This window comes from Bubalus kerabau, chromosome 3 (assembly GCF_029407905.1).
Source record: "Bubalus kerabau isolate K-KA32 ecotype Philippines breed swamp buffalo chromosome 3, PCC_UOA_SB_1v2, whole genome shotgun sequence".
NCBI classification, from domain to species: domain Eukaryota; kingdom Metazoa; phylum Chordata; class Mammalia; order Artiodactyla; family Bovidae; genus Bubalus; species Bubalus kerabau.
The window spans coordinates 3993524-4065127 of NC_073626.1; the positions used below are offsets into that span (position 1 = coordinate 3993524).

General features: G+C 51.0%; 1 long non-coding RNA gene across 1 annotated transcript; it reads right to left on the reverse strand.

Moving 5' to 3' along the window:
• Positions 1-11298: 11298 nt before the first annotated feature.
• LOC129645397 (uncharacterized) lies at positions 11299-46327 on the reverse strand. Its single transcript, XR_008711307.1, has 3 exons — positions 46113-46327; positions 44198-44297; positions 11299-11529 (listed from the first exon to the last, which is right to left on the reverse strand). It is a non-coding gene; the product is annotated as an uncharacterized LOC129645397 (long non-coding RNA).
• Positions 46328-71604: the final 25277 nt, after the last annotated feature.

Genomic DNA, 71604 nt, shown 5'->3' on the forward strand with positions numbered 1-71604 from the left:
AACCTGCCAAAAATTCATATACGTAGGAAGAGACAGGTGACCCAATAGAGGCAGTAACTATGTCTCACGCCGTCAATCAAGGAAGCCCCGGAGTGGAGAGGGCTGGCAAAGGCGGAGATGAATCCCTTCCTCCTTAAAGTCCCTCAGCCTGTCTGGACACAGCAGAGCTCCTGGGAAAGGACGTGTCTCTTTTCAGTGGCTCTGGACACACATCAGGATGGGAAGAGGGGCTCTTCCTCTTTGGGGGACAGGGGAGCCCCCTACAAGCCTCCCTGTCTCTGTGAAACCGTACCAAGACCAGGGCTGCATTTCCTCTCCAAACTCTCAGCCCAGGAGCATTAAACACTAAACACATCAAAAGGACGAGGAGTCATCACTCAAAACAGTACGCTCTTTGCTTAAGAAAAGCTTCCTGGGCCCCTTCGAGCCTGCAATCTCCTCTTCTCCATCTTTGTGCCCTGCGGCTCTGTCTGGAGGGAGCACTGACCTGGTCCAGAGCACTCAGGATGATCCCCTCAGTCCAGCCCTGTGTGCTCCCCACCCACAGGGCTTGCCCTCCCCGTCTTCTCTGGAGAGGTAAGAAACGCGGGTTCAATCCCTGTGTCAGGAAGATCCCCTGGAGGGAAGTATGGCAACCCACTCCAGTATTCTTGCCTGGAGAATCCCAGGGACAGAGGAGCCTGACAGGCTACAGTCCATGGGGTCACAAAGAGTCAGACACGACGGAAGCAACTTAGCACACACGCACGCACAGTCATTCTGAGCTACTCCAAGCCTACCTCCTCCAGGCAACTCCAAGCTACTCAGCTCCCTGCTGGCCATAAAGTATCACTTTATTTGAGGCCAGTAATAGTCTCCCTAACACTTAATTACATAATCAGTAGTCCCATGTGTGTCATTTCATTATCCAACTTCATTATAAGTTGCACGGGGTAGGAATTAGGCCTCATTGACTTTTATTTTCATCCTGTCCTCCCCACAAGGATTTTTTTCTGGGGGCAAGAGAGTCACTCAACACACACTCTGCTTCATTTCACAGGAAAGTTGAGCCCAAGGCCGTTTCCTAGTCTTCATTTTTTTGGAACAGATTTTAAAAGTCAAAGCACCAACAAATGACTCTTCACGAATACTTTATCTGTGTATGGCTGCCAAGCACCAGTTTTCTAAAAAAACTTCTTTGGAGTGCGGCCGGGGAGGAACTGAAGTGACCCACATGTGTCTGATGCTTTTACACTGAAAATGTTGTTTTGTAAGCTCATCTGAGTGTCCAAGGAAAATTAAAAGACCTTTCCATGACTAAAAGCATCCAAACTAAATTTAGAAAAACTCTGAAACTCCTGCATGCAAATTCTACTGCCTCTGTACCAGGCCACCATCATCGGTCACCCCAAGTGGATCCCCTCCTGCCCCGCCGGGTACCTCCCCTACGTGGGACAGCTGATCGCCGTGATGTCTCCTCTCTAAAACGCAAACCTAGTTGAACACACTGTTGCTGCTTTTGCTAAGTCGTGTCCAACTCGTTGTGACCCCATGGACTCTAGCCCACCAGGCTCCTCCGTTCATGAGATTTCCTAGGCAAGAATACTGGAGTGGGCTGCCGTTTCCTTCTCCAGGGGATCTTCCTGACCCAGGGATCGAACCCGCATCTCCTACATCGGCAGGCAGGCTGTTTATCACCTGAGCCACAATTGAACACGACCCCTCCTGAAAGCCTCCTGATGCTCCCCACAATGCCCTCCATTGTGAACATAGCTCGAGGGGAGAGGCTTCCAGAAGATGCTTCATTTTCTAATCATGAGACAGCAGTGCCTTTTCTCCATGCTTAAGTGGCATCTTCTGCAGATTTCCTTTTCAAGCCTTCTAGCCTGATCTGACTCGCCATACACTTGGACAAAATGCTTTTTGTTCTGCTGAGAGAATGGAGTCCAGGATTCACAGGTATCTGGATTCCAGTCCTGTCTTGATGCTCTCTGAGCCTCAGTTCCCACATCCACAGAATGGGGCTAAATGGGCCCTAAGTGAGTAAGCTTTCTGCAGCTTTGACGCCTCACAATGTAAGTTCCGGCTCTGCCTGGAGGTCCCTATGTCTGCTTTGTAATCGGCTTCTTGGTAGCGGCCCTTTACTTAGTCACCAGGAGGAAAGTTTGGGGCAAGAAATGTCTCCTGAGTCCCCTGGCACAGGAAGCAGAAGAAGGAACCATGATCTTTAGCCTTCTGTGACCTCTGACCTCCCAGTGTTCACACATGGAGCCTCCCCACCTCTGTCTCACTGAGCTGATTTTGGGGGCACAGTTCCTATGCAGCTGACAGTGAGTATAGTTTCCATTGCAAGAGAAAGGGTTTGCATTTGTTTCCCCTGGGTGCTTGGTAAATGGGGCTTCCCAGGTGGCAGTAGTGGTAAAGAACCCACCTGCCAGAGCAGGAGATGTAAGAGTCGGGGGTTTGATCCCTGGGTCAGGAAAATCCTCTGGAGGAGGGAATGGCAATGCATTCCAGTATTCTTGCCTGGGGAATCCCATGGCGAGAGGAGCCTGGTGGGCTACAGTCCCTGGGGTTGCAAAGAGTGAGACACGATTGAAGCAAAGCAACTTAGCACACACGCACGCTTGCTAAATAAAACAGAAAGTAGAGTAGTGGTTGCTTACGGCTGGTGGGGAGTGGGATGTCGGGACAGGAGGGTGGAAGCTAAAGAGGAGTTAAAGAGGTTTATCTTCGAAGTAACAAAAACGTCCTAAAACTGATTATAGCAGTGATTGCAAATGGGTGAATAGTGGATGTGTAAATTATCTCAATAAAGCTATTTCACACACACACACAGACCCTGACAAGGAAGTAGCTTCTGAGAAGTCCAAGTCTCTCTGTGATGGTGGGAGAGACAGGTGTCATCCCCGTGTGCCCCAGTGAGGTCAGGTGAGGTGGGAGAGGCGCTGAGAGCAGGGTGAGCCTGCAGGTGGGGGACAAGCCGTGCAGGAACCAGGGGCAGGAGGAGCCACAGGGGCAGGAGAGCCAGAGCACCCGCCTGGCATTTCAGGCTCTATCGGCGGGTCCAGGCCCTTAGCCGGTAGATGAGCAACCAGGCACCTTCTCCCCAGTTAAGGTGTGCCAGGATTTCTGGAAGGGGAGGACCTGGGGTCAGGACACCCACACCCACTGCCCAGCTCAGGGATGTCATCACCCCACGCCCTCTCCTCTGACCCTTCTTCCCTCTTTCCTCACTGCCAGGTGAGCTCACAGCTTCAGGGAAGGGACCTGCTGATCCCTCTCCACAAAGATTAGGTACATAGATGATAGATGATCAGTTCAGTTCAGTCACTCAATCATGTCTGACTCTTTGCAACCCCATGAATCGCAGCACGCCAGGCCTCCCTGTCCATCACCAACTCCTGGAGTTCATTCAGACTCACGTCCATCGAGTCGGTGATGCCATCCAGCCATCTCATCCTCTGTCATCCCCTTCTCCTCCTGCCCCCAATCCCTCCCAGCATCAGAGTCTTTTCCAATGAGTCAACTCTTCGCATGAGGTGGCCAAAGTACTGGAGTTTCAGCTTTAGCATCATTCCTTCCAAAGAAATCCCAGGCCTGATCTCCTTCAGAATGGACTGGTTGGATCTCCTTGCAGTCCAAGGGACTCTCCAGAGTCTTCTCCAACACCACAGTTCAGAAGCATCAATTCTTCCGTGCTCAGCCTTCTTCACAGTCCAACTCTCACATCCATACATGGCCACTGGAAAAACCATAGCCTTTACTAGATGGACCTTTGTTGGCAAAGTAATGTCTCTGCTAGATATAGATAAATGATAGATAGATGGACAGGTACATAGATAGATATAGATGATAAATAGATGGATACATAGATATAGATGATTGATAGATAGATAATAGACATACCTTGGTTGGAGCTTCCCTGACAGCTCAGTTGGTAAAGAATCCGCCTGCAATGCAGGAGACCCCGGGTTGATTCCTGGGTCAGGAAGATTCACTGGAGAGGATTTAGGCTACCCACTCAAGTATTCTTGGGCTCCCCTGGTGCCTCAGCTGATAAAGAATCTGCCTGCAATGCAGGAGACCTGGGTTTGATCCCTGGGTTAGGAAGATCCCTTGGAGAAGGGAAAGGCTACCCACTCCAGTATTCTGGCCTGGAGAATTCCATGGACTGTATAGTCCACGGGGTCACAAAGAGTTGGACACAATTGAATGACTTTCACTTTCACTACCGTGGTTGATCCCAAGGATAGTATAATGAGGTTATCATAAGGAATCCAGGGGCAGGGGGAAAAAAAACAACAGTCATGAAAACAGGACTCCTCTTATACTCCACATATTCTTGGCTCAGGAGAAATCTTAGTTCTCAAAATGCTATAAGAGGTCAGAGGGCAGGAGTGTTCTCTGTGTGCCTGGCACAACGCCCTGAAAGGCAAGCTGTCTAGGGAAGAGAAGAAATTCAGAGATGCGGCTGGAAATTGCTCACAAGAGGCTATTACCTTTCCAGGTTAGATGAGCTCAGAAAAGTATCCTCTTGACTCCCACAGCCCAGGTGGCCACCTGCTCTGGCACATTGTTTCAGAGTAGCTGGTAGAGGCAACAATTGCCTCCAGCCCTTGACAACACAGGGAGAATGTCTCCCTTTGCATTATGGAGTCATCCCAGCCTGCCAACTTCTGTGTAATTCATTCCTACAGCCTCCATAGAATATGAAACCGCTCCGAACTGGGAGAGACCCAGAGGCCTTGGGCAAGCCTTCCTTGGGCAACACTAATGCCCACTTTTGGATGTCAGTCATGCATATTACATTATCAAAGACCCAGAAGAGTGGCAGTGAAGAAACCTGTTTTAACCCTGTTTCATGCATCATTTTCAAGACTTAATCATGGAAATCTTTTTCCTCTTAAATCCACTGCCATCTCTTGGATTCTATAGAACATTGTCTGGGAAATCCTGATTGAGTCCAAGCTCCACCCTCTGCCTCTCATTTCGTGCGTGGCTCTCCGTGAGACATCATGAGGTCACAAAAGGTAAATGGTAGCTGAGTGAATGAAAGGTTGACGAATTAACGAGGGGATGACTCAGTGGATTTACCTTAAGGTCTCACACACCCGATGGATGCCTGGGCAGTGATGGGCCCAGCACTCCTCCTTGCCTCATCTACACGGAGAAGCCGCAGGAGGGTTAGTGCTGTGGTTACCTCTATGCCCAGCCGGCCTGAAGTCCTCGCTGCTTGGACACAGGGCAGGACAGAGGAAGCGCTGGAGTCCGGGGTTTAATGTGGGATTATGTCGCCTTAGACTTTGTCAGGGACAGGACTAAAGGCTTGATGAGCTGAGCCATCTGGTTGGGTCCCCTCGTCTATCAAAAATAGCAAGGCTGTGTTTTAGGTCCACAATCTCTTATCCAGAACCCTGGCAGCAGCCGTGTTAAGAATTCAGAGGTTTTCAGATTTTTAAAAAGACAAGGCAGTGCGTCCACCTGAACTTGTGTAACATGGGTCCTGCCCCATGTGGGTGTCTAGTAGCCAAGTCGTGTGACTCTTTGTGACCCCATGGACGGTAGCACGCAGGCCTTCCTGTCCCTCGCCACCTCCCAGAGTGTGCCCAAGTTCATATCCTTGCTCAAACATCAATATTTTGGGGATGAAATGTGAAAGCTCACAGCAAATGAGATAAATAAGTTCTGTAAGTAGTTTTAAGTCAGTTCAGGTCGGATGTTGCTGCCAGTGGCCTCAGATATACAAAACTCTGTTGGTTTTCACCGCTTTCTGGATGTTAGGATTGTAGATGACAGAAAGGGGGGCTTTAATGTGCTTCTCACAGAAGGATGCTCACTATGAAGGAACAAGGGTGGACGGCGAGTCCATGTGATAAATCTAAGGACTTCTCTTTATTGAGAAATTCTATCTCCAGTGCGTCATGGTGTTCTTATTTGTAAACAAAAATTTTTCGGTGTTCCTTTTAGGATCAACTTACTTTGGACTTTGCTTTAAAGTTGTTTGTTTTGACTTGTAATCTGCTAAACGGGAATCTGTTTTTGTCCTTGAGGGACTCACAAGTGAGTACTACACTATTTTAACCATAATGAGAAGGGGACTGAGAATGAGGGGGTTTCCAAGACAAGGGGTGAAGAACAAAAGTTTAATGTTGTTGCTGTTCAGTCACTAAGTCATGTCCAACTCTTTCTGACTCCATGGACTACAGCATACGAGGCTCCTCTGTCCTCCACTATCTCCTGGATTTTGCTCAAATTCATGTCCATTGAGTCAGTGATACTGTTTAACCATCTCATCCTCTGTCGTCCCCTTCTCCTCCTGCCTTCAATCTTTCCCAGCATCAGGGTCTTTTCCAATGAGTCGGCTCTTCACGTCAGGTGGCCAAAGTACTGGAGCTTCAGCTTCAGCATCAGTCCTTCTAATGAATATTCAGAACCGATTTCCTTTAGGATGGATTGGTTGGATCTCCTTGCAGTCCAAGGGACTCTCAAGAGTCTTCTCCAGCACCACAGTTCAAAAGCATCAGCCTTCTTTAGGGTCCAACTCTCACATCCGTACATGACTACTGCAAAAACCATAGCTTTGACTATACGGACATTTGTCAGCAAAGTGATGTCTCTGCTTTTTAATACTCTGTCTAGGTTTGTCCTCGCTTTCCTTCCAAGGAGCAAGTGTCTTGTAATGTCATGGCTGCAGTCACCATCTGCAAAATTTCTGAAATCATGAAAGCTGTCTACCGCTTGGGCTGAATGTACCTGCACGGTTGTCGCGTGCCCCGTGACCATGACACAGTCACTGTTTCTCTCCTTGGGTGAGAACCAAATAGCAGCCTTTCTGACTTCTGGCTCTATGGCCTCGGATTCTAGCTTAGAAACAATGGTTAAACGCAAGCTGTCTCCTGTGGCCATGTTCAAGGGGCCTCCAGTTTTTTTAGTCCAACAAAATCCCACCAACACCATCAATTATTATTCGCCTAAATAAATAAAGTATAAATGTTAGGCAACATGACCTTCTTGGCCACCATGCTAACCGAACAACAACAGGTGTCCCAACTTCAAAACGGTTGTAAATATTCAATCTCTATACCACTGGACTGTCATACCGGAGGACTCTGCCTGTAGACTGGCTGGAGTATATTCGCTGGTGTTCAGACAAGGCTGACACACCGAGGCTGTACCTGCTCTGCATCAGGCATAGCCCCACTGATGAATAGGTAGAGACGTCACAAAACCAGAGTGCAACATGGGCTCCAAAGTGACCTTCGGCAGATGCCTTTACTTCAGGTGGCACGGCGCCTAACTGGTCAGACCCATCACATTCACTCCTGTTTTCAGAGCCCTCTGGACCTGAGAACCCGGAGGTGCCTGTAATTCATCCCTGGTTTAATGTCCCTGTTCACCAGTTTGTGCCAATTCAGCCCAAAGCTCCCAGATACTGGGCAAATTACATTACCTCCCTGGAGACCTGGGCTCACCAGGCCACTGAGCCTTAATAACCTTAAGAAGGGAACTTCCTAAACTCATACACATCTGAAGACTTGGGAAAGTGAGCTCCTCTCCATTAACCTTTAATTCCTGGAAGTGCCAAGGGCGCCAAGAGCAGCTGCGAGGGTTCTCTGCAGATCTTCAGAGGTGAGAACCTGATGCAGCTGAATGGCTCCAGGAAGCGATGCCAGTGATGAAGGCCACCTGTGTCCAGCTCCCACGTGGCATTCAGTCTCAGCAGCAAGAGCAACGCAAGAGCCACAAGCAGGCCCGAGAGCCTGCTCCCTGAGCAGCAAGATACACTCCTGCTGTTGGAGCGACAGTGACCCAACGAGAAGCTTGTGTGCAGAAGCTGTAAAAAGTGTGTGTTGGGGGAGAGTGGGGACGACCCCCAAGGAGGAGTCCGCCTCTCAAGGCCCCATTCTATCAGCAGCCCACATGAAGCCTGAGCACAGGGCCTGGCACACAGCAGGTGCTTAATAAGTGCTCTCCTGGTTTCTGCTGTCCCTCCAGGCGTCGTATTCTTGATCCCTAATAGCTGGGTCTCCCTAGTTCAAGCACTTCTGAGGAATACTTACCTAGAAATCTTTAAGTCAGAACTTTGTAACAAAAGAATTACTTTAAAAATGATTGCCCCCCCCCAAAAATGGCAGTTTTTTAAAAGATTAAATCCCCATTTATATAACAGTCTTGAAATGAAATTATAGAGCCAGAGGACCACTTAGTAGCCACCAGAGGTTAGGAACAGATGAGGGTGTAATAGGTGGGAGGTATCCTTGGATGCGGAATGGTTTTCTGTATGTTCATTGTGGAGGTGTTTACCAGAACGTACCACCACTTTATTATGATGAAACTGTACTGAAGTGTGCGTGCGCGCACGCACACACACACACACACACACACACTGCGTGTAAAGCTGCTGAAATCTGAATAAGCTCAGTGGATTGTAATAATGGCAACTTCCTGGTTTTCATATTAGACATTATGTCTAGTTTTATCATTGAGCAAAACTCGATAAAGTGTATAAAGTGTACACTAGGACCTTCTTGTATACTGCTTTTCAACTTCCTATAAACCTGTGATCATTTCATAACAAAAATTTCTGAATTGGCTGAATCCATATGAATGAATTATATATGGAATTTGCTAAACAGTTAAGGAAAGCCTAAATAGACACAAAGATGAACTCCAAATAATATGCACTGTTTTGTTCTGGTAGTAGCTTTTTATTTTTTAATTTATTTTCTTGGCTACACGGCACAGCCTGTGGGATCTTTGTTCCCCACCCGGGAATCGAGTCTGCATCCCTTGCACTGGAAGCACTGAGTCTTAACCACTGGACCACCAGGGAATTTCCCATACACCCCTCACTAAAGGATTGGGAAACGTGTTACCCAGGGCCATTGCTTTGCAAAACACTCTGCGTATTGTGGTTGCAGGAAGAGTGCCTTCTGGAGTTGCACAGTGCACAATCCGTGCAACCTGCCTTTAGCCAATTGTGGCAAAGAGGTGCACTGCAGTCGCTGATTCTTTCATCTTGGTCTCATGACCTATTCCTGATCTCAAACTGCTCCACCTTTCAAGCCAGATTAGATTGGAATAATCACATTTTTGCATCAGTAGTGATGTTCAGATTACAGAGAATTCTCAGTCTACACTTGCTCAAACATCAGACCTAAAAACAGAATTTGTATTCATTTATTCGATAAATTTTCTACTGAGCTAAAAAGACTGGGCTTTCCTTGTGGCTCAGCTGGTAAAGAATCCACCTGCAGTGTGGGAGACCTGGGTTCAACCCCTGGGTTGGGCAGATCCCCTGGCGAAGGGAAAGGCTACCCACTCCAGTGTTCTGGCCTGGAGAATTCCATGGACTATACAGTTGCAAAGAGTCGGTTGCAAAGAGTCGGACATGACTGAGCGCCTTTCACTCACTCACTCAGAAAGACTGATTTCAGCCTCAGTTACTCCTGCTGTGGTGGGCTGCATCACAGACACCTGCCACAACGCTGCAGTTTCAGGCACTCCCTAAAGTGCTTCTCTAGAAACGGCTTCTCTCTAGGCGTTATGTCCAATTCCCTAACGTGTTGACAAAAAGAGAACTTCCACTGAGAAAGCGATGTGAACCAAGAGTCCTCACCGCTCAGAAGCGGATGCTGGTCCTGGGCCTGTCTTGTCCATTCATTTCAGTGCGTTGATGTGCAGGCCGGTCAGCCACGTGGTGTGGTCCTGCGGTTCCCAGAAGGGCCGGTCCCTGGACGAGCCCCGCGGAGACTCGGCGATGGGGACCAGCGGGAGACAGGTGAGTCACGGATGAGGGTGAGGAGGTGGCGGCGGGGGTGGCGCTGGGCAGAGCGCCCCGCGGGTGGGGCGGGGCCTGAGCGCTGACTCACGGGAGGTCTTTGTCAAGAGGGCCGGGGCGGAGGCGGAGCTTGCCCAGGGCAGGGAACCCACGCCCTGCGCAGGTTCCCTCTTGACCTACCACCCCCGATTTCCCACCAGACGCAGGTGCAGAGGATGCCCGGAGGCTGCCTCCCGGGCAGCGGGCGGGGACTGAGCCAGCGGCTGACCTCAGGGTGTGCGCCCTCCCCGGGCTCCTGATGGAGACCAGCCGTGGAGACGGGATCGGGGCTTTAGACGTGGACTCGCAGGGCGGGGCTGGCAGTCGGCAAGGCTCCAGGATCCGGATGTTCTCCTGGAGCGGCTTTCATCCGCGCTCACCTATCTCACATTCACATTCGTCCGGAACACCAGTCACCACGTCTCTCTCCGCGTTTCAGCCCGACTGCCCGACGGGGCCTGAGTCAGGAAAGGGTGGGGGCGCTGAAATAGTCCCCTCTCCCAGCCTTTGGGGAAGAAAGTGAAAAAGGAAGCGGGCAGGGGCTGGCTGGAAAAGAAGACTTTCCCTAGACTCGACCCACCTAGCCTGGTGGGTCAAGAAAAGGCTGCATCATTTTAAAAGGAGGAGGAGGAAGAAGGGGAGGGAAGAGGAGGGAGAGAAAGGAAGGCAAGAGGGAAGGAGGGAAGGAAGGAAGGGAAAACGCCTCTCCTCCTCTACCGTCAGACACATGGGAACCCCAGCTCCATCATGTCTCCCCGTGTGACCTTAGACAGGTTTCTTTACTCATCTGTGCCTTTACTCGCGTTTGTAAGACGGAGATCCCGAGGACCAGGACGATACCTACCTCCTGGGATTCGGAGGCTCGAGGGGCTGAGTGCCGGAAAGCACAGACAGACGCCTGGCTCGTGGCAGACCCGGTACTCGGCTTACAGCTTACAGACTGCCCGAAACTTCTTCTACCCCCCCCCCCACCCCCCCCCCCGCCCCCAGAGGTCCTCTGCTTTTCCTTGCCTCCCCACCACACTATGACAGCGATCCTCACATCCCCTAAGGGGACCCCCACCCCCAGCCTCACATCCTTGCTTGGCCAGAGCTTCTTCACCTGACCTCCACCCTGTGCCCCAGGCGTGCCCCATAGAGCAGTCCAGGCTCCAGGACGTGGTGGGGGTGGCCAGGCCGCCCAGCTGGAACTCGGCACTCGGTGCTCCCTCCCCTCCACCCGGGTCCCCTGTTTTGCCCTCACTCCTGTGTCCCTTCCCCTTCTCCTGCCCCCCACGTTGGGTCAGGGCGACAACAAGCATTGCTGAGTGGGCATTGAGTGGGTATTCGTTGCCTTCCCAGCTCTGTGCCCAGCACACTCCTCCCCATCATCCTCAAATGGCCCCCAGAACCAGGGGCGCCATTCTGGGGCAGTTCTCTGTCTTTGCCCCAAAAAACAGCTAAAGTTAACAGTGTGTTGCTGTGAAAATCAAAAGCAATAAGAAAAGAGGAGACAGATGAGCATTTAATGGGGTGACCAACATCCCTGGATTTGCCCAAGATTAAGGGCTTTCCCATGACACCTGCATGGCTAAGCCTGGGAGAATCCCTGGCAAACGGGGCTGGCTGGTCCCTCCTTCGGTCCAGTCATCCAGAAGACCCCTGGTGCTGCTGTAACGTTGGCTCCACGGCTTTGAAGTCACCATTTTGGGAAGGAACTTAAATCTAATGAGCCTCGGTCTCCTCATCTGTAAAATGAGGAAAGACCTCATAAGACCGTCGTTGGGAGGATGCTGGTGTGTTAACAGCAAGCCCTGGAGAGGCTCCGGGCTCCAACTTGCCAGCCGGGGATGTGGCCCCATCCCCGGCCGGTGGCTCATCCTGGCCACTCCAACACCCCCAAACCCCAGCTGCCTCACCCATCCCATCAGATGGGCAGGGACATAAATAAGTGACCTAATCTTGCCTTTCAAGGAGGACCAAGCCCTCAGGAGACACGGGTCGCCTCCCCTCTCCCACTTTCACCTGCCCCCCTCTCGCATGTGTTTGCGTGCTTAGTCAGTTCAGTCATGTCAGACTCTTTGCAACCCCGTGGACTGTAGCCCACCAGGCTCCTCTGTCCATGGGATTCTCCAGGCAAGAATGGGGATCTTCCTGACCCAGGGATCGAACCCGCATCTCTTGAGTCTCCTGCACTGGCAGGCGGGTTCTTTATAACTAGCACCACCTGGGAAGTCTTAGGAAAAAGGAAAGAAAAGGGAGAGAGTTGGCTCCAAATGAAGACTTTGCTTGCATTCCACTGACCGGACCGTGCAGGCAAGGCTACAATGTTGGCTTATTCTTTTTTTTTTTTAAGGAAGAGATCAGAACCCACAACTCAGACTGTCTGGAAAACCCCAGGCCCTCCCATCCTTCACCGCAGACCAGGAAGTCTCGGCTGAACAGTGGAGCAGGGACTTTGTGGGAGGGGGGGCAGGCAAAGGAGAGGGGTGCCAGCAGGGGCCTGGCCTCAGTGTGGCATCTGACACGCGAGGTGCCCAGAGATGTCTGCGGGGCTGGAGCGGGCGGGCTGGGCCCCGCCATCAGTGTGCAGAGGGCACGCCGCCCGGCATCTGTGGGACAGCATCCGGCCCCATCCTGCTTGCCGTGGCCTCCAAGCCCGGCTGTGTCCAGGGCAGACTCCGTAGCGCCCTGGACCCCGGCGTCCCCACCCCTGATCTGAGGGTATGCTTCTCTCTCCCCCTCTGCAGACCTTGGCTGTCTGACCCCACAGAGGAGCAACCGCCCTGGCTGTGGTCTCCAAGGCCTCTATGTGAAGGTCGGTGGCTCAGATGTTGCTATTTTTTCACGTTTATCAGAGACCGATGGCATGTGAGCCCATGGAGAACGCCGAGGTGGACCAAGCGGGCAGGCCCGGCTCAGCAGATAAACACATGCATGGCATTCCAGAGCCCTGAGGGCAGGCGCCCCTTCAAGCCCCCCTCCCACCCCCACCCCCAGCCTGGAGCGGCCTTGTCCACATTGTCGCCTTCAGGGGCGTTCTCAGAGATTCCCACCGCGGCGTGAGCGACAGATCCGCAGAGCTGAGGGCTCGCTGGCGGCCTCGCTGTCAGCCCCCAGCTGCTGTTGCAGGCACTCCCCCCGGACGTGCTGGGCCGCCCTCCCCCCTTGGCTCCCTTCACTGCCTGCGCACGACAATAAAAGAACAGCTGGAGGCAGGATCGGCTCTGGGTGTTCTGCCCAGGCACCCCAACCTGGCACTCCACCTGTCCCTCCCCCAAGCAACGGCGGTGCAGGATTTACTTTGAGGCACAAGGAAAAGCCATCGCTTTTGGAAGGGCTCCTGGGGTGCAGGAGGAGGGGCCAGTGGCAGGGATAGGGGTGCAGGGACCAGACTCTGGGGATGAAGTCCGTGGTGTCCGATGCCTTGGATCTTCCAGCTCCCCGGGGTGCATTCAACCCCCACCCCCTGCAAGAGAAACACGGTGTGGGGAGCGGGCAGCCCCCCGCTTCCTGGTGTGCGGACTAATGGCTCTAGGTTCAAGTCTCACCCTACTCCAACTTGGAACAAGTCACTTCTCCCCTGGACTTGAGTTTCTTCACCCATAAAATTCAGGGCTGGGCTGGGCTGGATTTGGAAAGGTCCCTCAAGCTCCCGATGCAGCCATGGGGGCAGCACCTAGTCACGCACGCCCCTCGAAGGAGCGGTGGTCCCCCTTTCTGGTGGGGAACCGAGGCGGAGGGTGAGGGTGTGAGGCAAGAGCGTCTGTGTGATCCTCCCGGGAGAAGCATTCATCAGCGTCTCCCAGATCATCCCTCGCTCGCACGGCCTTGCCAGATCCTCCGGGTTTGGTACCCAAGGTTCCATGTCTCCCCAGTACACATCCTCGTTCCCGGGGACAGAGTGCCCCAGAGCACAGCTGCAACTCAGTGCCCATCGCCCCTTACCCAGAAGCCACGGCTGGGAGCTGCCTGCCGGGTTGTCAGCTGTTGCTAAGCCCTGAGTTGCTCCTTGGGTTACAGAGCTGAGAGGACATGGAAATTGAAACAGGAGAAGAGCGAGCTGGGCCAAGAGGGCTCCCAGGGCTGTGATGGAAAGACAGCCCAGCCAGGGTGACCACATTATTTATGGGTTCTCTTGGGGGGACATATATGGTTAGGAAAAGAACCTCTTCGCATCACAAGACACAGCCCCGCTTTTCCGTGGCCCGCCCAGGCACCCCTGAGCTAACTCGAGATGGTTGCTGGCTCAGGAGGTACCTAGGCATCACATGTCAGCATCCCAGTCATCTTTCCCAAGCGCTTCACAGGATGCGGGGTACAGAGACATGGCGTTACTCATAGCCCCAGGGAGGGAGGCGGGGCAATAGAGGGTCTTCCTCGGACCACCCCGCCCCACCATGCAGCGAGCAGCTGGCATTCCCGGAGCCTCTGCCCAGAGAAGAGATCAGAGCAGCCAGGGCCTGGGATATTTTCAGAAACAAAGAGCATCAGCCATCAGCCCCCAGCCCCAAACCCAACGCCCTCCCAGCACTCCACAAATGACCAGCCTGGACATCAAGGAGGAGAGGGACCCGGGGGGCAAGGCTTCGTTGGGGAGGAGAGGGAGGAAGGCTGGCCAGCTAGAAGGGACGAGAAGAGGCGGCAGCTAGCGCAGCCTGGCGCTGAGGAGTCCTGGGGCAGCATGCCCTGCCGGGGGCTGGGCCAGGTTTCAGCAGGTCGGATCGAGTGACTGCTTTCCTGGAAACCAGGCTTCTGGTTGTGACGGCCGATACGGCAGGCATGAAGATGCTGCCCTGGCGTTCTCGGGAAAATCATTTGACATTGTCTTCAATGTCAAATAGGACAAGCTAACCGTTGAGGAAAAACAGAGCCGCCCTGGCTCAGTGGCTGCAGCCGCAAGCCCTACAGAAACTTGGGTTACCCACGCGGGGTGCAGCGGGCCCAGCGGTCCGATGAGGCATGCCCCGGAGGCTGCAGGGTGGAAATCCAAAGGACACGCCACCGAACAAGGCCCCCGTGCACCGGGCCTTCTCCCAGGGTCCCCAAGGATCCAGGCCCTCCCTGCGTGGCTGTGGCCCTGGTACCACATGGGCAGCCAGCTGCCCCCGGATGGGACTCCAGCCCCCATCAGCCCAGCACTGCACACGTGCTGACACAGTGGTATTCAGGGTGCGGCTAACAGGGGATGCTAGCCCAGCGCAGTTCGGGGTGATCAACCACTGGTCTCAGGAAGGCCCGAACAGGACCACGGTCTGCACCAGCCAACACGGCCATTAAGGCAGCGGCCTTGCAGCCCCACTCTTCAAAGCTTTGTGCTTGGGGGGTTGGGGCCACGGGCATCCTGCAAAGGGAAATGGTTTGGCGACTGTGGCTGAGAGCCAGGCCAGCCTGCCTCACGCTGACTTCTGACCTAATCAGGCAGCACTGTGAGTGGCTGAGGTCACATTTCTTCTCGTCCACTTGAGGGCAACTGCCCTGGGACGTGCAAAGCTCAGGCCCTCCATCGGGAGACCTGAATGCCCGACATTTCTGCCTGCCCCACGACAGCTGTGAACCCTCCCGCACAACGAATGGTTTTAGTTTTTCTCTGGTATCACCTGTATATATGTGTGTGCACTCAGTTGTGTCCAACTCTTTGCGATCCTGTGAACTGTAGCCCACCAGGCTCCTCTCCTGGAGTCCCATCCGGGGGCAGCTGGCTGCCCATGTGGTACCAGGGCCACAGCCACGCAGGGAGGGCCTGGATCCTTGGGGACCCTGGGAGAAGGCCCGGTGCACGGGGGCCTTGTTCGGTGGCGTGTCCTTTGGATTTCCACCCTGCAGCCTCCGGGGCATGCCTCATCGGACCGCTGGGCCCGCTGCACCCCGCGTGGGTAACCCAAGTTTCTGTAGGGCTTGCGGCTGCAGCCACTGAGCCAGGGCGGCTCTGTTTTTCCTCAACGGTTAGCTTGTCCTATTTGACATTGAAGACAATGTCAAATGGCTTTCCAGGCAAGAATGTTGGAGTGGGTGGCCGTTTCCTACTCCAGGGAATCTTTCAACCCAGGGATCAAACCTGCATCTCTTGTGTCTCCTGTGTTGGCAGGCAGATTCCTTACCACTGAGCCACCTGGGAAGCTCAAAAAAGCTACATCCCTACAGGCTACAGTCCATCAGATCGCAAGAATAGGACATGACTTAGCGATTAAATCACCACCACCACCACAGGTTGGCCCGAACAGGGATCGAACCCAAGAACTGGATGTTATTTGCACCACTCTCTAACCAACCAACAAGCCAATTCATCTGTAGGTATCCACAAGCTCTCAGCAGAGGGTGAGAGCAAGCCCTGCGTTCAGGAAGGCGAGATTCAGATGGCGCTGGGGGTGGAGCCGCCCCATCCCCCATCCCCCCCAGGGGTCCTGCCCCTGCGAGTGGTCCTGGGAACCTGGACACTCCGTCCGTTTCTCCTCAGGGTCTACTTCTGTTCCAGCCACGGACACGGAAGCCAGGGGCTCCCACTCTTCTCTGATGCTGCCATCGCCACCCACGCTCCCGAGAGAACTGACCGCATCGCAGAGGAGTTTGGGGATGGCGGAGGGAGGAGGGAGACAAGGAGTCTGCAGAGACAGGACAGGAAAGTGGGGTACGGAGGTGAGCCAGAAGGGAGACCACAGCGCGGGAGCCCAGCGGGGCACGCATGGGGAGCGGTGGAATACACAGAGCCAGATAAATCTCAATGTTAACAAAAAAAGATTTAGAAGAAAGCAGGAAAAGACTGAAAAATTGAAAGGAAAATATTAGACCAGTTGGAAACTAGGCAATACAGACAGTCCCCAACTTACGATGATTCAACTTAATTTTTCGATTTGGTGATGGTACATAAGCAGTATGAATTCAATAGAAACCATACTCCAATGTTTGAATTTTGATGTTTTCCTCGATCCTGAATGGTCACTACTCCTTCTTTGCTGACCAGGGTCATTTTTTAATCCTATTTACATCCTTAGCAAAGATTGTATTAAAATTTGGCAGGTTAAGTATAGTATCATTTTTCCCTAATTGTTAATTGGCTGTTATTAGAAATTAATCAGAAGTTATTGCACTTTATACTTTTAACAAATGACTTCATTTGTTAACAAAAAGAAAACTTGAGATTTCTCATCTGGGAAAAAATGGACAGAAATTAAAAATCGCTTTTTAAATTAAAAATATTAAAATCGTTTAATATTTTTAAAGAATGCAGGTATGAGGTTTTATATTTAACACATGCTACTTCCAGCAGAAAGAAAAAAAGAAGGAGGGAGGGAGAGCGAGAGAAAGGGAGGGAGGGAAACGAAGAGAAAATTGCAAGCGTGGAGACAGTCATGAAGATCTGGGTTTAATGTGGTCTGTCCACAGTGTAAGTCAATTGTTCTTTTACTCATTGTTAAAGTGTCCCCTGCACTTCCCAGGTGGCTCAGTTGTAAAGAATCCGCCTGCAATGCAGGAGACACGGGTTCAACGCCTGGGTTGGGAATATCCCCTGGAGAAGGGCACGGCCACCCACTCCAGTGTTCTTGCCTGAAGAATCCCATGGACAGAGGAGCCTGGTGGGCTACAGTCCATGGCATCACAGAGTCGAACACGACTGAGCGATTAAACAACAAACTCAGAATTGCTTATGGGGTAAAGTGTGCATGAGTTGATGTTCTGGCTTTGAGAGAAAGAAAGCAGCTCCTTCTAGCTTAAACACGAAGTAGGCATTTTTCTTAAGAAAATAGGTATCTTGACAAAGCAGAAAGGGGGCCAGGCCTCTGAAAAGATGGAAGGTGGCCAGAACCACAGCAGGGCTTGTGTGTCCCTCACGGGAGTGTTGCGCACTTGTGTGGCTCTCTCACACTGGCTGAGCTGTGTCTGCTCCCCAGGGTGTGCGGCAGAAGGCAGCAGAGCTCCAGAGTAGGTGTGTCAAGAAGACCTCTCTCTTCTCCACTGCCCTCCCTCAACCCGCCCATCCCAACTGTCTGCAGCATCCTTGTGGGAGGGATTCTGACGGGCCCCGCTGGTCTCTGTCCCTGGTCCACCTGGTGGCCGGGAGGACTGGACAGGCTTGTGTGGGGCAGACATGGCACCAGGAGCCCGACCTTGGAGCGTGGAAGGGCAGTGAGCGAGGGACTGTAGAGAGGGAGGTGAAGCTGAGGATGGCCTCTTGTTGGGATCCCCTGGAACCGGGGAGAAGACTTCGGAGCACAGTGACACTTCTGAGGTTAAAGGGCAAGGCTGGGCCCTGGGAACCTCTGCTTCCCCGGCAGTTGTGCAGGAGGGGACGTCAAGGGAGCCCACCCCACCCCCTCGGCAACCGTGGCTTTGCTGCTTTCTAACCAGGAGGCTTGGATCCCAGAAGAAGCCTCACCCAGGTCAACAGGGGACACACACAAGATGACTCATCATAGCCAAGCCCTTACTGGGGGGCTGGAGACAAAGTAGGGAGACCGTCTCTAGGGAAATGGACTGAGAAACTTGGGGGATAATCCTGTGAAAGACTGCATGCCACTTAGGGCCGTGAACTAAGTGTACAGCCCGGAGAGGCCTGGAGACACGCTTTTAACGATCAAAAAGGTAAGCATCAGAACTCTATCTGCCATATAAAGACAATTACATCAGTTTTAAAGACGCACATATGTACCAACAACTGTGTGTTTTGTACACGTGTGCACTGTGCGTATGCTCAGTCGATAAGTGTGTCTGACTCTTTGCAACCCCATGGGCTGTAGCCCCCCAGGCTCCTCCGTCCATGGGACACTCCAGTCAAGAACACTGGAGTGGGTTGCCATTTCCCCCTCCAGGGAATCTTTCTGACCCAGAGATCCAACCTGCATCTCCTTCATCTCCTGCAGGCAGATTCTTTACTGCTGAGCCACTGGGGAAACCCTTACATACATGTGCATACCTACACATCCAAAACATAAACCAAGCCATTCAGGGTAGTTGTCTGTGGATAGGAGAGTGGGAGTCATGGATCAAATGAGGAAAATGTATGAAATAAAGCAAGACGTGTGGGGTCGGGGGTCACAGACAGAGTAGGTTTGAGCCTAATCTCTGCATCTAACCGAGTTTACAAAAAAGAACCAAAAAAAATTTTTGAAGCCGAGTCGATTCACTCCTGCAGCAGTATGTGGATGAGATCTCACTCCCTCCTACCCACACTGCCTAACCCTAACCCTGCCTGGGTTTCTGTCCCTTGTGGGGCGGGTCTATCCCCTACTGCCATCAACTTTGTGAGCTCCCCATATCTTTCCAATAATAACCTGTTTTTCTCCATCAGGGCAGCAGAATCAGCTTCTGGTGCTTAAGAACCCAATACGTCCTCAGAGAGTGGGTCCCTGAAGGAGGGTGGAGAGCCTTCCCCGGGGAACAGACTTCTGGGCTGGCGAGTCTGGGCCACTCATGACCATATCCAGCATCTAAGCTGCTCTGTCTCCAGGACCCAACAAGGGCCATTCAGCGGGAGAGACAAGAACATAGAGGCCATGTTTCCTGGGATGTTCACATCGTCCACTCCTAGCAGGGTGCCTGCCCACGGTTAGGTTGTTAATAGCCTTGTGAACTGGAGACCTCATGAATGAAAGACCAGCGAGTGAGTTCACGACAGCTGCTATGGTCCACTTGCTGGTTTACAGAGTCTCGTTTCCGCCGGCCAGATGCTGTCGTGCTATTGACCTTGACGAAACACACGGCGAGCTGCAGGCCTTCGGTGCATATCTTTGTTGGGCCAGCTCTCTGTGGATTGGCTCCCTCCAGGGTCAGCTTCTTGGGCGGCTGTCCCGCTGCAGTCACGCAGCCCTGCATGCTCCGAGGTCTCTGCACTTGGTAACACTCTGCCTTCACCGTCATGAAATTCCTTTATGGCATTTCAACAGGGGCCCCCGCATTTTCCTTGTGCATGGGGTCCTGGCCAGCCCCAGCTTCAATCACGCAGGGCTCACCTACAGGAAACGCAAAAGAGCTGAAATCTCACCGTTGAGCGGCAGGACGGCCCTGCGTTCACAAGGATGACTTCCAGTGGCCAGGGAATTTCTATGGCAAGGATAGCGCCCTTTAGACCACGGGCCTTTCCTTTTCACTCCTGCAAGTCTACCAAGCCCTCAGCTGGGAACACGTAACCAGTCCTGCAGAGAGCAAACCTGGTGGAAATCTGGGAGCATGGACTGCATGCACGAAGATAATTTCAGCGCAGTCTCCCTCTGCAACATGGCTTGGAATGGTCATTGGGTTTCTGTGGACATTTTCCATTCCATTTTCTGGAAGAGAGCTGGTGGGATGTTTTGGAAAGAACGTGGGTCTGGGAGTCTGGAGGAACTCAAATGTGAATCGTCCCTTTTCATTGAGTGCATGTTACTTGATTTTGGGGCATGTTAAAATTTCATCTTTAAAGTAGGAATAATCATAAAAGTGTGGGGAGAATTAATTAAAGACTTTTAAGACAGGGAGGGAGGGAGGAAGCAAAGGCAGGAAGAAGGGAGGAGGGAGGGAGAGGGGGAGAAAGGGAGCAGGGAGGAGGGAGGAGGGGAGCACCTTCGGAGCACCCAGCGTCGTCTCTCAAGTGTGGTCAGAATCGGGAGCTTCCCACTTCTGCCTCCTTTTACTCTCGTTCCAAAAGGCAGCTCTCTGGGGTCCTCTGGGTTTCACATCATTTTTCCTCTAGTCCCCAAACGCCTTAAATCCATTCTTGGAGAGCCCCTAAAACTATGCAGGACATGGGATACTCTCATTTGACCAGAATTCCCTTTTCTTGGCCCATATTCCAACCCCACCCACACATTCAAGAGAAGTTTTCTGACTTATGATTCTGCCTGTGTGCTGAACTCATTTTTGCCAACACCCCCAGTTATTCTTTCTCATTTCTACCCTCCCCAAATAACCCTGTCCCACCACACCACTCCCCAGGCCACACCTCCCTTAATCCTCTCCTGGGTGGCAAGAACAGGCTCTCATTTCCTGACCTCCCTGCCACCTGGGGACAAACACCAGCCAGGAAAAGCACCAGGGCTGGAGTGATAAGCGCAGTCTGATAGCAGCCCCCCGCTCACCTGCATTCAGGGGGCAAGCAGAAAACGCTGCTCTGTATGGAGCAAACACGTCTCGGTTTTGAATTCCTACTTGGCATTGACCTGGATCCTATCACCTTGTCATACATCCTTTGCTCTAAAGAGAAAAGTCACAACATCCACCCACCTCCCCGGGGCCTCGGAGAACAACCAGTAAATTGTTAGGAGTGAATGGTGCTCTTTTTATTATGTATTCACTCTTCCAAGAAAAACCAGTTATGCTATCGTGAGCTGCCCTCTTACAAGCAATTTAAAAAGGAGGCAGTACAGGGAAGGAGCGATAAGAAGGAATTTCTAAACGAGAAAAAAATAAATGATTAAGTTCATACCCAGTTTAAAATTTCACATACTCTTGAGCACAGCAAAATTCAACCCATTCCCAAAGATACGCGAATCCTGTAAAATAAACGTGGTCTACAAGGAAGGAGGCGACAATGGATTTTCAGTTAATACAATGTCAAAGGCTGCTTTTGCTGAAGGGTGAAACTGACTCTGGAGTATTATTTCAGTTTCCAGAAGTTGGTAACCAGGGTCCCCAGGAACATGCTGTCCAAGTGAGGACACCCCTCAGTGCGGAAATAGACAGTTATGATGGGTGGGGGTGCGGGGGTGCTCTGTGCATCTATTAAAAACTGTTTCACGGATCACTCAGCTTCTCTTCTCCCCAGCTAAGTACCAGCAGCTGTGACGGCTGGTGAAGCACATATTCAATCAAAAAACCAGGTTGGGCCTTGAAAAAGTCAAACACCAAAGGCCATTTTTCCACTTTTCTTCTTTAATACACTAATTTCTGTTTTCTGTCCCCACTGGTTTTTGAGTGTGAGCTTCCGTGCGTAGGGGAGAATCTGAAGGTACCTGCCTGGGCAGACAGCTGGGGCCTTAATATCCCAGCAGTGGAGTGCCAAGGCTGAGGAAAAACGAACGTGGGGCTCAGGCAAATGGGTTATTAATGCACAGTGTTTGCTTTGCACTTTAGAAGTTACAGAGCACATAAATCATTTCATCTTATTCTTTATTCTGTGGTTTTTAAACCTTTTGGACCTTTATACATCATGACCCAGCATATATATCACACACACCCACACACACACCCATGCATACACACACGAATACACACACGTACGCAAAGCACGCACACACACATCTGCACGCACACACACACTCAAATATTACTCTACTCAAGGCACTGTTATTTTCTATTTTATCCATTTGATTTTTTTTTAATGCTGGCACAACCTCCTAAGGGCTTCCCAGGCCTTAGTGGTAAAGAACCCGCCTGCCAATGCAGGAGATACAAGAGACACGAGTTCAGTCCCTGGGTTGGGAAGATCCTCTGGAGGAGGGCATGGCAACCCACTCCAGTATTCTTGCCTGGGAAATCCCATGGGCAGAGGAGGCTGGTGGGCTACAGCCCATGGGGTGAGAGTCGGACACGGCTAAAGTGATTCAGCAGCCATGCATCCACAGTCTTCTGAACTAGTTTCACAGCCCGCTGACTGCTGCTTCTGGTCAGAGCTGACTGCCTTCTGCTGTCCTGCACTCCTCTCCACGCCTTGTTCTACCCTGTTTCCTGAACTCTCAGGGCTAGAAGCCTAGAAACTGCTCTCCCTGAAGTACCTGGCCAAGGTGATTGCTGTCTATTTTTGGCTAACGTCAGGCCCCAGAGCAAGACTTGGACGGTGGAGGGCGACGGTGGAGGCCTTCCCCAGCAGTGGTCACACGGGGGCTTTGGTGCAAGGCCCCCCAATTTTGATTCTCCTCATCTTTCCTCTGGTCTTCAAAGCAACTCATTCCCAGTTTATGTGCTCTTTTGCTTCAAATATCGGCTGCCGCTTCCTGACTGAAGTTCAGCTGATAGAGATAGATACTGGAAATCCCCCTTCTGTTTGCAGAAATCAACATCTAAGAAGTTCAAATGACTGGTTCAGATCACAGAGTCCTAGGTGGCAAGTCCCCAACAAGCTTGCTTTTTTCCTTTGGCCATACGGCGCAGCATGTAGGATCCTCCCCAACCCAGGATCGAACCCGTGTCCCCTGCACTGGGAGCACAGACTCCTAACCACTCGACCACCCAGGAAGTCCCCACACAACCCTCTTGATGACAGACTCAGTTATCTTCTTCACCACTCCACAGTTGTATGTGTGTCGTATAAAGCTGTTGGAAGTGTTGTTTATGCACTTCCTAAATACCTAAAATTCTTTTAAATTTTCTCAAATTTTCCTCCTTTTTATCAATTAAGTGTCTTTCTTTTGTGCCTATATCAACCTACTCTGCACTTTCCTTTCTGTGAATTGCTACATTGAGAGTCATTGGAAACTACTAATGGATATGATTATTCTCCTGTTGCTTACATGTACATCTTTTTCTCCAAACCAGGCTGTAAGTGCCTTGAAGTCAGGAATTCTATCAGAACTTTCTTGTGACCTCCCTTGAACGGTTCTTAAGATTTGTTTTCTATCACAAGCAAGAGATACTCGGCAAATATGGTTGTACAATTAATACACTGTGTCTCGCCACAATTAATACATTACTCAGCCGCCGTTTTGCCAAAGTTCACAGGTTGTAAAAAGGATAGGGACTTCCCTGGCAGTGCAGTGGTTAAGACTCTGTGCTCTTACTGTTTAGGGACCATGGGTTCTGCCCCTGGTCAGGGAACTAGAACCCCACGTGCCGAACAACACCTAAAGATCAGTCTGTTCATACCTTCCAAATTGTCTAGGTAAGAAGACATTCTCTGGAAGGCAGTTTGGAGAAAGGAATTGTATTCAAGAGATAAAATTCAAGGGTCCTTTTCCCAAAATGAAAACAGGATGTGGTTAACCAGGAAAAGAAAGGGACATGCATGTCACTCTGGCAACAAAGAGGGGAAATTATTCTTATTGGATGTCAGCTATTTTTACTAAACTCTATTTTTCCCTTCATTTGACTCCCTCAACTGCTTATCATGTTTATATTTCTCTATTTTATAAAGAAACCTCCAGTCCTTTGTGAAGGGAGGCAGGCTGGACCCTTTCAGTACTTCACTTACACCCACGCTGCACTTGAGTCAGAGTCTGGAAAGCACTTCCGGCCACCTGGAGTTGAGTTTGGACCAGCCACCTAAGTCTAACGTTGATGCTTTTTAAAAAAACTTTTTGTCTTTTATTTGTATTTACTTATTTTGGCTGTACTGGGTCTTCATTGCTGTTTCAGGCTCTCTAGGTGCAGCAAGCGGGGGATACCTCGTAGTTGCAGTAGCTTTTCTCGTTGTGGAGCATGGGCTTTAGGCAAACGCGCTTCAGTAGCTGCAGTGTGAAGGCTCAGTAGCTGGGACACACGGGCTTAGTTGCTCCACAGCATGTGGAATCTTCCCAGATCAGGGATCAAACCCATGTACCCTGCACTCGCAGGCAGATTCTTAACCACTAAACCACCAGGAAAGTTGGTAAAGTTGATGCCTTTAAACCACTGGTTCTCCAAGTATGGTTGCCAGGCCAACAGCATTAGTACCACCTGGGAACTTGTCAGACATGCCCTCAGGCTCTGCCCCTGGTCTGAATTGAAAAGTTGGGGTGGGGCCCAGCAGGTGACGCTGGTACAGGTAAGAGGCAGGGGATGCTGCTTTAGATGTTTGACCCGAACTGGAAGCCCTCCCCACACCCAGTACCCACGGCCCCTTCATCCACTGTCGTCAAGGCTGCACCGACCGTGGGGGACTTCAGCACTGGAGAGGGGTGGGTTCAACTCTGCTCCCCAACAGTTAGCGTGACCTTGTCCAGGCCTGTGCACCAGGACACCAGGCCTGGACACCTGGACACCAGGCCTGTCCCATCTGTAAGCCAGAAACCACTCAGCTGCCCAGCTGGGCTGTTACAGAAGTTACCAGTGCCTGGGCAGTCATCACTTTCGTGTTCTAACACCTCTCCGTGGCCACAGGAAGGCAGGCACGGATCTCCAGTTACTCAGCTTGTACTTTCTCTCCCTGGGAATTGCAATCAATCTCAGTCGACAAGGGAGTCAAAACTCAAAGTCATGATAAACCTGAAAAAAACACAAAGAGCACAGTGAAGAAAGCGAAGATGAAAAGAAGGGAAGGCACAGGGAGGCCCAAAGTCAAAGTGTTTAGTCGCTCTGTCACGTCTGACTCTTTGTGAGCCCACGGACTGTAGCCCACCAGGCTCTTCTGTCCATGGGATTCTCCAAGCAAGTAGCCATTCCCTTCTTCAGAGGATCTTCCCAGCCCCAGGATCAAACCCAGGTCTCCTGCATTGCAGGCAGATTCTTCACCGTCTGAGCCACCAGGGCACTCCAAGAAGGGATGAAAGGAATGCACGAGGGCAAAAGAAACAAGGAAAAGAAGTTGGGACAAATAAAGAAAAGGAAAACATGAACAGGAAGTAGATGGAGAAGAAAGTTAAAAAGTAGGAAAAGGAAAGAAGAAAAGGATGAGAAGCAGGAAGGCAGCAGAGGAAGGGCAGGGGCTCAAACACTCAAGTCTGAGGCTTGCAGCCCTCCCAGCAGGAGACCATCTAATTACCCCATTTCCTCCAAGCCGCTTCTCTGGCTGCAAAGTAGTCTTGGTCTGGAAAAAGCCCTAAGCATCTTAGGTGCATCTGTTCCGCCTAATCCCTGACAATGCGGGGCTGTGTTCCTGCAGACACGGGGCGCAGGCTCTGCCAGCGGCAGTGCTTGGAGCCTTCCGGTCTCCGACTGGGGTGCCCGGGAGCGGGGGTGTCAGGGGGCCGAGAAGCACCCAGATGCGGGCAGGAGCAGGAAAACGGCTTCTTCCTCTCCCGATTTAAGGGCAGGAAATCAGTGTGTCTGATCTCTTGCTGTTTCCACTCCTCAGTTAACTTCCTTGCTGAGCTCTTCCTCTCTAAGCCGGCTTTGTCTGGATGGGCCAGCATCCAATTCTTTCAAATGAAAAGAAAGCAGAGGGAGACAGGAAAAGAGAAGAGAGGAGGGGAGGGAGAGGAGCAGATGGGAGAAGGGAGGAAACAGAAACGGAGAGACGGTCCTTGCTTCCTTTCTGACCCAAGTCCACGTGGAAGCAGAGTATTTCCGCTGATGACATCACCGGCACACGAGCACCGTTTCCCTTCTTTCTTTCTCTCCTGTTGCCTTCCTGCCTCCCTCTGTCTCTCCCTCTTCCTTTCTTTCACTCTTTTTGAAAGACTTCTAAGAGTCTCATGAGGGAAAACAGCTGAGCCACCAGGAGAAGGACCACCCTGTGCAGGAATCACGCAAGGAATCAGGAGAAACCACGACCTTGCCTGAGTCAGTGTAAAGGGAATCATGTCTGCACTTGGGAAAAGACAGCTATGGAAAGAAAAGCCTTTGCAACCAATCCATTCATTCCGGTGAATTTTTCAAATTGCGATGCTCGAGAAAACTCTTAAGAGGCCCCTTGGACAGCAAGGAGATCAGTCCATCCTAAAGGAAATCAACCCTCAATATCCATCGGAAGGACTGATGCTGAAGCTAAAACTCCAATACGTTGGCCACCTGATGTGAAGAGCCAACTCTTTGGAAAAGACTCTGATGCTGGAAAGATTGAGGGCAGGAGGAGAAGGGGACGACAGAGGATGAGATGGTTGGATGGCATCACCGACTCAATGGGCATGAGTTTGAGCAAACTCCAGGAGATAGTGAAGGACGGGAAAGCCTGGCCTGCTGCAGTTTATGGGGTCGCAGAGTCGGACATGATTTAATGACTGAACAACAACGACATTCATTCCAGTGGCCTGCTCTAGCCTGCCTTCCTACCCACCCCCAGCAACTAGAGGATTCTCCAGGCCCCCGTCCACACAGCGAACGGTCTGACTTACCTGCCACCGACGTGACTTACAGAGAAAGTTTGTCAAAGAATCAGGAAGAAAGAGGAAAACACAATATGAACACCGCACATAGAGTACGGGCAAGGCGGATCGGCAAGGCCAGCCCGGATCAGGAAATGAGCGGCAAAACGAGGCTGCCTGACTCCGTTTGGGGCATTTGTGGTGATGGTTTCATTTGCTCATGTTTCATTTTGGGAGTGAAAGGGTCTCCAGAGCACCCTGAGCTTTAAAAATGGCCCAAGCATTATGGGATGGGACGAGGGGGCTGCTCCAAGGGGTGCCTTAGACGCCCGCGCCCACCCTGCTCGGGAGACAACGCTTCCTTTGTCATTCAGCTGGGCTAAGCAGGCCCCCGGGACTTTCATCCTGGCGCCTTCTCCATCGCCAGCACGATGTCTGAGTGGCCGGTCGCATGAGGCTGGCGAGCAGAGCATCTTGCGCTTTGCTCCGAAGCAGGACTCAGCCGCAGCAGCAACAGGCTGCCGGGGAAACGGAACTTCCACACTTTCTGTTTAAATCTCTCTGAGGAAAGATGTTTACAAATAACACCAGACTGGTATGAGTCACTCAGAACAGAGCAGTCTCAGTTCCTTTTGAGAGAGAAACAAGTACATCCCTGTCACTGGGACGGACTGGAGTGTCTGCCCCTCGGGCGTCAGTGGGGTCTACCCTCCCTTCATCTCACCATCTCTGCAAGGAATAACTCCCTTGGCAGAGGGCGAATTCCAGCCCCTCTGGCCCAGGCCAGCTCTCCCACACCCCTCCCTCCACCTAACTCTCAGCATGTCCAGCTCGGCACCGAACGCCTGCACCTCCAACCAAGGGAAGCAGTGAATTATTTTCTCCTTCAAGAAACAAAACAGACTTTGCTGCTCCTCTTCCTTTAGAGCAGAAAATCCAGAGTTACTAGATAACCCCAAGAAGCCCAGTGTAAATTATTGACAGTTTCCACAGGAAGACAGAAAGTAGAATCACCCAAAACCAATGGAATTATTTTGTTCAAAGACCAGCTCTAAAATCATGAACCCGGGATGGAACTTTACATGTGCTGTGCTCAGTCGCTCAGTCGTGCCCGACTCTTTGCAACCCCAAGGACTGTAGCCCACCAGGCTACAGTGTCCTCTGTCCATGGGATTCCTACCAGGCTCCTCTGTCCATGGGATTCTCCAGGCAAGGATACTGGAGTGGGTTGCCGTTCCCTTCTTCAGGGGATCTTCCCGACTCTGGGGTCAAACCCAGGTCTCCCGCATTGCAGACAGCTTCTTTACCATCTGAGCCACCGGGAAGCCCAGAACTTCACGTATTCCCAGACACAGGGCAGCCCAAACCCAGCTAGTAAATACCCACTTCCAGAAGGGTGAGCCTTCCATTGGCAGGAAATTGTGTTTCTTGGAAGAAGAATCTTTGTTAGGGAAAGCTGTGGGTCTAAGGCAAGGTTCCCAGGCCTGGTCTGAGGTCATTCATGCCTTGGGAGCCCCATCTTGTTCCAAGACCACCCAAAGCTACAGAAGGACCCAGAAGCTTGAGGGTTTGCAAAGGACCCAGGCACATGCTTACAAACACTGACAGCATCTTTCTCATACCGCTTCTCCCTTGGACAAAACTACAGTTAAAAAGTCATGACTGTGCTTTTATAAGTACATATATATATATATATACACACACACATACATATATATATACACACATGCGTGCATGCATGCTGTCTCTCAATGGTGTCTCTTTACGACCCCATGGACTGTAGCCCACCAAGCTCCTCTATCCATGGAATTCTCCAGGCAAGAGTACTGGAGTGGATTGCCATTCCCTTCTCCAGAGGATCTTCTCAACCCAGGGATCGAACCCAGGTCTCCTGCATTGCAGGCGGATTCTTTACCATCTGAGTCACCAGGGAGTTTGGCTCCCTCCAAACCTCGCAGCCTCTCTGTGCATGAAAACCCCGGTCCCTGTCACTCTCACCCGCCCAGGGCCTCATATCGCACCTGTAGGCAACTCAGGCTGGCCCTGCCACACCCCGGGCATGCATGCCTCAAGAACTGACAGGCCCGAGGTGGGTGGGACTCCACCCAACACAGGACAGAAAGATTCCCAAGTCCTCCTAGTCTTTGGGAGAAAGCTGGTCCCACACGGGGAGTTCTGCTCCAGCTCCCCGAGGGTGAAGCTTTCTCCCTCATGCAGACGTGTCTATACTCTCCCACTTATTTATTTTTGTTGTTCAGTCATTCAGTCAGGTCCAACACTTTGTGACCCCATGGAGAGCAGCACGCCAGGCTTCCCTGTCCTTCACCATCGCCCGGAATTTGCTCAAACCCACATCTATTGAGTCAGTGATGCCATCCAACCATCTCATCCTCTGTCGTCCCCTTCTCCTCCTGTCCTCAATCTTTCCCAGCGTCAGGGTCTTTTCAAATGAGTCAGTTCTTCGCATCAGGTGGCCGAAGTATTGGAGCTTCAGCATCAGTCCTTCCAACGAGTATTCAGGGTTGATTTCCTTTAGGACTGACTGGTCTGATCCCCTTGCAGTCCAAGGGGCTTATTTATTCCATCACTATTTTCATCAGTGAGGACTCACGAACACTCATTTTCCACTTCGGGTTAGAAAATGGACTTTGCTTTGTTGCTCAAGTTGTTCCCGCTTTGGCCACTGGAGGCTCTCTGAGCTGTCCCCTGGGCCCCCTGACAAAGCCCAGGTGAGCACGCCTTACTCTCTGGCACCACGAGATGCTCCAGGCTCATTTCCTGCCCTGGCCTGAATCCTCCAAGGAGCTCTGCCTCTTTTACTGGAGGACTGTGGTGAGAACTCAAGATCCGGAATGAGGTGTGCGCTTTGGTACCAGGGTACCATTTTCTTTTTCCTTTTTTTTTAAGGCCCTGTTAACTGACAGAGGGGCTTCCCTGGGGACTCAGATGGTAAAGAATCCACCTGCAATGCAGGAGACCTGGGTTTGATCCCTGGGTGGAGAAGATCCCTTGGAGGAGGGCATGGCAACCCACTCCTGTGTTCTTGCCTGGAGAATCCCCATGGGCAGAGGAGCCTGGCGGGCTCACTTTCTTTAACTGACAGAAAGAAGAAATCTGTGGGTATAGAACCCTCATATATGCAAATATTAACACCTAGAAACACTGAATATGAATACGTGTTCCACCCAGTCGTCCCTCCTCACTCCCTGCTTCAACCACTGATGTGTTTACAGTCTCTCTAATGTTGCTTTTTACAGACGTCATACAACTGGAATTTAACAGTATGTCCCCTTGGCAAACCAGCTTCTTTAACTTAGCAATAGATATGTGTAGTTCCCCTATGTCTTTTCACATCTGGTGTGTTGTTCAGTCAACTCCAGGGAAGAAAGGCGAGCATGAATCTGTCACTTCAGCTACTTTTGTTCCCAACCTAAGCCTGGCTTGCTCACCTCCTACAGATCTGGATTCATGGCTCATCCAGGTCAGACCTCTATAGCCATGCCACATAAAAATGCAGCCCCCTACCTTCACTCTTTCCTGGCTTAATTTTATCCAAACGCCTTGACTGCGGTATAGTCATCTGTTTAGTGTGTGTCACTACGAAGCCAGGGATTTTTTTTTTTCCTATTTCATTCTTTGCTGTTTTCTCAGCATCAGAAATAGTAACTAATACACAGGAGCCCTCAGTGTGGGCTATCTGATGGATGGATAAACCAAAAGGACATCCTCTCCCAAAAATGTGTGTGTACGCATGTATGTGTGCCTGACCCCATGCCTGTACACCCCTTGGCTTCACGGCAAATCAACGAATTAGCCTGGCGAGACGGAGTCAGGGGCTGTGAGCAAGTGGACCTGCCCTCAGCTCTCTCGCCAAATACAATCTCACCTGACATTTCTCTGCTAGAGATTAATTTAGCTGCTGTCTTTCCCCTGTTGGAGTTTTGGCTTTCAATTTCAAATGCTTAAGGGGGATACTTAAAAAAAATTTATTCTTTCTTTCTTCCTTTTTATTGAAGTATAGTTGATTTGCAATGTTCAGTTAGTATAAAGTGATTGTATGTGTGTGTGTGCGTGTGTGTATGTGTATACACATATATGTATCCTTTTTCAGTTTTTTCCATTAAGGTTATTGCAAGTAACATGTTTTGTATGATTTTATTTATTTCTTTATTTATGGCTGTGCTGGGTCTTCATCGCTGCGTGTGGTCCTCCTCTAGCTGTGAGGAGCAGAGGTTCCTCTCGAGTTGTGATGCGTGGGCTTCTCATTGCAACGGCTTCTCTTACTGTGGAGCACAGGCCTCTAGGGCGCTGGGGCTTCAGCAGTTCCCTCTTGCGGGCTTAGTTGCTCCGTGGCCTGAGGGATCTTCCCAGACCAGGGATCAAACTAGTGTCCTCTGCATTGCAAGGTGGACTCTTGATCAGTGGACCACCAAGGAAGCCCAAGTAACATGTTTTTTAATTCCTGTATATTTAGTGTAATGAGTTAGGGCATTTAGAAACATGTTAAGGAAGAATATTAACTGTCTTCCCCACTCCCCTGTACCTGCCCCCCTTAGACCTGGAACACTGAGCCCCCCTGCCCGAGCCCTCTGCTTTGAAGGCTTACCAGTGTGCCAAGGAGTCTCCAGGGCCAACAAAACATGTCTACCCGCAGTCTGGGACTCTCCTCCCAGCTGGCACTCTAGGTACCAAGCATGCTAGAATCGCCTACCCAAGCGGCCCTGAGCCCTCTGTCTGGGCCAGCACTGGGCTCCTCTGGGGCTCACCCTCCCAGGCCCACTGGCCCAGGGCAGTGCACTTACCCCAGGGGCATCTGTGGGGAGTGGGCAGGTCTCCTCGGGGCGCCGGGGGCTGGGGCGGAGAGCAGGGAGCAGACAAGGCCAAGATCCCTCCGTCCCTCCGGAGGCCCCCCCCTTTAAGCGGGAAGAGCAGGTCTGCCTCCCCTGATGTGGTCCCACTGCCCTGGGTACCAATGTTAACAGTTTGGGCGTAACCCTCACACCTTTCTCCATGGGCTCCTAAACACATAGAAATATAAACACACATGGAAGAGGTTTTCTTCCCCCTTCTCTGTAGCTTTTTAATAAAAGTGCCTTTCCAATGTCTACTCTACACCACGGTCATTCCTCGCCGCACTTACAGAACTAGCTCGTTCTTCTTATTAGCTTCACGAGACGCCGCAGAACAAACGTGTGTTCCTTTATCGTGGAATAGTCCGTGTTTCCTTTTGCTTCCCCCACCTCAAACGAAGCTGAAATAATCTTTATACCTGTGGTAGTACATCCGGTTGCTCTCGCTTTGTGAACTACAGCTTGGATTCCTAGAAATATGATTAGCGATTCAATCAAAGCCTGTAAACATCATTTATTTTATAGATGTTTCTGAATGACTCTGGTAAATATTTACACCAATTCATGTTTACATTGGTAATGCATAAGATGCCAAATTCACCAGCACTCCCAGCTCTAGATTTTATGGATTGTTTCAAATTTTGCAGTTGGCTGGGAAAAGCTGACATCTGGTTTACTTCACTTCTGTTTCCCTGACCACAGTGAGACTCAGCTTCTTTTCAGAAACACTGGCCACTTGTGGCTCCTGTTCTGTGGGTCACCTATTTATATCCATTGCCCATTTTTATATTGGGAAGTTTCAAAGATTTGTCAAATAGTAAACTCCTGTAGTTGCAGGCATTATCAAATTTTTCTCCTGTCATCTATCAATTTTGATTAAGGTATATTTTTCCATGCAGGTATCTCTCTTTTATTTTTAGTTGAATATATACACATCTTTTTTTCTTTTTTAATGCTATCTAGGTTTCCTATCTGGAGAAGGCAATGGCACCCCACTCCAGTACTCTTGCCTGGAAAATCCCATGGACGGAGGAGCCTGGTGGGCTGCAGTCCATGGGGTCACTGAGAGTCGGACACGACTGAGTGACTTCATTTTCACTTTTCACTTTCCTGCATTGGAGAAGGAAATGGCAACCCACTCCAGTGTTCTTGCCTGGAGAATCCCAGGGATGGGGGAGCCTGGTGGGATGCCGTCTATGGGGTCGCAGAGAGTCGGACACGACTGGAGCGACTTAGGAGCAGCAGCTGGTTTCCTATATTATTTGTAAAAAAATCCTTACCTGTCCTCCTAAATTTCTTTCTAATATATTTAATGCCATATCCTTCCGCCTTCACTTCTAGTGAAACCAATGCAGAAAAGAAGGCGCTCTGAGAAAGGAGACAGTCCCTGAATTCTGGGCCTTAGGTCTTTTCTTCTGTTTCTGTCCAACATTACCATTTAAAATTGCTTATCTTCCAAGAACCTCATCTCAAAAGGTTAGCAACCCTGCAGAAGTAACACCTCAAGTCCTTTTCAGCAAGTCAGGCTAGAATTTATCAGTTTCTCAAGGACAGACTTCTTAGGAGAGATAAGATGCCAGAGGCAGAGAGGAGAAGCAGGGGTGGGGGGGTGGGGGGGAGTGATTGCTTCGTTCACTCGTAATTTCATTCACAACTGCTTCATTCATTCATTCATTCGTACTTTGATCCAAACAGCAGGAACGGATTGAGGGCTTCCTATCACAAGACACAGTAGGAGCCTCGGGAGCCTCGAGACTCGAGGGTCTGCGCGACCTCTGTCCCTGAGGGTTTATCACTGTAAAAGGGACGCGAAACCCACATGGAAACACTCCGGGACAAGACAGCGTATCCACGGTCCCAACAGAGGGTAGAGAAGGAAGGAGGTCCCTTCTCCTGGGTGACCAGAGAAGACTTCAAAGAGGAAATTTAAGATGACTTTTTAATAACGGTTAGAACTGTGCCTGTAGACAATGAGGACTCTCAGAAGAAAATGGCATAAACAAAGTCAGGAAAGGAGGAAAGAGCATCTTTAGGTAAGAGACTAAGCCAGTCTGAAGGATAGAAAACGCACGTAGACAGACTGTAAGAGATGACCTGGAACGTCCCCACGAGTCTCAACCTCAGGAGGCTGAGAGGTCTGGGCTCCACCCGCAGGCTGTGGACGCAGGTGCAGGCACCCAGAGACTGGCCTATTTCACCTGCCTGCGGGAGCCGGCCCTGCCAAGAGCAGGGGTGCCTGAGGGGTACCCAAGCCATTCGGTCTTCCAAATCTCCAGGGGTCATCTTGAAAAAGGACCAGATTTATCACAGTGGGTGATCACAGTGGCAGTGGGTCCCACACCAAATGTATAGAATCTAAATCCCGCAGGGATTTTAGTGATACGCCAGTGGGAAACATCTGTTTCCGCCTAAAGCTGCCCCCAAAGAAAGTACGATCACATTTGTAGGATTCTTTGGGAATTACCTTCCACCACTTCGTCTAGTCTGCCTTGTCTAAAACGGAGCTAGTGAGTAGCAGAGACCTGCAACTTGGGCTGTCCCATTTCTCTTTCCCCTGGCCACCATCCCCAGGTCCTCTATAGACAGATCCCCCAGTGCCCCATTCTCAGCCCATGGCCTTGTGTAGAGGTGACCGACGGAACGGAACTGGCTATACTTGCAATACTTTGGCCACCTGAAGAACCAACTCACTGGAAAAGATCCTGAGGCTGGAAAAGATTGAAGGGGGGAGGAGAAGGGGACAACAGAGGATGAGATGGTTGGATGGCATCACCAACACGATGGACATGAGCTTGAGCAAGCTCCGGGAGTTGGTGATGGACAGGGAGGCCTGGCAGGCAGCAGTCCATGGGGTCACTAAAAGTCGGACATAACTGAGGGACTGAACTGAACTGGCTCTGGAGTGGATCTTGTGACCTGGGTCTAATCCAATCAGCATTGTATACATCCCCAGCCATATGATTGGTTCAGGGACAGTCTCTCAGCCCACTCAGAGGCCATGAGATGCAGCAAGAGGTTGCCTCGGAATGGCAAGTTGGCATGTCTTCCCCCCACCCCGCCCACCCCCCTCCTGGTATTTGAACCTAGCAGCCCCTCCCAGCCCCCTGCCCATGGTGCAGGAGGGTGACTTGGAAAGAAGGGACAATGACGGAGCTCAGGTTCTATCATCTGAGGCTTGCATAAAGCCTGGTCTGAAGCTGCACCCCATGTACTCTGGACTGCTTGGTTACACCAGCCAGCATATTTCCAGTTTTGCTTCTTTTTTGTAACTGAAAGAAAGATTGTTGATAGGAAGTACAAAGTCCTTCAAGTACAGGGAAAGCAAGCATCTTTTCTTAGCGGTCTTCTAAGGAAGATGTCCTCCCGAGACAGAGGCAGACCATTGGCAACTGAGTTCCTTCAGAAAATTCTTTCAGAAGTTTCTAGAAAGAGCAAAGAAAATGGTTTCTGTGTGAGGCCAAAGAACCGCTCTCTTGATGGTGTAATAATTCCATCTCCCTGCCTGCTTGCGTGCGTGGTTAAATGACACGTTGTAAAAATCTTCTTTATGTTATCTGAGTATAAAGAGTTTTGCACAAATCAGGGAGGATTGTGCTGGGCCGGGAGCTGCAGAGTCAGTTCCTCGGTGGTCCCTCATACGGGAAGGTCCCATGGGTCTGTGAATGTGTCTGTTTACATGAACGTCTTTCAGACATGGAATCTGCTAACAGAAGAGACATGTGTTGATTTTTCCCCTTGAGACCTTGAGAGGCAGCAAGCCTAGAAAAAACTTTTTAAATTTCCACGTCATAGGTGAAGAAAAGACGAAGGAAGAAAGCGAAAAAAATGAGAGAAAGAGGAGGACTCAATAAGAGCCTGGGGAATCATTTTCTGTGTTCTAACTTTCCTCTCTCTGTAGACCACCCTCAAGGAAAGTTCACCTGACGTGTAATAGGTGCAGATAAACATTCTATTCTGTGAAAAAGTCTTCTATTAAAATTACTTTCTTATTGTGTTTTAATTTTAGGGTTAAGAAGGTTGATGTTTTATTATCCTAAAAAAAGTCACCTGCCCCAACTTCATACTTGCTGATCAATGACCTAAGACAAACCCATGTTGTATGACTGTCTGGACTCTAAAAAATACTTTGAATTTCCTTAAAGTAGTGTCTGTACTCTAAGAAAATTACCAGTGGATGCTTATTATTCCCAGGCTACTGTTCAATAGTGACTTTCCCTTAAAGGTATTTGTAATGATGCATTAATATTTGTTGACATCCTGAAGGACCTCTTTGAAGGCTTGCAAACATCTGGGGTTCAATCAATGACACCCTAACAAACCTTGGAGACTGAGGATCATCTTTTCAGCCTGCTGAATGTTTCAAAAGCCTCTACCTCTTCCAAGGGACCAGGGGAGAAAAGAATTGACACCAGGATCAGAATCCAATGAGAGATTCTACAAACGCAGAACCCAATCATTTGTGCATCAATTCATTCATTCAGCAGAGACCCAGTTCTTCCTGCATACCAGCCACAGTCTAGGCACTGGAGACAAAGCAGTGAACAGTCCATTAAGTGTCTGCCTCCAAGGAACTTTCAAATCCTAGAGGAGACTGATAGAAACAAGTGACAAATACATATATAATATAATCGGAATAGCTCATCATTTTGCATGCATGCATGCTCAGTACCTCGGTCATGTCTGACTCTTTGTGACCCCGTGGACTGTAGCCCCCCAGGCTCCTCTGTCCATGGGATTCTCCAGGCAAGAATACTGGAGTGGGTTGCCATTTCCTCCTCCAGGGGATCTTCCTGACCCAGGGATTAAACCTGTACCGGCAAGCAGATTCTTTACCACTAAGCCCATGGGAAGCCCCAGCGGGTCATGTTAGGCAATGATAAATGCTATTAAGATAGATAAACAACATGGACCTAATATATACCACAGGGAACTATACTGAACACTTTGTAATAACCTATATTGGGAAAGAATCTGAAAAAGAGTATATGTGCTGGTTTGGCCAAAAAGTTTGTTTGGCTTTAGGTAAAAAATAAAAGACATTTTTATGTTCAAGGACTTTATTGACTATCGGAGTCACTAACCAAAAGAATTTTTTGGCCAATCCTATATATATATATATATATATATCTGAATCACTTTGCTATGTGCCTGAAACTAACAACATTGTAAATCAACTATACTTCATTTTAAACACATGAAATAAATAATAAATGCTATTAAGAAAACTACAGCAGCATGGGAGACAAGGATGACAGAGTGGAGTGCGGTTATAGGCAAGGAGGGTCCAGACGCTGAGAAGGAAGGAGTGGGCCCTGGGGTCTGGAGAGAGCTTTCCGGGAGGAGGAAGGGGAAGAGCAAAGGTTCGCTGAGTGGGAATACAGATCCCTGCTCAGGTTTTGAGCAGAGAAGTAAAGGGACGTGTTTTTAAATGTTCTCTGGGGTGGGGCGGGGATGCTGTGAGGACTGGATGGGTAAAGAGTAAAAGCGGAAGCAAGGAAACCAATGGGGAGACTTTGGGTGATGGCACCGGGGGCTGGGGGTGCTGGCGGTTGTCCTTGTTCTCCGCTGCGTCCCCAGACCCCAGAAAGGGCGGTCACAGCAGGCCCTTGGTTAAACAGCGGTCCAGGGGATGAATTAAATCCTGGCCTAGAGGGGAGCTTACCGCCTCCCAGGTAAGGCCGACGTGTGAATTCGTTAGCTAGGAAACACAGGATGGGGGCGCCAAGGGGAACGTTTGCTGGAGAAGTGGGGGGCGGGGGTGGAGCCCCAGAGGCCAGGGCGGCCGGAGCGGGCAGAGAGCTCCGCCCAGGGCTGTCGGGGGAGGGGGCGGGGCGAGAGAGCGTGATGCCAAGTTTGCGTCCTGAGAGCTGATCCCGCCCACGCCCTCCTCCCGGTTTACTACGGGATCCAACGCCCTCCCCTGCAGCGTCTGCTAAACTCTCCCGGGCGGGGTGCCCTCAGAAAGCCCCCCTCCGGCCCCCTCCGTGCCAGCTGTACTGGGGGCAGGGGTGTGCCCGCAGCCCCTGCCCCGGCCGGCCTGGCAGAAACGCTGAGTCAGCAGCCCTCTCCCAGCACCCGCGCGGCTTCCTCCCACAGGTGAGCCCGGGAGGCAGGATCACAAGCAGGCTCCCCGGGGCGGGGGCCTGTCCGCACACATCGCCGGGGCCCAGGCCCAGCCTGCCCGATTGCCAAGGTCCAGGGTGGGGTTCGAGATTGGCCTCTGTCACGGGCTCCCGGGCACCTGGGAGGCTTCCCCAAGTGCCCCTTTGAGGCGCACTGCTCTATAGGAACCCAGGATGAGGCTGGCAGGGGAGAGATAATAAATATAGCCAGGGCTTACTGAGTGCCAGGCTCCGGGCTCAAGGCATTATGCAAATAATCTCTTTTAATCCTTACCCAGCCCTGTGAGCTGGCACCATTATTCTGCCTATTTAACAGCTGAGGTTGAGAAACAGTGGGTAACTCGCCCAAGGTCTCCTGGCTTAGGAGTGGGACCTGCCTCACTCCAGTGCCCAAACTAGGAAGAGAAATCTCAAGGGAATAAAGGTTAATAGGCCGACAGCTAGAGAAAAGGTCAAGAAACACAAAAGACACCCACGTGTCCCAGTGCTCCACCACAGAAGGAAGGGTGGGCACGCAGCTGTGACTGGTCCCCACAGAACAATCTCAAACAAAGCCACAACTTCTGAACCAATCAAGATTAAAAGCAGAAAGAAAAGAAGTCAACACGCATCTCCCTCTCGGCTCTGCATTGATTACAGAGCCCCAGAAAAATTTAATGTTTAATATTACAATCCCCCCAGAAAATAAAAAAAAGTTTTTCTTTTATTTCTGGCATATTCCCATCCCATCACACCCCTAGACTCTGTACTGTTCTCAAAATATACACTAATTTGCCTAAGGGCTTCCCTGGTGGCTGAGTGGTAAAGAATCCGTCTACCTATGCAGGAGATGCAGGTTCAATCCCAGGGTTGAGAAGATCCCCTGGAGGAGGAAATGGCAACCCACTCCAGTATTCTTGCCTGGGAAATCCCGTGGACAGAGGAGCCTGGTGGGCTCCATACAGTCCATGGGTCACAAGAGTCAGACATGACTTAGGGCTAGACAACAACAATAAATTTGTCTAAACCCTTTGTCTTTTTTACTTACAGAGTATAATAGGCAGCTAAAATGAGTTCACTTGGATTACTGCACAACTATGCACGCCAAGCAAGAGATGCTGAGATGAGATTGGGAAGCTGTGGAAAGATCTGGTCTGAACAGCGTTGCAATGTGGGACAGCAAGCCTGGGTGCTGTGCACACTGAGAAATGAAATTACTTTATGGGATGAAACAAAAAGGAAAAATACTGCAAGTATTTATAACCCGTGCCACTCAAGGAAGAGCAACCATCTGGCTTAAATCCTTCTTGAAAGTCAGCAATGGAGGAGATACTGGCCCCCAACTCTTTCTCTTCCAGAGGGAGAGCCCCTTACACGTGGCCCGGGGGTAAAGCTTAGAGATTCCCATTCCTGATGCTTTCTCGCGCATTTCTGTAGATTTCACGTCAGACCCAGACCACCTCGAGCCGTTCAGTAATCCCATGTCTGGAATCACGACTGAAATGAGAGCCAGGAGAGAACTTATTTTTCCCCCTCGGTTGCCCTAACTCTCAGCTTAGGAGTCCCCCAGACACCCATAAACATGATCCTGTGTGCTTCTGCTCATCACACCTTGCACAAGTGCCCTGAGGGGGGGATTTGACGCACGCACTGTGGCGGGGGAGACGGCTGGGAACCGTCAGTCCCCGCAGGAGGACAGAGGTCTCCAGCTGCCATGAGGGCGCGTTCCCTGTGCGTGCCTCAGTGTTCCTTTCTTAACACATTGCCTAAACCAGTGACTCTCCTGCACAAAGGAGTCCAGGGACGTGATGTTCGGGGAATTCTATTTTCTTATGAAGTCTGAATAAAAACGCCCTTCTCTGGGACTTCACTGGTGGTCCAGTGGCTAAGACTCTGCCCTGCAATACAGAGGGCCTGGGTTCAATCCCCGGTCAGGGAACTAGATCCTGCACGCCACAGCTAAGTGTTTTCATGCTGCAGCTAAGACCTGGTGCAGCCACACAAATAAACAAATAAAAGTAAATTAAAAATAATATTTCTTTAAAAACAAATTTTCTCCTCCACCCTCCTGTCCCAGGGCTCGGAGACCATGCAGCCCCCAGGACTCCCATCTGCTCAGACAGCATTTACTCCCACTGGGCTTGTTCTCTGCAGCTCCTGTAAGTGGCAGAAGGACACAAAACACAGAGTCCCTGCTTTCGGCGGAGGCCCCACTGCACACACTCACTGTCCTGTGTTCACTCTGGAATCGCCGCCACAGTGACAGCCCCCCTCCATCTCAGCTCCTTCCGCAAACGCCTGCCGGCAACTTAAGTTTTACCTCTGGGAGCAAAAAAACCCCACCTTTCCAATGAAGAGCCTCAGATTGACAAACTCAAGTCTCCCCTGTACACAGAATATTATATCTTCACCAACTATATAAAAGTGTATATCCTCAATCTTCCCCAGAAAGTTGGATGTGGAAAAGAGCTCTGAGGGGCTGACCCAGCCCTAAAATAGAATACAGATCAGGTATGTGGTTTGAATATTTCTACCAGTAACACTGAAGAAGCTGAAGTTGAACGGTTCTATGAAGACCTACAAGACCTTTTAGAACTAACACCCAAAAAAGATGTCCTTTTCATTATAGGGGACTGGAATGCAAAAGTAGAAAGTCAAGAAACACCTGGAGTAACAGGCAAATTTGGTCTTGGAATACAGAATGAAGCAGGGCAAAGACTAATAGAGTTTTGCCAAGAAAAATGCACTGGTCATAGCAAACACCCTCTTCCAACAACACAAGAGAAGACTTTACACATGGACATCACCAGATGGTCAACACTGAAATCAGATTGATTATATTCTTTGCAGCCAAAGATGGAGAAGCTCTATACAGTCAACAAAAACAAGACCAGGAGCTGACTGTGGCTCAGACCATGAGCTCCTTATTGCCAAATTCAGACTGAAATTGAAGAAAGTAGGGAAAACCACTAGACCATTCAGGTATGACCTAAATCAAATCCCTTATGATTATACAGTGGAAGTGAGAAATAGATTTAAGGGCCTAGATCTGATAGATAGAGTGCCTGATGGACTATGGAATGAGGTTTGTGATATTGTAAGGAGACAGGGATCAAGACCATCCCCATGGAAAAGAAATGCAAAAAAGCAAAATGGCTGTCTGGGGAGGCTTTACAAATAGCTGTGAAAAGAAGAGAAGCGAAAAGCAAAGGACAAAAGGAAAGATATAAGCATCTGAATGCAGAGTTCCAAAGAATAGCAAGAAGAGATAAGAAAGCCTTCCTCAGCGATCAATGCAAAGAAATAGAGGAGAACAACAGAATGGGAAAGACTAGAGATCTCTTCAAGAAAATTAGAGATACCAAGGGAACATTTCATGCATAGATGGGCTCGATAAAGGACAGAAATGGTATGGACCTAACAGAAGCAGAAGATACCAAGAAGAGGTGGCAAGAATACACAGAAGAACTGTACAAAAAAGATCTTCATGACCCAGATAATCACGATGGTGTGATCACTGACTTAGAGCCAGACATCCTGGAATGTGAAGTCAAGTGGGCCTTAGAAAGCATCACTACGAACAAAGCTAGTGGAGGTGATGGAATTCCAGTTGAGCTATTCCAAATCCTGAAAGATGATGCTGTGAAAGTGCTGCACTCAATATGCCAGCAAATTTGGAGAACTCAGCAGTGGCCACAGGACTGGAAAAGGGCAGTTTTCATTCCAATCCCAAAGAAAGGCAATGCCAAAGAATGCTCAAACTACCGCACAATTGCACTCATTTCACATGCTAGTAAAGTAATGCTCAAAATTCTCCAAGCCAGGCTTCAGCAATATGTGAACCGTGAACTTCCTGATGTTCAAGCTGGATTTAGAAAAGGCAGAGGAACCAGAGATCAAATTGCCAACATCTGCTGGATCATGGATAAAGCAAGAGAGTTCCAGAAAAACATTTCTGCTTTATTGACTATGCCAAAGCCTTTGACTGTGTGGATCACAATAAACTGTGGACAATTCTGAAAGAGATGGGAATACCAGACCACCTGACCTGCCTCTTGAGAAATCTGTATGCAGATCAGGAAGCAACAGTTAGAACTGGACATGGAACAACAGACTGGATCTAAATAGGAAAAGGAGTACGTCAAGGCTATATATTGTCACCCTGCTTATTTAACTTCTATGCAGAGTACATCATGAGAAATGCTGGGCTGGAAGAAACACAAGCTGGAATCAAGATTGCCTGGAGAAATATCAATAACCTCAGATATGCAGATGACACCACCCTTATGGCAGAAAGTGAAGAGGAACTAAAAAGCCTCTTGATGAAAGTGAAAGTGGAGAGTGAAAAAGTTGGCTTAAAGCTCAACATTCAGAAAACGAAGATCATGGCATCTGGTCCCATCCCTTCATGTGAAATAGATGGGGAAACAGCGTCAGACTTTATTTTTTGGGGGCTCCAAAATCACTGCAGATGGTGACTGCAGCCATGAAATTAAAAGACGCTTACTCCTTGGAAGGAAAGTTATGACCAACCTAGATAGCATATTCAAAAGCAGAGACATTACTTTGCCAACAAAGGTCCATCTAGTCAAGGCTATGGTTTTTCCAGTGGTCATGTATGGATGTGAGAGTTGGACTGTGAAGAAGGCTGAGTGCCGAAGAATTTATACTTTTGAACTGTGGTGTTGGAGAAGACTCTTGAGAGTCCTTTGGACTGCAAGGAGATCCAACCAGTCCATTCTGAAGGAGATCAGCCCTGGGATTTCTTTGGAAGGAATGATGCTGAAGCTGAAACTCCAGTACTTTGGCCACCTCATGCGAAGAGTTGATTCATTGGAAAAGACTCTGATGCTGGGAGGGATTGGGGGCAGGAGAAGAAGGGGATTACAGAGGATGAGATGGCTGGATGGCATCACTGACTCAATGGACGTGAGTCTGAGTGAACTCCGGGAGTTGGTGATGGACAGGGAGGCCTGGCGTGATGGACAGGGAGGCCTGGCATGCTTCGATTCATGGGGTCGCAGAGTCGGACACGACTGAGCGACTGAACTGAACTGAACTGAACTGAGGAACCACACTAAAGGAAAAGTGAGTGATAGTCGCTCAGTCATGTCCAACTCTTTGTGACCCCATAGCCCGCCAGGCTCCTCTGTCCATGGGATTCGTCAGGCAAGAATAGTGGAGTGGGTTGACATTTCCTTCTCCAGTTAAAAGAAAAGGAAATAGGCGAAATCCATTTTAGTAATATATTCAGCCCAATGGAACCAAAATATTTCCATTTGAATGTATACTCAATACCTAAAATGATCGATGAGACTTTCCGCGTGCTGTGTCCCAGGCTGGAGCCCCAGACCCCAGTGTATCTGTTACAAGGACGTCTCACCTTGGACATGGCACAGGTCAGGTCCCCGGGACCACCTGCGGCCAGTAGCTGCCAAATTGGACAGAGCAGGTCTGACCAAGTCTGGAGGGATCTTTGAGTCACCTGCTATCTGCCTGTTCTCTCAGCTTTATCTTCCTCGAAGGCAGGCCACTGGTTTACAGCTCTCTGGATACCCGACCTAATAGGCACTCAATACAATGAGTGAGTAAATTTCTAATTTACTTTCCTGGCCCTTAAATCACCCCTTCTAAAAATATCATTTAAATGTTAAAGCCTGCCAAGGGTAACATGTAATTTTTTTTGAAATCCAAAAATAAGTGCCCCCCCCCTTTTTTTTAACATGCTGAGGAAGGCATACAGGTTTGATTTGGCAGAAATTCCTGGATAACCTCGGTGCCAGGGGAGCTCCCCAGAAGCCAACACTATAAACTCCAACCCTGACTGTGAGAAGTGGATATGTCCTGGGCGGCAACCCCCCCGCGCCGAGGTGCTCGGTGGCGCTCAGGCGGAGGCCCCAGGGCACCAGGCACTAAAGCTGCCCGCTCCTCCCGAGGGGCTGGGGGCAGCCTGGGGGCGGCCGAGAAGCAGCGGGAAGAGACTCCTCCCAGCCCCTGTGCGCTGCTTTGGGGCACCCGCCTGAGCTGAGCAGAAGGGCCAGTCCAGGGATGTTTTGCCAGCTCCAGGCCCTGCTGTTTACGTCCTCAGCTGCAGTGTGGCTTCTCTGGGCCATGCTGTGCTGGGGAGGGCTCTGGGTCCCTCCTCCCCTCCTCCTCCCTCTTTCCTCCTCCCTCCCCTCCTCCTCCCTCCTCCCTCCCCTCCTCCTCCCTCCTCCCTCCCTCCCTTTCATCTGATGGCATCTGGATCCATCCTAAAGGCTGAGCTGGGTGCTGCCCCACCTGACCCTTTTTCCTCCCTTGGTTCTGACTCACACTCCCTACTTCGTACTTTGAACTCAGGCTGGGTTATCTGCTGCCTGAGTCACTATACGTGATCCGAAGCCCCTCTCGTCCGGATAGCCCTGCCACCTCTCTCAAATCAGTCCTCAGGAATGCAGGCTTTCAGGGTCCCGCCAGCCATCCAAATATGACAGAGGATGAACACAGAAGCCCAGAACCTCGGTCACTCATTCCGAAAGCCCTCACGGAGCTTCCGCCGCAGAAAGGATTGTGGGAAGGTCACAAGCCCTGAAAGAGGCAGCAAGATAGATACCAAGTGGGGGAGAAATTGTCACTGACCTCCGTTCTGCCCTCCAGGTCTGAAAGCAGGGAGCATGGGGACGTTTGAGGCCATTCACTCATTCATTCCGGAGTAATGTGCCGGACAGCAAACCGTGGGCTTGATATAAAGAAGAAAACAGACACGGAAGGTTAGATGTGAGATTACAAACAGGCAGACTTTTTTTTTTTAATGGAGCAAGATGTAACCAGAAGTGCTAGAATGGCTCTTATCAAAAGGACATTATAACACATGTTGGTGAGGATGTGGAGAAATAGCAGCATTCATGCATTGCTGGTGGGAAAGAAAAATGGTGCAGGTGTCTGCCCCTCAAAGATACAACAATGCTGCGTATACCCAAAATAAATGAAAACACATATCCACACCAAAAGTACCTGCAAATACTCACAGAACTTTTTGCATAATGGCCAAAAAATGGAAACAATCAAGTGTTCACTGGTGAATGGATAGATAAAATGTGCTATATCCATATAACAGACTACTTGGCAAAACAGAAAAAAGAAAAAGGAAGGAAGTGCTATACTCAGTACAACATGGATGAACCTTGGAACACAGTTAAATGAGGGAAACCAGTCATGTGCTGTCTGATTCCATTTGTAGGAAATGGCCAGAACAGGCAAATCTGTAGAAACAGAAGGTAAATAGTGGCTGCTGGGGGAAGAGGGGCTGGGCATGACTGCTAAGGGGAGCAGGGTTTCTGTTCAGGGGGATGAAAATGTTCTAAAGTTAACGGTGGTGACGGTTTCACAACTGGTGAGTGCACTAAAAACCATTGAACTGCACGCTTTGAAATGACAAAGTCGTGTGCTTTGTGAATTGTGTCTTCATGCATCTGCCCAGCCGTGTCTTCAGCATCCTTAGCAAATGGTGGTACTGTCACCCACGGACACACAGGGGTTCCCGCTGGCAGAGGAGCCGAGCAAAGTAACGGGGACGTCCGCGTGTGACCTCTGGGGCAGTGAACTTGGGTTACCAGGCAGCTGGCGTTAGGGACACGTGTGAAACGTGAAGCGTTCAGCCCAGGGTCTGGCACTCAGGAAGGACTCGAGAAACAGTAACGCTCATTAAGCGTCTTCTTAATATATTCTATGTCATCTGTAATGGTTTTCCCCCCATCTTTCTAGCTCCCTTTGACCGTAACGCGTGAACACGGAGCCTCACACTATGGGAATCATGAAGAGCCTCGTAGCTCTATTTATGGTATGAAAAAAAATTGTGTCTTGTTAGAGGAGTTTTGAAACCACCAGGAAACACCTGTGGAGGGAGGCGGGGAGATAGGCAGAAACGACAGTACCCCTTTCTCTCCCCCCGCCCCCCGGCAGAAACGACACCAGCCCCACAGCAGGCTTTGGGGTTCGCAGCTGGGCAATTCTTTGCTCTGGGGCTCCGCTGTGCCTTGAAGGCTCTGGGCAGTATCCCTGGTCTCTACCCATTAGAGACAGTACCTAACAGCTGACTCTCCATTCACAAAGACCGACCGATGTCGGCGGGCTGGTTTCACAGCAAACAACGGTGATAATTAACAGGCATTTCTTAAAGACTAGAACAGATTCTGGGATATAGAGGACAAACCATGGGAGTAAGTACATCAGTAACACAACTGATGTGATAAAACATGGGTCTAAGCGGGGGGATATAAATTAGAGTAGAATAAGGTGCTCGAATGTAGATTTATTTGGAAGCAGGGGCTTATGAATATAATATGCAAATTTGTGCCACATATATGCAAATATATGCCCCCAGGATATGCAGATTTGTCTTCTAAGCCGAGACCTCTGGACACAAATATACGAGTATATGTACACACACATATTTTCCGTTTTGCCTAGGCTGTGATTCTGTCCTATGTCTGGGTTTCCCATACGTGACCTCGTCAGCTCGTCCTTTAGAGACAGCTAAAGACTGTGCAGGTACCTGCAAGACGCAGCATCTGAAGGCAGTGACGGGGCTCTGAGTGACCGGAAGATCCCACACTGCGTCTAGAAACTCTAGACAGTCCCGGTGGGGAAGCCTCTAAACTCGGAGATGAAAAGAAAGCAAGGTCGCAGAAGCAGCCCCGTTCATGGGCCTTCTCTGGAGGTAGATAGAGGGCTTCTCTCTGTCCAGGCGTGTTTGTGTGCTGTTGTTTGGGTTTCCCTGGTGGCTCAGCGGATTAAGAATCTGCCTGCAATGGAGGAGACACAGGAGATGTGGGTTTGATCCCTGGGTTGGGAAGATCCCCTGGAGGAGGGCACCGCAGCCCACTCCAGTATCCTTGCCTGGAGAATCCCATGGACAGAGGAGCCTGGTGGGCTACAGTCCATGGGGTTGCAAAGAATCAGACATGACTGAGCGACTAACCATGCTGTTTGCAGGAGAGAGAGGGATGAGATAAGGGTTCCAAGTCCCTTGGCCTCTAATAGTGGCTGAACCTTCTGGATCGATCTGGTTTCACCGGTTGGTTAATGAGCCCAGGGCTGGTGTACACCCTGCTGGGTACAGAGGGTGGAGCAGGGCAGAAGAGGCGCAGGGGGGTGGTTTAAGGGTGGGGCAGAGGTGAGGGGAACATTTCTGTTTCCAGTTAACACTTGGGGTCTACTGTGTCATTACAGAAAAGAAATGCAAACTTAAAACCGCCTCAAGTAATTATGAGTGGGAATACGTCAGAGGATATGACGCCGCTTGTCCTCCAGGGAGCGCCCTGCTCTATTCCTGCTAGTGACGCGGCATAAATCCAGCCCAAACCAAACCCTAGTACTTGATGGGAAAACGGGGTCGGGGAGAAAACTGTTGTTCATCTCTAAAACCCATCCTGGTGCACGTGCAAAAGCCAGAGACCCGACTCAAAATCATCTCTCATCACGGAGATAGAAGAATGGTTTCCAGATGGCATCTGAGATACACAGCTTATCATTACATCAAGGAGCAGGCCCGCTCCAACCACATCCAAATGAACCACGGATCCACAAATCTGTGCCTGGGCAAGTTTGGCTTTTACGGTTTGCCTGGAATGCTCCTGGACCTGCCGCTGTGGTTTCTGGGCTCTCCCCAGGCTAGGCCTTGAGATTACGCTGATCATCTTGGAACCAGGCAATGTTTCAGGCGCGTGACAACTTCTAACCCCTTTCTGCCTCATCGTGTTTTCCCCAGGCTGGCCAGGTGGAACACGAAATTACATCAAAACATCATGATGGGATCTTCAAAGTGTTCCGTTTTCCTCTTCCTCTTTAAACTGAGTAGGGCTGGGCATTTCAAAGAGGTTGAGCATGGAGAGAATGTAAGGATATGGCTGCAAGGAACAGAAAGTTCAAAATGCCAGTGGCTCCACAAATGGGAGCTTACAGATCTCTCTCATTAAACCCCGATGGCGGGACAGCCTGCTGCTCACAGAGAGCCTTGACAAACCTGCCAGGAGCTCGACATCTTTCCATTCAGCGGCAAGCTTCCCCACTCCCAGCACGTGGTCTCCAAACATATCCAGGATAGCTGCTTGGATTCTAGACATCACAACCACTTCCTAGGCAGCAAGTATGATAGGTGGTGGTATGTTTTGTGTTTTTTTAATGTTTCTTTTGAAAAAAAAAAAATTTGATTTATAGAAGATGAGATGGTTGGATGGCATCACCGACTCAATGGATGTGAGTTTGGATAAACTCCGGGAGTTGGTGATGGACAGGGAGGCCTGGCGTGCTGCAGTCCATGGGGCTGCAAAGAGTCAGACACAACTGAGCGACTGAACTGAACTGAATGGTTCTGCTGGGTCTTCGTTGCGGTTCACAGGCCATTCATTGCTGCACTCAGGCTTTCTTGAGTTGCATTGAGTGAGGGCTACTTTCTTGTTGAGGTGTGCAGGCTTCTCATGGCAGTGGCTTCTCCTGTTGTGGAGTATGGGCTCTAGGCAGGTGGGCTTCAGGGATTGTGGTTCATGGGCTTAGTGGCTTCGTGGCATGTGGGATCTTAGTTCCTGGACCAGGGATCAAACCTGTGTCTCCAGAATGGGCAGGTGGATTCCTAACCACTGGACCACCAGAGAAGTCCCAATAGATGGTTCTTAATAATGGTCCCCAGTGATCCACCCTCCTGTGTCTACACACCTTTGCAATATCAAGGACACTGCCTCTCCTTCCATCAAGACGTGGGGTCTGTTTCCCAACCCTTGAATCCAGATTGACCAGTACAATGTGGCGGAAGTGACGTGTGCATTCCAGAGCCCAGGCCTTAAAAGGTCTTGAAGCTTCCTCTGTCTCCTTCTTGAAATCCTGATATCCATTTTGTGATAAAGTCCACCTAGCCTGTGGGAGAGCAAGACACCTTGAGAAGAACCGAGGAGCCTGAGCAACCAGACATGATCACCAGGCCAGCTCGGATCCCACAGCCAGATCAGCATAAGAAAGCTATCAGATTGCCAACCCATAGAATCAGAAACAATAATAAACTGTACTGGTTTTAGCCACTAACTCAGAGTGGATTGCTCCACAGCAATGGATGACAGTAAGCAGGAGAAGCAGAAGTAAAAACCATGTGTGGTGCCCTCTTTGATGGAACTTTCCATAAGCTTCCAGGTAGAGCACTGCTGTTTATGTCTTTTTGGCCACCATCAGCTTCAAGGGAGGTCGCATGAACTAAGTCATTTCAATCGTGTCCGACTCTTTGTGACCTGTGGATGTAGCCCACCAGGCTCCTCTGTCCATGGGACTCTCCAGGCAAGAATACTGGAGTGGATTGCCTTTTCCTTCTCCAGGGGATCTTCCCCACCCAGGGGTGGAACCTGGGTCTCTTACGTCTCCTGCATTGGCGGGCGGGTTCTCACCACTACTGCCACCTGGGAAGCAGGGGAGGTCGGGGGCGTGGTCTTTCTGTGGGCAGCCAGGGGCCCAGCTATCAGCAGGGGCATGGGTGGCTAAGGAAGAGCTGATATCGGGGTAAACAGCCAGCATTTTGAGACCAAGGAAAGATTAGGAAACCGAATGCACAGCATGTCCCGTGACTCTCAGCAGGTGTTCAAAAGTTAGAAAGGTAACTCACGTTTATTTTCCTTTTCAACTTAAATTCTCCCCAGCTCAGAAGAAGAGAAGGGAAATGGGAACACCTGCCAAAGTACGCCAGATCTCCAAGACATAAACGGCCTTTAGGGCCTCGCCTGGGGGCCCGTGGTTAAGAGCCACCTTCCAAGGCAGGGGACATGGGGTCGATCCCTGATGGGGGAACTAAGATCCCACACGAAAAGGGGCAGCTAAGCCCGCCCCACAACTAGAGAAACCCACACACTGCCACAAAACCCAGCACGGCCAAAAACGAAGTCTTAGTAATTAAAAAACAAAACAAAACAGGCCTTGAGACTCTCCAGCCTGAGGATTGGAAGATGGAGGAGCCCAAACCGCGCTGTGAAGGTTAAGGTTGCTACCGAGGGGAGCAGCTATTCCAGGTCCATGAGGGAAATCGCACGGGCACACGTGTTACACGTGAGAAATGCCCCACGTGTTACCCGCGAGAAATGTCCCTCGCACCCCAGGCCCCTAGACCCGGATACAGGTCAACATGCAATGTTACTGCAATCCTTCTCTGGCGTTTAAAACTTGGATGAATTCTCAGCTGTCCTTGGGACTGAATTTCACTTCACGAGGGGCACGAGTGAGCTGAAGAATTCTAGCGCTGTCTTTGAGTCCCAGGCTCCCATGGCACAGAGGAGTCCGTGTGCTCTGTTCGTGCAGGTTGACCATCTGCCCCACACTGTCCTTGGCCCTTTGGGGGGAATAGTTAAAAAAAAAAAAAGAGACGCATCTGTCATCAGAATACTTATGACCAACTTAGCAGAGCAATTTCTGGGACTTCCCTGGTGGTCCAGTGGCTAAGACTCCACCCTCCCAGTGCAGGGGCCTGGGTTCCATCACTGGCCAGGAACGAGATCCCATATGCCACAACCAAAGATCCCACGTGCCTTAACTAAGACCTGGCCAGTCAAATAAATACATCTAAAAAAAAAAAAGATAAGTGATTTCTGTGGTCTCTCAGTACCGAACCCCGAAGAAGGTCCTCAGGTGAGCTGTCCCCAGTTCTCCCGCGCGTGATGGGAGGGCCTCTCCTTATAAGCACTGTCTGCCTTCTGCACAGCCCTTGCTCACTCTGAAAGCTAGTAGAGCCCCTGACTTACTGGGCACCCCAGCCTCAGGGGACGCGGGGGCTTCCAGGAGGTGCTGTGCATATGCTCTTCAGAGAACCCAGGACCAGACTCCCGTCCTCCATGTATGCACTTTCCTAAAGTGGTTGGAGTGACGAGGTGCTAGAGTCTGTGAAAGCTTTTCGCAGACTTTATATTTTTTAAAAACAAGTGTAGCCCTCAGCTCTCGTACATCTTCCCAAGGCTCGCTATCCTGTAATGGGACAGGGCAGCAAACCAGAGGGGGGCCTCCTTTGATGAATGGTTAAGGCCCTGCCGACTCACAGTGCTTTTGAGATTTCCCTGGTTTGTACACTTGCTTGTTTGTTAAGGGAAACCCCGTTATTCAGACTGGGAATTTTACCTGTGTGGTTGTTGTTGTTGAGTCACTAAGTCATGTCCAACTCTTTGAGACCCCATAGACCATATAGCACACCAGGCTCCTCTGGCCATGGGGATTTCCGGGCAAGAATACTGGAATGGGTAGCCATTCCCTTCTCCAGGGGATCTTCCCGACCCAGAGATCACGCCTGCATCTCCTGCATTGGCAGGCGGATTCTTTAACACTGAGCCACCAGGGAAGCCCTTTTGCCCTATGGTAGGGTGTCTGATATCAGCAGGGGAATTGGAATCAGAGCAACTTTTTATCAACAAAGTCACCTCCTCCACTTTCTCACCTTTGTCAAAGAAAGAGAGGAGGAACAAGAGGGCTGGGGAACAGAGAAAAGTCATCGTTCTTAGGGTGGTCCTATAGGAGCAAGTCAAGTAGAACCTCTGTAAGAATTTTTGATGCTAAAACATAGTTTCTTGCTTACCTTTTTAAATATAAGGAATTCTTTGCCGCTGTTCCTAAAATTCATCCCTAGGAGGTGTCATTAGCTGAGAAGAAAATCACATTCAAATAGCTAAAGCCATGTAGCTCTTGGAGTTTTATAATTTTAATCATAAGCTGGTCATTTTAACTGTAACTGGAATTATATTTGGATATTCAATTTTAGAAACTTAAACAATTTCTCAAATTTTTAATTGCTGTCCTATATATTAGCAATAAGGAGGTGAAATTTGAAATCAAAAACACAATGCCAGGGACTTCCCTGGCAGCCCAGTTGGTTAAGATTTCACCTTCCAAGGCAGGGTGTGCCGGTTCGATACCTGTTTGAGGAACTAGGATCCCTCGTGCCTCGTGGCCAAAGGACCAAAACAGAAGCAATGTTGTAACAGAGTCAATAAAGACTTTTAAAGAACACCATCTTTATTAGTATCCCAAAATAAAATATTTAGTATAAACCTAACAATCTTGCCCTTGTGATGTGACTTCGTGAATCTATTTCCCCACCCCTAAGACTGGACTGGCTTTATAGCTTGCTTTGCCCAGTGGAATATGACAGACGTGATAAGGAGTCAGTTTTGAAGCTGGGCGCAAGAAGCTTTTTTTGGTTACACCCACTCTCTTGGGACCATGCCCAGTGGCCCCAGGAAGAAGCCCAGGCGAGTCCACTGGAGAGCGAGACAGCAGGCTCAGCAGACACCAGGCCTCCCTGCTCACCAGATGCTGACTGCAGACGTCTGCACCAGCCCGGCCAGCCCTTCTGGACCTAAAGAACCACTCGGCCGGACCTCCCTGGTGGCCAGCGGAGAAGAACCTGCCTGCCCATGCAGCTGGGGAACATGGGTTTGATCCCTGGTCCGGGAAGACTCCACGTGCCGTGGAGCAACCAAGCCCTTGGGCCTAGATCCCATGCTCTGCAAGAAGAGAAGCCACCACAATGAAAAGTAGCCCCTGATCCCCGCAGCTAGAGAAAGCCCACACGCAGCGACAAAGCCGTGTTCTCGACTCAGCACAGCCAAAGGGAAAAAGAACCACTCGGTCAACATACAGATTACTGAGCTAGAAGAATACATACTTGGGGGGCTGTGATAGTTTGTGGGGCAGTATTCTTGAGGCAAGAGAAAACTCACTCAAGTAGCTCCTACTTAACAGGTGAAATGCGCTGCGTCCATTGTGTATTTCAGGTAGCTCTCTGTACATACATGTAAGACTAAGCTTCTATACACTCCTGGGTGTGCATGCATACAGATTTACATTCATGAGCAGCTTTACTCAGAGCAGTGGTTTGTATATAAATGTATAACTTCTCTGTGACCAGTCAGCCACAGTTTTCTGTTTTACTTGAAGAGAGATGGAATGACTCCTGGTCAGGGAAATTGAAGAGCATGCACCCCCTGCTCAGAGGCAGAGCAAGGTTATGGAAAGAGAAGTGGGTTTTCCTTCAGAAAACACTCGAACACCTGAGGGGGAGAGGTCTCAGACGGTCCGTCCATAACACCATGCAGCAAACGTTAGTCTGCGTGTGGCTGTGGTGGTGGACAAGACTGAGAACATCCCCACTGCTCAGGAGCTTGGATTCCAATCTGCGTGTGTGTGCTCAGTCCTGTTCGACTCTTTGCGACCCCATGGACTGTAGCCCGCCAGTCTCCTCTGGCCATGGGATTCTTCAGTCAAGAATACTGGAATGGGTTGCCATTTCCTTCTCCAGGGAATCTTTCCGACCCGGGGATCAAACTCACGTATCCTGCATTGCAAGTGGATTCTTTACCATCTAAGCCCCCAGGGAAGGTGTCTAGAAATCACAGAGACATACCGGCAGCTCTGGAATGGCCAGAGGGGCTTCAGAAGGAGGTTACGGGGGCTCTGTTCTCTGGCTGTTCCTGCTTCACATGCTGGGCCCCTGCACACACTGTTCTCTCGGCCCAGGATGTCGTTCCCTTTTCTTATTACATTTCTTTTTAGCACATGGAGGAGATAATACGTCTACACGGTTTGAAAAATAAAGCGATAAAGAATGGCTGGGAAGACTGGGTCTCATTCTCACCTAGTCCTCTGCCTTCCTGCCCCCCACCTCCTCCTGGAGGGGTTCATTCCTATCAGTTCATTTATGTTGCCAGTCTATCTGCAAACACAAGGAAATATGGACAAATATGCCATCCCCCAGCCTTCCTTATACAAGATGTAGACCACTATATATGCTCACTGTTTCTTGATTTTTTTCTTTGCTTAACAGTGTATTCTGGAAAGCTTGCTCTATCAGAGCGCTGATGGATGACAACCCCTCTCTTTTTTACAGCAGTATAGTATTCTACCGCGGGGATGTCTGTGGATCACCCAGCCCTCTAGAGACGTGGATTCCAGACTTCCGCTATTACAAACAATGCATGCTGAATAACCATGTTCACACATCCTTCCACACAGGTGCAGACTCCTCTAGGGGAGAAATTCCCAGAAGTACTGCCCCACCTTTTCTTCCTGGCAAACTCTTACTCATCTTCTGACACCCACGACCCAGGGAGCCAGACATAAGAAGAGGCATGTCCAGAGAGTTGCAGGAAGCATGCCTGCCTTCTCCACAAAGCTGGGAGTCGCAGCTTAGGGCATGCACCCCTCCCTCCTCATTTGCCTCTAAATTCCCATGAGTAAATACATCAATAGATGATGTTTAGACACACGTTTCTTAGGAAACTCAGAAAGACAACTCCTAGAGGAGAAGTATATTCTTTCTCTAGGTACCAATTCCTACTCACCACTACAAAATCTGTATCTGTACACAGTCTAAACATTAGCAACCAGAACAGGGAAGGGACTCAGAACACATCAACGATCCGCTCTTCTAGAAACAATTTTCAGTCTCATGACTTAACACAGATTGTCTTAAGAAAAAAATCTTGAATATGTATGCATAATCTGCATTTTGACTGTTCTTAAATTGTTTCTTCTTGCCTTTCAGGAACATTAATGGAAGTTATCAAATGAGCAAGCAAATAAGGGAAAACATACCTAATACAACTCAGTAGTTGTCTCAGCATATAGAAAAGCAATGTATGAGCAAAAAATATGCAGACTTTGTCTATTGATAATAATGAGCAGCGTGTATCAAATATTTACTATGATTTTAAATGTATTCAATCAGTTAATCCTCTTCAAAAGCAAAAACCTCACAGTTGTTACTTTTAGTATTTCCAGTTTATACACCTAGAAACTGAGGCACAGAAGAGTTAAGAAATTTGTACAAGGCAGCTGGAATTTAAAGCAAAGGCAATGGCAACCCACTCCAGTACTCCTGCCTGGAAAATCTCATGGACGGAGGAGCCTGGTGGGCTGCAGTCCATGGGGTCTCGAAGAGTCGGACACGACTGAGCGACTTCACTTTCACTTTTCACTTTCACTTTTCACTTTCACGCATTGGAAAAGGAAATGGCAACCCGCTCCAGTGTTCTTGCCTGGAGAATCCCAGGGATGGGGGGGCCTGGTGGGCTGCCGTCTATGGGGTTGCACAGAGTTGGACACGACTGAAGCAACTTAGCAGCAGCAATCCAACTGAAGAGTCCATGTCCTTCACATTTGTTCTTTACATAAATAAAGAATAAAGGTGACAATTCTGGGTGGCAGTAATGGAATGCAAATTTCTTGTCAAAACCGAGTTTCTACCTCATGGCCCAAAATCGCTGCTGAGCTCCAGCCACCACACCCACATTCCAGTTTACATAAAGAAGGAAGGGGAAAGAAGAGTATATCTCCTCCCTTTACTACGGTAATACTTCCCAGAATTTGAATGTGGTACTTCCTCTTTTAAAAATCTATTGGCCACAATCCACAATTTTGCTCCCTGGCCATACCAATTTCCAAGAAAGGTTGGGGAAAGTAGTCTTTGTCTGGACGAGCATGCTGGAAATACTGGGGTTTACTATTAAGGGAGTCATGAAAATGGATATTGAGGAATAACTGGCAGATTCTACCACATGCAGTAATAGCGAAGCATAAGTGTGTGGGTTCTTAAGTAAAAGTGCTTATCTGCTGGGTAAGCTTTCCTGCCCACTGGTTGTCCCCCACCCCCAGTGGCCAAGCACCTCATAAAAAGGTCTGGGCCAGCACACCTGATGTTTGGACATCTGATGTTTCCTGATCAGCACACCTGTTTTTCCCATCTGTTGCACTGATGTCCACAGGGCCTTGTTTCAACGCCTTAAGGTCATTCAGAATAACTAAACCTGAGCTCTTTTCCCCTAATATTTCAGATATTTGAAGCCACCAAGTGCCAGACTCCTATCCTCCCAGCACCCACTGTATTCTGCATCACCTCCCTGTGTGTTACCCGAGACAGGGCCTGAAGTCCTAGGAGTGGCCTTACCCAATCAGAAGAAGATGACCACGCTCAGACAATAGGCATCTGTTGGTACATGTCTCCAACAGCTTCCCAGATTGCTTTAGGATTTTTGACAATTGCTTTACACTTTAACTCAGATTAAAGCTTCCCTGGTGGCTCAGACTTAGTAAAGAGCCTTTGCACTGCTCTCGCCTGCAGTGCAGGAGACCTGGGTTCCATCCTGGTTTGGGAAGATCCCCTGGTGAAGGGAATGACAACTCACTCCAGTATTCTTGCTTGGAGAATCCCCATGGGCAGAGGAGCCTGGCGGGCTACAGCCTATGGGGTTGCAAAGAATCTAACACGACTGAGTGACTTCCACTCACTCACTCACTTAATTCAGATATCACCTCCTAAAGCTGTCTATCAGCAACTCCATTTGTTGCAACTGATTTTTTTGGCTTTGATATGAACCTTCCGTGGCTGCCTATTTTACCTTCTGTTCTGGATCAGGCCTCTTGGCTTGAACATGACAAAGACAGCTTAATTCATGAGTCTGCAGATCAACAAACCGTCCGCCCCTCCCACCCATGCCTGCAGTTGCAGGAACTCGGTGCTCCATTGGCGTCACTAAGCAGAACGTTGCACAAGGTGGGGCGGAGACGGATGGTGTGTCACACACCGTGAAACCCTCCCTCCAGGTGCCACGGGTCCATGGAGCAGCCCTTTCTGCAGCAACGAGGAGAACCAATTTGGATGTGTGTTGCTGCCATGGCAACACCCAAGCGGGCGGCTCGGAGCCCCGGAGAGATGCTCCTGGCGGCACCGGCTCCCAAAACTCTCCTTCAGCAGCGAGGAGATTCCAGAGCCCTGAGAGCCAGAAACTGGTTGTTGGGAGGCAGCATTCGTTCAGCATTCATTCATTCCTCGTTCGTTTTTGAAACCTACACCGAGGTCTTCTACAGGGCAGAAGGCTATGTCCTGAGCGTAAAGGTCACAAGATCTTGCCGCGTGGGGAGCAGCTGGGCCGACTCTGTACTCCGGCCGTGGCGCGCAGTCCTCTGCTCAGCACTCAGTGGCTCCCCAGCCCTTCCCACGGTCCCCAGGACCCTGCCCGCCCCAATTCCCCTGTCCCCTCTCTCCCTCCAGGCACACGGGCCTTCTTTCCGAACAAACAGATGCATGAGCTCGTGTCTTCCTATCTTCCTATTTCTCTCTCCTTTGTTTAGAACGCTCTTCCCCAGAAAGCGACATGACTCTCACCTCCCCTCCTTCAAACCTTTGCTCAGAGCCGCCTTGCAGGAGTCCCCTCTGGCCACCCTGCCCCAGTATCAGCTCTCCCAGCATATTTCACTCCTCCTTCCCGATTTATTTTTTTCTCCTTATCCTCTTCTCCAACATTCGCTATCTTAAGTTTTAATCCCATTTCATTTCTATTTCCCCCGCTAGGAATTAAGCCTGAGAGCAGCAGGGAGCTATGGATTTTTCCTTTTGGATTCAGAGCTCTTGAATAACTGTGAAATAGAATGAACGAAAGTGCAATTTCAATATACCATGACACATCCTGTAAAGGAAGAATTCTGGGGTGCCTTAGAAGCAGAAGAAAAAGAAAAAAATGTAAAAAGGCAAAATGGTTGTCTGAGGAAGACTTACAAATAGCTGAGAAAAGAAGAGACATGAAAAGCAAAGGAGAAAAGGAAAGATATACCCATCTGAATGCAGAGTTCCAAAGATAGCAAGGAGAGATTAAAAAAAAAAAAAAAAAGCCTTCAATGATCAATGCAAAGAAATAGAGAAAAACAATAGAATGGGAAGGACTAGAGATCTCTTCAAGAAAATCAGAGATACCAAGGGAACATTTCACGCAAAGGTGGGCTCAATAAGGGACAGAAATGGTATGGACCTAACAAAAGAAAAATATATTATGAAGAGGTGGCAGGAATACACAGAAGAACTGTACAAAAAAGATCTTCACGACCCAGATAATCACGATGGTGTGATCACTCACCTAGAGCCAGACATCCTGGAGTCCAAAGTCAGGTGGGCCTTAGGAAGCATCACTACAAACGAAGCTAGTGGAGGTGATAGAATTCCAGTTGAGCTATTCCAAATCCTGAAAGATGATGCTGTGAAAGTGCTGTACTCAATATGCCAGCAAATTTGGAAAAGTCAGCAGTGGCCACAGGACTGGAAAAGATCAGTTTTCATTCCAGTCCCAAAGAAAGGCTATGCCAAAGAATGTTCAAACTACTGCACAATTGCACTCATCTCACACGGTAGCAAAGTAATTCTCAAAATTCTCCAAGGGAGGCTGCAACAGTACATGAACCAAGAACTTCCAGATGTTCAAGCTGGATTTAGAAAAGGCAGAGGAACCAGAGATCAAATTAACAACATCTGTTGAATCATAGAAAAAGCAAGAGAGTTCCAGAAAAACATCTGCTTCATTAACTATGCCAAAGCCTTTGACTGTGTGGGTCACAACAAACTGTGGAAAATTCTTCAAGAGATGGGAATACCAGACCATCTGACCTGCCTCCTAAGAAATCTGTATGCAGGTCAAGATGCAATAGTTAGAACTGGACATGGAACAACAGACTGGTTCCAAATAGGGAGAGGAGCACGTCAAGGCTGCATGTTGTGACCCTGCTTATTTAACTTCTATGCAGTGTGCTGCTGCTGCTGCCACTAGGTCGCTCCAGTTCTGTCCAACTCCGTGCGACCCCATAGACAGCAGCCCACCAGGCTCCCCCGTCCCTGGGATTCTTCAGGCAAGAATACTGGAGTGGGTTGCCATTTCCTTCTCCCTATATGCAGTGTACATCATGCATATCACCGGGCTGGATGAAGCACAAGCTGGAATCAAGATTGCCAAGAGAAATATTAATAACCTCAGATATGAAGATGACACCACCCTTATGGCAGAAAGCAGAGAGGAACTGAAGAGCCTCTTGATGAAAGTGGAAGAGGAGAGTGATGAAGCTGGCTTAAAACTCAACATTCAAAAAACGAAGATCATGGCATTCAGTCCCATCACTTCATGACAAATAGATGTGGAAACAATGGAAACAGTGAGAGATTTATTTTGGGGGTATCCAAAATCACTGCAGATGGTGATTGCAGCCATGAAATTAAAAGACGCTTGTTCCTTGGAAGAAAAGCTATGACCAACCTAGACAGCATATTAAAAAGCAGAGACATTACTTTGTCAACAAAGGTCCATCTAGTCAAAGCTATGGTTTCTCCAGTAGTCATGGATGGATGTGAGAGTTGGAGTATTAAGAAAGCTGAGCACCAAAGAATTGATGCTTTTGAACTGTGGTGTTGGAGAAGACTCTTGAGAGTCCCTTGGCCTGCAAGGAGATCCAACCAGTCCATCCTAAAGGAGATCAGTCCTGGGTGTTCATTGGAAGGACTGATGCTGAAGCTGAAACTCCAATACTTTGGCCACCTGATGTGAAGAACTGACTCATTGGGAAAGACCCTGATGCTGGGTCTTCACTCTCCTCTTTCATCTTCATCAAGAGGCTCTTCAGTTCCTCTCTGGAGGAGAGTGCTAGAGAGTGCTCCTCTCTAGAGGAGGAGTGCTGGAGCCCCGTGGAGGAGCCACAAACCTGGAGATGGTGCCGAGAATCCACCCAGCGAGCACCAGGAGCCACAGTGAAGCAGCATCATCCAGTCTCTAGGTGAGCCGCTGTGCACGACCCCTCAGGCGTCTAGCTAAACCAAGGGTAGAAAGGGGAGTGTGGACAATGGACGGGAGGGGAGGCAAGCAGGAGAGGGGCAGCAGTGGGAATATGGCTCACTCGTCCCACTGGAAGGGGTTTCTGGTGAAGGAGGGCGGGGGCCAGCGAGCCCTGGGAAGGGGCAGGTGGGAAACGTGGGGCTGCTGTAGCAAGAAAGCAAGCAAGCATGTGATGGCGCGTGGCTGCTCTCCCCTAAACCTTCATTTGGAAGATCGGCGGTCCAGATCCAGCCCAGGGACTGTAGTCCACTCTCCAGACCTAGGGAGCGGTGGACATCCTGATGGATGTGGAGGGACAGGAGCCAGCAGAGCGGGTGGTGGGTTGGCTCTGGCGGGGGACAGCCAGGCCTCCTGCTGGGCGCTGGGCCATAAGGAGCTGAAACCATCGGCGCCCACAACCCTTAGTCGAGGATGCCACTGGAGAATCTCTGCATCCGTCTAACCCCAGTGTGAGATATTCCAAGGAACAGGAAAGAAACTGTCCGATGGTGCAGGGCGGAGCAGCCAAAACTGAAACGAGGGAGACAAGGTCTCCCAGGAGGGTCTGGGGGCTGAACTTGGGGGTTCCTCCCGCCAGGCTTAGACTGCCAGGCACCCTGACCTGTCCTCTGCAGGAATGGCCCCCTTTGGGGCCCCGCAGCACCCCTCAGCCTCCTCTGCCAGATTCCCCTCCACAACGCCTGTGCTTTCCCTTCCACCCAGATCCTCTGCAGGGGGATGAAGCTCAGTGAGCCCCACTGCGAATCAGAAAATGCCAGGGTGCTTGTGTGTGGCGGGGGCAGCTCCCTGGGGTGAGTGAGTGTGAGGGGGAGAAACAGGGCAAGGATGTTGGGTCTTCAGATGTGGATGAACGCCAGCGTCTCAGCAGCTGCACACAAGACAATAGGAGGAAAAACAATCAGGACAGGAGACAGAGAGACGAGATGCTGAGGGACGGATCCCAACAGGCTCCTCTCCGACCCCTCCCGCTGGGGGGCGGGCAGGGTGGGGGGTGTTCCTCCCAGCCCACGGCCCACATGCGGCTCCTGTTCAACAGTTTCAAAGGTCACACGCTGACCTGACAGCTGCTAAGTCTGTGATGAAAACACGTGGGTGGCGTTGTGCGAGGGGCACTGTGGACCCACGGGTTTCGGGTCACCGCTTCGCACCGGGCCTCAGCCCCGAGCCTGGCCAGAGCCGGGCCTGCGGTGGGGTGCCCGCAGCCAGGGGACCTGTCCAACCCAAGGCGGCCCCCGGGGGGTTGCAGGAAGCGGCCCGGCCTCCGCTGACCTCCCACTTCCCCCCACCCTACACACACACACACACACACACACGCGCGCACACACAGAGTCTGCGTGCGGCTCAGATGCGGATGAGCACCAAGACTTTTCAATCCACCAGCGGAGGAGTGAAACCTTACTCTGCTTGTCTCAGACCTGCTCGGCGCTACCCACAGGTCAGTAGGAACCCGGCTTCTCAGCGCAGAGGCCCTGCCCGAGCCCCAGCCTTGGGGACACGGCTTGGGACCGACTGTGGACCCGTTCCACGCACCAGCCCTGTGCCCCCAAGGGCAGCCCACCTGCCCACCAGCCCTTGCCGCCTGGCCTTCCCTCCTCTCCCTCACGTCGCCCCCCGAGCGGTTCAGGCTGCCTGTGAGCACGTGAGCTCTGGGCCTGCCCGCCAGCAGCCTCCTGCACCAGCCATGCGGCCTGGGGGCTCCCAGGGAGGCTGCTTCCAGACACCTTCGGAAAGGCTGGCTACACAGCACTGCCCCCAGCACGCGTGCACACATGTTCCAGCACACACCGCCACCTCTGGCTGGTTTGGGGTGACTGATGGAGGTCAAGAGCATGTCTGCTGGGAGCTCTAGTTTAGCCCGAGTCCAGGGGCCCTGGGCACATTCTAGGCTGAGGTCTTGCATCAGCAGTGCCCTGGCCCTGGGCCTCTGCTTGGTGGGCCTATCTGACCCCTTTCTGTTTCCCAGTGTTCATCAGGGGCTCCCGGGGCTCTGGCAGCAAGCAGAGAACTGTGCCCTGATGGAGACCCTGGGTGGCGGCCACACCTTCCCCTCCCCAGCCCCCTTGAGGCACTTCCCAGTCACGCAGGGGAAGCTTCTGGAATGGGCAGTGTCTGTGGTGTCCCAAGGGCGAAAGAACAGAAGGAAAACCAAGGAGGGTCTTGGAATGTAGGAGCGGAAAAGCCAGACCCTTACCATCCTTCCCTCGCCCTGGCTAATAACTGTTAACGGATTTCACGTCCTCCTGAGCAGTATAAGCTGTCTGCTCTCCTACCCCATAGAGAGAAGGTATTTGCCTGACTCTTCCCCAACCCAGTGTGCGTGCCTCACTCAATCAGCAAACAACCAGCAAGACCCCTCCCACTCCGTGTACCCTGGGTATAGACGTGGCCCAAGGAGCCCTGTTCAGTGTGGGCTCTCCCCTGAGCTGGGCGCTGCTCTGTCTCTCCCATTCCATGTACCCTGGGTGTAGACATGGCCCAAGGAGCCCTGTTCAGCATGGGCTCTCCCCTGAGCTGCCGCTGCTGTCTCTCCTGCTCTCACACACCTTGTTTCCCTCTCATTATGTCTCATGTCTGGAAATTCTCCACCATGCACACGGACACGGCCGTGTCCTTGGCTGTCGACTGAAGCTGACGGCCTCTGGGCCGCTGCAGCCGCGTGGGGGGCTGTCAGGACCAGAGCCGCCCCATGTGGTCCGGGGTTGGCGGGGCTGGTTTTGGAACTACCAGGCGTAGCTAGGACCCCGGGCCAATCGCAGACCGGATGTCAGCGCCTCCTCCCGAGGCCCACAGGCTGACCGCAGACCCGAAGACTGGACATCAGCGCCTCCTCCCGAGGCCGACAGACAGGGCTCCTGCAGGTGGAGGATGGGTGACCCCCGGCTGGGCGAGCCCAGTGGGGTCGGGGAGGAAAGCAGGCCGGGCGGGTGGGGGGCAGAACCCCACAGCCATCTGAAGACGCAGAGGTGAGTCGGACCTGGGCCCCCTGGATCAGGAGCTTTGGAGCCTATGACATCAGACTCAGGACAAGCCAAACCCTCTGTGATGCCCCCAGGCCTCGAGCCCCACCTCAGCCCCAGACTCCGTCCTGGCGAATGCCGCCCACGAGGCCAGCCCATCTCTGCTTGAATCTGCAGTGTGACCACATGCACCGCGGTGACCTCTCTGGGCCCTGACTTCCACAGCACTAAAGCGGGGTGACAAACACCCTACCCTTGACGTAGGCTGTGAGCTGGGAGGGTACGGCTGGCCCCCCGGAGGCCTGGTCGGCATCCCTGGAGGTACAGGGACAATCCCAGCCCTAAGGCAGCAGAGGCCTTCCCAGACCCAAGGGAGCCTTCCCCCTTCTTTGCATTGTTCTTTGATGAGAACATGTCTTCGCCTGCAAAGAGGAAGAGAAGCTCAGGGTTTTTTTTCTTCTTTCCATTTAGATGTCCAGTTCGGGTTGCAAACCTGGAGTTTAGTTGGCCTGTCATTTTTCTGAGCAGGAAACCAGGGAAGAGGGCAATCCCCAGGCTAGCCTGTCACTCAAAGTGGTCCCCACCTTCCTCACACCCACACACACGTGCACACACACACACTCACACACACTTCTGATTGAAGTGTGACACACAGCTGCTGAACCAACGAGACGCAGTGCATAACGTCTGCTTTTTAACTAAATTATTAATTATTCATCATAATGATGAGTCGATTGTTCATCAACACCGAAACCTAAAGTGCTTGTGTGGCTTAGGTCCCCAGCCTCTGGGATCTGATACCTGATGATCTGAGAGGGAGCTTCCCTAATAGCTCAGCTGGTAAAGAATCCACCTGCAATGCAGGAGACCCCAGTTCGACCCCTGGGTCAGGAAGATCTGCTGGAGAAGGGATAGGCTACCCACTCCATTGTTCTTGGGCTTCCCTTGTGACTCAGCTGGTAAAGAATCCTCCAGCAATGTGGGAGACCTGGGTTCGAGGCCTGGGTTGGAAAGATCTCCTGGAGAAGGGAAAGGCTACCCACTCCAGTATCCTAGCCTGGAGAATTCCATGCAGTGTATAGTCCATGGGGTCGCAAAGAGTCGGACACGACTGAGCGACTTTCACACACTGAGATGGAGTTGATGTAGTAAAAATGAAGCGCACAATAGGAGTCATGTGATTGAATCATTCCAAAATCACCCCCACTTCCTCAGTCGGTGGAAAAATTGTCTTCCACAAAACCGATCCCTGGAGCCAGAAAGGTTGGTGACCCCGGCTGAGAACACCAATGCCACGAGGGACCAGGCCACAGATGCCCAGGCCTGTCCGCGCGCCCGCCTCTTGCTTCTCTCCCGGGGCAGCTATGGGCCCCAACAATGTCTAATCTGCCCGTGACTTCCCACCGAGCAGTCGGGTACACAGTCACCCCATGTGAGACCCAAAAGACCACAGGAATGCCCTCCGCTTCCGGGCATCCGCACAAAACTCCACCAGAGCGACCAGCTGAGGCAGGAAGGACATCCTGGCACGGGCCACTCCCCGGAGGAACGCTGAGGACATCACAGGGAGTGAGACCGGCTGGTCCCACAAGGACGGGTCCTGCAGGATTCCCCGGACAGGAGGGCCGCGGAGCGTCACGTCCATCGAGGCAGCAGGTAGGACGGTGAGTGTCCAGGGTTGCGAGGGAAACGGGAGTTTGCGTTTAACGGGGACAGAGGTTCAGGTTGGGATGATGAAAAACTTCAGGAGATGGACAGACGTGGCACAGCAACATGAATGAACAAAGGGCGCTGACCTATTCACTTAGAAAACAGTTAAAACAGTGCACTGCATGTTATGTGTACTTGGACACAATTTTTAAAAAATAAATTAGAGAGAACAAATTCTCCCACAAAATTAAGAGGTGAGCAGGGCAGCTTGGACCATGAGACACTCCAAGGTGGCAGAAATCAGGAAAGTCTTCATGGAAGAGGCAGCACTCGCTTGACCATCTGTACCCCAGCCCCGTCCCAGGTACTCGTCCTCAACGAGCTGTGAGGGGCTGGCTGAACGTGAGGACTGCCTGACCCTCTGATGACATGTACAGACCCGAGGGCCAGGTCTCAACTGCTGAGAAGGCCTAGTCACCAAGGCATAGCATGGTGTGGCTGGTGTGACCTATAAGACAAATTCTGAAACCCAGCTCTTTCGAAAGTGAAGGGCTGCTGATCATTACCCTCGACAAACAGCACATGTTCCCCCAGGGCCTCACGGGCAGGGCCCCAACTTGGGAATCAGGCAGGCCTGGGCCTCATCCTAGCTCAGGCTCTCACGGGGGCAAATGACGGGCAGTCTCTGAGCCTTGCTTTCCCTACCTGTAAAATTTCTATCTCGTGAGGTTATTGTATCAGAAATGAAATAAGCATAGCTCCAGTCCAGGATCTGTTATCCCTTAAGTATTAAAGCTCGGGAGCCCATCTCCATTATCTGCAATTCTGAGACCCCAAAAGCTCTGAAAACTGAAAGCTTCCCAAACTCGTTCCACAGTAAAACCTGACTGTGACCAATGCCTAGCTGTTTAGAATCTTGATCTCAGTTAGTATACTTCACTCCCGTTTCTCTGAAGAGGTAGTCCTGTCCCTGAGGAGAGAGGGCTGCTCCAGTACCCGCCGGGCGTGTCTGATCCTTCCTCAGCCCTAGAAGCCTCCTGTATGAGGCTGGAAGGATGAGGGCTCTGACCACAGCTCCAGTGTCTCATACAGGTTTAAGTATCTTACCACCTATATAGATAGATGGGGTGTTAAGTGAAAAATTTCATGTCTAGCATAAGAAAGCAACATGTAAAATAATGTGTATTCTATGCTCCTCTTTGTTTTAAAACGATGTCTGCACACATAAGCTTATCTAAGCAGAGACCACCCAGAGAAGCACCCTTGAGGATGGAAACCGTGGTTGCCTCTGGAAACAGGAAAGCCAGGATCCAGGTAGAGGGAGACTCCTGTTGTGCACCCTCACATATGTTAGCATTTTTATTCCATGTACAGAATACATTTTAAGACATTGAAATAAGGCATTAAAAGCACTTTCATTAGGATGACTCTAATGAATGACTCTAATAAAGAAAAGAAAAAAACAGAAAACAGGGGCCTCCTGGTGGTCCAGTGGCTGAGACTCGGAGCTCCCAGTGCAGGAGGCCTGCGTTCGATCCCTGGCCAGGGAACTAGATCCCACATGCTGAAACTAAGCGTTTGCCTGCTGTAGCTAACGTTCCCGCACGCCACAGCGAAAACCCGGCCCAGCCAAGTAAGTCAAATAAATAAATAGAAATAACCACTGTCGGCAAGGATGAGGAGGAAAGGGAACTCTCCTGCACTGCTGGTGGGAATGTAAAATGATGTGGCTATGGGAAGCCGTATGTATGGCAGTTCCTCAAAAAATTAAACTTAGAACAAAGCATCCAGCCGTCCCACTCCTGGGCATCTACCCAAAGGAACCGAAAGCAGAGTCTCAAGCAGATTCTTGTGGCCCCGGGCTCACAGCAGCATTGTTCAAAGGCAGAAGCAACCCGAGTGTCCATCAGTGGACGGATGGATGAACAACCCGAGTGTCCGTCAGTGGACGGATGGATGAACAACCCGAGTGTCCGTCAGTGGACGGATGGATGAACAACCCGAGTGTCCGTCAGTGGACGGATGGATGAACAACCCGAGTGTCCGTCAGTGGACGCATGGATGAACAACCCGAGTGTCCGTCAGTGGACGGATGGATGAACAACCCAAGTGTCCGTCGGTGGATGGATGGATGGACACTCGTCAGTGGATGGATGATGAACAACCCGAGTGTCCGTCAGTGGATGGATGCATGAACAAACCGAGTGTCCATCGGTGGATGGATGGATGAACTAAAGGTGGCACGGATGGACGATGGAACATTATTCAGCCTCTTCCAGTAAGGAGATTCCGACACAAGAATGAACCTTGAAGATATTATGCTCAGTGAGATAAGCCAGCCCTGAAGGACAGATACTGCATGGTCCCACTTATGTGAGGTCCCTAGAGTGTCAAATCCATACAGACAGGAATAGAGAGCAGAATGGGGCTTGCTGGGGGCTGGAGGGGTGGGCTGGGGAGTATTTAAGGGAGACAGAGGTTCAGTTTGGGAGGGTGAGAAAGTTCTAGAGATGGATGGTGGTGTTGGCTGACTACAGCATTAAGGTACTTCATGCCAGTAAACTGTCCACTTAAAAATGGTTAAGATAGTAAGCTTTATGTTGTGTGTATTTTACTACAGTTAAAGTTAAGAGAAACATCAGTCTCATCGTATATGCCTTTGGACGCTGAGTCGCTGGGGCGGGACTTCCCATGAGCTGGGCAGGTGGCAGGCCTGAATAATGGCTGAATAAGGCGTGAGTCAGAGGGCCGCGGTCAGGGAGGGCCCTCCCCTCCCCATGGGGCTCCTCGGCCCTGCTGGCCGCCGAGTGCCCTTCGGGAGGGCCAGTCTGGGCTGAGGCGGGGCAGGTGCTGGGCTCCAGGCTGCCATGGACCATGCAGGGGCCACCACAGTATCAGGGCAGGCTGCCCAGAGCCGGGGCCTGGTGGGACATGCCTGCAAGTCATGGCAAGACGCCCGGAGGAAGCCGTGCATGGCCCCCGGCCGCTCCAGTCCTGCCAAGGAAGAGATAAGGGCCCCGGCTTCCCTCAGAAGGAAGGCAGTTCCCCTGCCTAGACGCCTCCTCTAAAGTCTAAGGAGGCAAATAGAAGAAATAAGAATATTCACCTCTTTCCTTGATACTGGACACCTACATTTCTCTCTTCATCTTTTCCATCTTTTTTTCTTTTCTTTTCTGTTAAAGGAAGGGCCTTTCTGGCTGACTAGGGTATTTGGACCATGTCTATGCACCAGCTGGCAATTTCAGTGGCATTTCTGGGTTTCTTCTTACCAACAAAGCAAGGCCCCATGTGAGGCTCAGACTCCAGGAGCCCTGCAGGTCTCTCTCACCCACAGGCGTCCCCGTGGTGTCCCCGTGGTGTCCCAGGTCCCAGGTGCCTCAGAGGCTCTGTCCACTTGCTGTTGTTCAGTCGCTCAGTCGTGTCCAACTCTTTGCAATCCCATGGACTACAGCATGCCAGGCTTCCCTGTCCTTCACCCTCTCCCAGAGTTTGCTCAAACTCATGCCCACTGAGTCAGTAATGCCATCCAAACACCTCATCCTCTGCTGCCTTCTTCTCCTTTTGCCCTCAGACTTTCCCAGCATCAGGGTCTTTCCCAGTGAGTCAGCTCTTCACAGCATGTGTCCAAAGTACTGGAGTTTCAGCTTCAGCATCAGTCCTTCCAATGAACATTCAGGACTGATCTCCTTTAGGATGGATTGGCTGGATCGCCTTGCAGTCCAAGGGACTCTTAAGAGTCTGTCCCAACACCACAGTTCAGAAGCATCAATTCTTCAGCACTCAGCTTTCCTTATGGTCCAACTCTCACATCCATACATGACAACTGGAAAGACCATAGCTTTGACTAGACAGACCTTTGTCGGCAAAGCGGTGTCTCTGCTTTTTAATATGCTGTCTAGGTCTGTCACAGCTCTCTGACTGTTTACCAGTTAGGAAAACAGCGTCCTGGGAGCTTCTTGGGGCAAACTGGTCACAAAGATGTTGGAAGAGCTGAAACGTGAATCCTGCAGAAGTCACAGCTGGCCTCCCCACACACCAGGTTTGGAAAGGGAACACTGTCAGAACCCGAACCCTGGGCGGTCTGGACACGGTGAGACCAGGGAGGGGCTGTCCAGCAGGAGGACCGCTGTCAGATCCCAACCAGCTCAGAGCCAGGCGGACAGGACATCCTGGCCTTTCCCTCCTCCAGCCCTCTGACTGCTCCTGCTGGGCTCCTCCCGGCTGAACCCCGCTGGATGGCACGTGGCAAGGGAGCCTGGGACATGTGCTTTGCAGAAGACAGACCACAGCCGTCCAGGGCAGGAAGGGAAATCGGACAAATGACCAGCAGGTCCAGCCATGGCTGTTACAGTGGTCCTAACCTCCAGGGGGATATTTCTTTTTTTTGTTTTTGTTTTTTACTTTTGGTTGCTGTTTTGTCCTGACTTTTCTGCTTTAGATGAAGGCATTAGTCGCTCAGTCATAACCGACTCTTTGCAACCCCACGGATACTGGAGTGGGTTGCCAATCTCAGGCGATCTTCTTGACCCAGGGATGGAACCAGGATCTCCTGCATTGCAGGCAGATTCCTTTACAGCCTGAGCCATCAGGGAAGCCCTGTTTTGGATGCCCCATGTGCAAAGGAATTGAAGTAAAGCTGGAAAGAATGGATACACTTCCCAGCGCACAGCATATAGGATCTTAGTTCCCCCACCAGGGACCGAACCGTGCCTGCTGCAGTGGAAGCACAGAGTCGTGACCAGTGGACCACCAGGGAAGTCCCTGGATACATTGTAAGTAGACTGTGAAGCTCACACTTGGCAGGCCAGTTCACCACTTTTGAATCCCCAAAATGGGTGTGTGTCCTGTAGGTCTCCCCTTCCCTGACTGAGCACCTCCTCAGCCCAGCCCCTCTGCCCAGTGCCCTCTGTCAGGAAGGAGCTGGCAGGGCCAGGCAGGTGTGAGACGTGGGCCAGACACAGACAGGGCCGGGCTGGAGCTGGCAGTGGGGCGGGGCAGGAGGCCTTGTAACTGTCTTCCGAGGCCCAGGGAGAAGCTGGGGCCGCTGCTCCCTGCGGGGCTGGGCTTCCAGGAGCAGGGAGCAGAGGGCACTGCGGTCCGCGGGGCTGAGCACAGATTAGGAGCTCAATGGCTCTTTGTTTAGGTTCAGCAAAGGCACCCAACTCCGTGTGACCTTGACCCAAACCCCGTTCTTAGGACACAACCTGCTTTACGAGACCAGGGAGTCAGGACTGAGAAGGTCAGCGGGAGGTTCTGGGAGGCAAGGGCACCGGGGCAGCCTTGGCCAGCATCCACAGCCTGCCCCTCCTCGCCGGCGTGCTCTCGGTGCGGGCATGCTCTCGGCGCCAATGGTTTCATTCGGCCTTGAGCCCAGCCTTGGAAGGAAGGGGCGGGACTTTCGGCCCACCTGACAGACAGAGAACCCCCTGCGCCTCAGAAACACAGGCTCCGGCACAGCGGGTGGGGCTGGACTCGAGGCCAGCGAGCAGCAGCCTCATCTGGTTGTGTGGGATCAAGGAGGACCAGTTACCCCTGGGCCCAGGGCTGCGGTGCAGTTAAGGAACGACTGTAGGGGGCACTCCTTACATTCGGCCTGGAAAGGGGAGAAGGCACACGTGGGAAGAAGGCGAGGGAGAAAAGAAACGGGAAGGGGAGAGAACGCAGAGGGGAAGAAAGGACCACGAGGCGTAAGGGGGACGGACACACAGACGTGGGGGTCCGCTCCCGCCCCTCACCCCCCGCGGAACAGAGTCCACTCTGCAGGGTGCAACGCCTCCAACCTGCCCCCCACAGTAGCGGAAGCTCCGCCCGGGTGGTGTGTTAGTCACTTAGTTATATCTGATTCTTTGCGATCCCCTGAATTGCAGTCCGCCAGGCTCCTCCGTCCATGGGATTTCCCAGGCAAGGATACTGGAGTGGGTTGCCATACCCTCGGCCAGGGGATCTTCCCGACCCAGGGATCGAACCTGGATCTCCCATTTTGCAGGCGAATTCTTTACCGTCTGAGCCACCAGGGAAGGCAACCTCCAGGGAAGCCCCTCCCCCAGGTTTACTCATCGCAAAGAATAAAGAGGCACTGCCTCTGGTTTTTTAATCTGGGGTGGCCCCACCGTCATCGGGGGACCTTCTCCCTCCCACGGGGACCCAGTTTCCCACACTAAGAGTCCTGTTCCTCGCTGTAAAGTGACGTCATGTAAGGTGGGAGCACAGATACGCAGTCACTGTGTTTCTGATATGCAGATACGCAGACGTCGTGTATACGCAGACGTCGCAGATACGCAGTCGTCACAGATACGCAGTCGGCGTGTAAGGTGGGAGTCACAGAGACTCAGCTGGACTACGTGGCAGCTCCAACACAGTTAAATGCACCTGAACAGCAGACCGCCCTCACCTGGGTGGACAGAAGGGCCCGTCACCTTCCTTGCCGGTGGCGAGGGTCCTCTCCTTCCCACCCACAGCCCCGTAGCCAGGATGCTGTCGAGAAGTCAAGCCCCCATGGAGGCTGCGCAGGCATCGCTCATCAGGCACGTCCAGGGAGGGAAGATGAGACCGAGGCCTCTGTCTCAGACCCGGGGCAGTCACGCTCCCAGCCACACCGGAGCCCAGCCGTGTCTTTCGCTAAAAGGAGAATGATCATCTCTAGTCTGAACATCCAGACACACTCACCACATCTAGAAACACAAATCCCACTTTTGCTAATTTTCCACCCCAGGAGTTTTCCAGAAAAGTAGAGCTTTATAACAGAAAAGCTTCCTGGATTTCGGGCAGAGCTGTGCCAGCGAATCCAGGCCGTCATTCTGATGGCCTTCTGTCCATCTGTCTGTCCTAAGGCACTTCAGTCATGAACCATTCTTTGCGACCCCATGGACTGCAGCCCACCAGGCTCCTGTGTCCATGGGATGCTCAAAGCAAGGACACTGGAGTGGTTGGCATTTCCTGCTCCAGGGGATCTTCCTGACTCAGGGATTGAACCCCCGTCTGTAATGTCTCCGGCATTGACAGGCAGGTTCTTTACCACTAGCGCCACCTGGGAAGGCTTGCACCCTGTAAACCAGTAGAACTCGCTCCTCGGTCTGCCCACCTCCCCGTCTGCGTCACAGAAATCTGCTCAGGCCCTCAAGGCAGCTACAGCAGCGCTCTGTTCAGGGCGCGTTAGAAAATGACGTGCATTCTTGTATTAGGGTGGTCTCTCTGCCCCAGAGGCAGTCCACAAACAAGCTGTCCTTGGAGCAGGGGCCTCCCCTGCGGGGTCTCCCCATTTCTGAGTGCAGCTCCCCTGGGCCGTGTGCAAAACAGCCACCCCCGTGCGCGTCCCACGCCGGCACTTTGGGGACGCCGAGTTATTGATGGGGACAGGTGCTCCTAATTCAACGTAACCCACCCGGCCTTAGTTCCCTTTCCCTGGAAACCTCTTGATTTAGGACTGAAAAGTCCTGGCTCCACTCAGACTGGCCTGGCGCTGCCGAGGTGGGTTGCTAAATTTAATCGCCAGTTTCCACGCCATGTGATGGTGTGTGACAGGCCAGCTCACCCTCTGAGTTAGCCAAGGGGTTTTAAATAAATGCTTTCTGACGGAAAGGATGATAAAGATCCCTGTTATTCAGCAGGGCGCCTGGGGAGTGAGCTGGTCCGGGTCTCACGACGGAGCAGCTGCGGGGTACAGTGCCCAAGCTCCGCCACCGGCTGCCGAGAGAGAGGCTGCAGGGCCAGTGGAAAGGGCCCCGCCAGACCAGGGGGCCTCTCCCAGCCCAGTCGGTCCCCGGTCTCTGTGACCTTGGGA